The 67,224-nt window shown below is 42.8% G+C and overlaps 1 protein-coding gene and 1 pseudogene across 1 annotated transcript; both read right to left on the bottom strand.

Annotated features, from left to right (window-relative positions):
* Positions 1-1,519, bottom strand: part of LOC124019738 — a 42,523-nt pseudogene extending 41,004 nt beyond the window's left edge.
* A 9,458-nt stretch (positions 1,520-10,977) lies between these two features.
* Positions 10,978-61,742, bottom strand: LOC124019746 (very-long-chain (3R)-3-hydroxyacyl-CoA dehydratase-like). The gene is made up of 11 exons (XM_046335167.1): positions 61,311-61,742; positions 58,686-58,728; positions 58,514-58,587; positions 58,000-58,164; positions 57,811-57,862; positions 56,659-56,769; positions 54,731-54,858; positions 53,158-53,270; positions 29,590-29,696; positions 28,970-29,101; positions 10,978-11,499 (listed from the first exon to the last, which is right to left on the bottom strand). Exons 1-11 carry the CDS (start codon positions 61,389-61,391, stop codon positions 11,423-11,425), a joined length of 1,083 nt encoding a protein of 360 aa, XP_046191123.1. The 5' UTR covers positions 61,392-61,742; the 3' UTR covers positions 10,978-11,422.
* Positions 61,743-67,224: the final 5,482 nt, after the last annotated feature.

Genomic DNA, 67,224 nt, shown 5'->3' with positions numbered 1-67,224 from the left:
CTATTCCCTATATAGTGGTACTACTATAGACCAGAGCCTTATTCCCTATATAGTGCACTACTTTTGGCCAGAGCGCAAAAAAGGCTCTGCTGCTGTCACAATAGGAGAACCCTTTTTAGTTCCATGTAGAACCCTCTGTGGAAAGGGGTTCCACGTGGAACCCACAAGTTTTCTCCTATGGGGACAGCCGCAGAACCCTGTTTGGTTCTAGATAGCACCTTTTTCTCTGAGTGTATGTACCTATATAGTTCACTATAAGGGGAAAACTATAGGATGCAATTAACCCATTTCAATGGGATCGACTGTTGGCTCCAAGGTAAGCACCTTTTAAAGTATGTACTTTCCCCAAAATTCCCAGGTTTTCCAGAAATCCGGGATGGGAGTATTCCAGATGTCCTGTTTATTCCCTCCTGATTCCGGGAGTCTCCAAACCGGGATTTCTGGAAAAACCTACTATTCTCTACCTATTATCTGTCAAATGATATTATTATTACCTATGATGTAGAAGGAGACGTCTCTGAACAGGGGCCACCAGGTGAGGTGGAGCATCTCCCTGGAGAAGATGGCACACATCCCGATGACAAACAGGATGTTAAACACCGCTGACCCCACGATGGTCCCGATGCCCACGTTGCTATGGGAGATGAACACGCCAATCAGAGAGGTGAACAGTTCGGGGCGGAGCCTCCTGCAGCCATGAAGGTTGCCCGGCGACGTCGTCGGAGATGTCGAGCTTCACGGTGATGACGCCGAGCGCCGGGACGAAGAACTCGTCACAGACGATGGCGAGGGAGACGAACATGTAGACCATGCCCAGGATGTGGAGGGTCACCCAGCCCTGCCTCCTCTGGTCCACTGTGAACAGGTCCTCTGGGTACTCTCCCTTCCTGTGGGGACCTCTCCAGGGATACCCGGGAGGTGGTGGTGTTAGGAGGAGGTTCAGTCGGAGGCTCAGGTTCAGGGTCCTCTACGTAGATACAGTGCTTAATGTCCATCCTGTTGACAGTGATCACGATGACGTCATCCCCCTCCAGCACAGTCGGAGCCCTGGTGATGACGTCATCGTTATAGCTCTCTGTTAGGCTAGAGAGGTTAGAGGTCACCACCTCTCGTGTGTCTACCTCCAGAACACTACTACTATCACCACCGCCCCCTTCCTCTGGGAGTGCTGTCCCAGGGTCCTCCTCTGCAGCGGCCTGGCGGGCCACCCGTGGCTCCTGCAGCCGGGCCTTGAACGTCACGGTGTAGACGCAGCACAGTAACACACCAGAGAGGAAGAAGAGGATGCGACTCCGATTGAGTCTCCGTCTTTGTGGCAAATGCATTGTTCACCGCTGCCAGAGTGGTCTTGATTCCCACAGCGGATTATTAGGCCCGTGTCAGATGCATGGTTAGGCTTATGGGAACAGGTCCAGTAGCATTAGTTAGCCAAATAATGCAGTTCAGCGAGCGGTCAGCACACATCTTCAGCATAGTCTGTTTTAATGTCATAGTCCTGGCATGATGTCCCAGCTCCAAACTATAAATATATATATGGAAAAAAGGGGGGAAATAAATAGATAATTCACTCAGTTTAGACTACAATGCAAAACTCACGTCATACATTTGACATAATAGTGTAATAAAATACGAATAAAAACACTACTGGGAGTATTAGAAGGGTTTATTATAAGGGCGCGCGTTCACGTGAAGGGAGTCGCAGGAGCGCGGAGGATGGGATACAGCCACCTGTTACTATGGCTACATAATTGCAGGTACTCTGCTCTCCGAAGGGCTGCACAGATTAAATGACACGTGTAATGAAATGCAGCGAATGTAGTTAATGTACAAATGACAATTTAAAAAACAACAACAGCGAATTAAGTAGAAAATATCATTATGTGGGGCCCTACTTTTCATTGACGTGCGCGGGTCATGAACGTGCTGATATGCGCTCCTCTAGTCGAGACAACATACGCGATATGATTCATTCCAAACGTTCAACCAACCATTTCATTTTCCCGTGTGTATCCAGGTGGGTCGGGTGAAAATTAAAGAAACGAAAATAATGATACATTTAACTGAATTTCGTGGGGAAATTCCAGGCAAGAAACAGTGCCCGATATGGAGTCATTGACAAGTATCCGGGGCTTCCACAAGGTCAATGACGATTATTGTAGCTGAAATCCCTTCTCTGTAGAACATCTGTAAACCAAACTTAACCCTTTTTCAATTGTTAATAAAAACGTACCTTTAATATCGCTGAGTTGTTGTGATAGAGGTGTTCTAGACGCGAGGTCTCTCTCCAGCTGTGTGCGCTACGGTAAAGGGATTGGTTGAGAGATGCTGACTCTAGTTTTTGGTGAGCGGCTACAAGGGCGCACCGCAGGATGACAGCTCACACCTCTCCACGGCTCAGCATAATACCTGCAGTCTTTTAAGAGGATTAGGTTAGGTGTTCACCCAATCTCTCACATTCTCACGAACACGTTTAAACTGCTTCAAATTCAAGGCATTCCTATTCATTTGTTCATAATCTGCCAAGTGCATGCAGTGTCTCTAACCACCAACGCTGAGCAAAAACCAACCATGTTTGGCGCTGAAGTGGAAGGAGGGTTGTCAAGGCATAATTACAATTCTGAAGAGTGCTCCTTTATGCACACAGACAGAAAGGTCAACGGACAGGCAGAAAGGCAGACAGGCAGGCCAACAGGCAGGTAGACGGGCAGAATTGCAGATAGACAGGCATGCAAACAGACAGACAGGCCAACAGGCAGGTAGAAAGGCAGACAGACAGGCATGCAAACAGAAAGGCAGACAGGCCAACAGGCAGGTAGACAGGCAGAAAGAAAGGCAGACAGACAGGCATGCAAACAGACAGACAGGCCAACAGGCAGAAAGGCAAACAGAAAGGCAGACAGACAGACAGCTGAAAACTGTTGTGCTGTTTAAAGAAGCAATATAACTGTAGACTAGTTGAGTATCTGGAGCATCAGCATTTGTGGGTTTGATTACAGGCTCAAAATGGCCAGAAACAAAGTGCATTCTCCTGAAACTCGTCAGTCTATTCATGTTCTGAGAAATGAAGGCTATTACATGCGAGAAATTGCCAAGAAACTGAAGATCTCGTACAACGCTGTGTACTACTCCCTTCACAGAACAACGCAAACTGGCTCTAACCAGAATAGAACAACCGTTTTCAGCTGTGCTAACATAATTGCAAAAGGGTTTTCTAATGATAAATTAGCCTTTTAAAATTATAAACTTGGATTCGCTAACACAACGTGCCATTGGCTAACACAACGTGCCATTGGCTAACACAACGTGCCATTGGCTAACACAACGTGCCATTGGAACACATGAATGATGGTTGCTGATAATGGGCCTCTGCACACCTCTGTAGATATTCCATTAAAAATCAGACGTTTCCAGCTACAGTAGTCAATTACAACATTAACAATGTCTACACTGTATTTTCAATCAATTTGATGGACAGAAAATGTGCTTTTCTTTCAAAAACAAGGACATTTCTAAGTGACCCCAAACGTTGGAACGGTAGTGTATATAAAGGGGTTATTATGAGGAGATAAAGGACACCTATATAAAGGGGTTATTATGAGGAGATAAAGGACAACTATATAAAGAGGTTATTATGATGAGATAAAGGACACCTATATAAAGGGGTTATTATGAGGAGATAAAGGACACCTATAAAAAGAGGTTATTATGAGGAGATAAAGGACACCTATATAAAGGGGTTATTATGAGGAGATAAAGGACACCTATATAAAGGGGTTATTATGAGGAGATAAGGGACACCTATATAAAGGGGTTATTATGAGGAGATAAAGGACACCTATATAAAGAGGTTATTATGAGGAGATAAAGGACACCTATATAAATAGGTTATTATGAGGAGATAAAGGACACCTATATAAAGGGGTTATTATGAGGAGATAAAGGACACCTATATAAAGAGGTTATTATGAGGAGATAAAGGACACCTATATAAAGGGGTTATTATGAGGAGATAAAGGACACCTATATAAAGGGGTTATTATGAGGAGATAAAGGACACCTATATAAAGGGGTTATTATGAGGAGATAAAGGACACCTATATAAAGGGGTTATTATGAGGAGATAAAGGACACCTATATAAAGGGGTTATTATAAAGAGATAAAGGACACCTATATAACGGGGTTATTATGAGGAGATAAAGGACACCTATATAAAGAGGTTATTATGAGGAGATAAAGGAGATAAGGGACACCTATATAAAGGGGTTATTATGAGGAGATAAAGGACACCTATATAAAGGGGTTATTATGAGGAGATAAGGGACACCTATATAAAGGGGTTATTATGAGGAGATAAAGGACACCTATATAAAGGGGTTATTATAAAGAGATAAAGGACACCTATATAAAGGGGTTATTATGAGGAGATAAAGGACACCTATATAAAGAGGTTATTATGAGGAGATAAAGGAGATAAGGGACACCTATATAAAGGGGTTATTATGAGGAGATAAAGGACACCTATATAAAGGGGTTATTATGAGGAGATAAAGGACACCTATATAAAGAGGTTATTATGAGGAGATAAAGGAGATAAGGGACACCTATATAAAGGGGTTATTATAAAGAGATAAAGGACACCTATATAAAGGGGTTATTATGAGGAGATAAAGGACACCTATATAAAGAGGTTATTATGAGGAGATAAAGGAGATAAGGGACACCTATATAAAGGGGTTATTATGAGGAGATAAAGGACACCTATATAAAGGGGTTATTATGAGGAGATAAAGGACACCTATATAAAGGGGTTATTATGAGGAGATAAAGGACACCTATATAAAGAGGTTATTATGAGGAGATAAAGGAGATAAGGGACACCTATATAAAGGGGTTATTATGAGGAGATAAAGGACACCTATATAAAGGGGTTATTATGAGGAGATAAAGGACACCTATATAAAGGGGTTATTATGAGGATATAAGGGACACCTATATAAAGGGGTTATTATGAGGAGATAAAGGACACCTATATAAAGAGGTTATTATGAGGAGATAAAGGACACCTATATAAAGGGGTTATTATAAAGAGATAAAGGACACCTATATAAAGGGGTTATTATGAGGAGATAAAAGACACCTATATAAAGGGGTTATTATGAGGAGATAAAGGACACCTATATAACGGGGTTATTATGAGGAGATTAAGGACACCTATATAAGGGGGTTATTATGAGGAGATAAAGGAGATAAGGGACACCTATATAAAGGGGTTATTATAAAGAGATAAATGACACCTATATAAAGGGGTTATTATGAGGAGATAAAGGACACCTATATAAAGAGGTTATTATGAGGAGATAAAGGACACCTATATAAAGGGGTCTATTATGAGGAGATAAAGGACACCTATATAAAGGGGTTATTATGAGGAGATAAAGGACACCTATATAAAGGGGTTATTATGAGGAGATAAAGGACACCTATATAAAGGGGTTATTATGAAGAGATAAAGGACACCTATATAAAGAGGTTTTTATGAGGAGATAAAGGACACCTATATAATTGTGGGTTTTTATTCACATCACCAGCTATGCTCTTTTCATAAATAACTACAGATATTCACTTTATTTCACACAACTTTATTGGTTATTATAATATCACACATTATAATTGATCCTTCAACCATTCAAAACCTTTTAATAAAACACATGATTCCAGACAGTGATCCTCTTCCCTTAATTCTCTAACAATGTCCATTTCCCTGAGGTTCTCGACTCAGACTGGTTCCCTTTGTCTGTTTCGATGACAGGAAGTGTGCAAGAGCACGCTCTAGGAGAAGTGTGGAGAGTCGGGACGCAACTCTAACCCTGTCATCAGACGCAGAGCAGTGAGCCTTTGAACAACACAGCAAGGATGGCATGATGGAGATAGTAGATATCACGGGGACTATAAACATCACTGGAGAATACAGTAGCTTATACATCCCAGAATGCAGCTTGATTCTATACTGCATGAGAAACACTGTTGGCATATAAAAGTTCATTTAGGAATAAAGCAATATTTAAAAAAAAAGAAAAGTCCAATTTGTTTTTTATTTAAATGTCAATAACAAATCATTCCTGGGTAACAATGAAGTACCTTACTGTGATTTAAATTAAAATGGTCACTAATTAACAAAAAGTAGATTCTCAACAACGGGCAATTTCTCAAGCAACAATTTAGCTAGGTCTGTCTGGGAGTGGTCTGAGTGGGGAGGGGGAAACTGAACATGTGCTGTTATTGGCAGAGGGGTTTTAGAACTCTCTTTCTTATTGGTCTATTAACTAATTCACCCCATAGTGATGTCACCGCGGAAGGCCAAGACTCCATCCTGCCAAAACAGGCTGAAATGTCAGTCTATTCAAAGAACTCTTACACTAAAAATGACATTTATGATAATGTTCACAGTGTTATTCCAACCTCATAGTGTGGAAGTATATATAAATACATATTTCTGACTGCACTGGGCCTTTAAAAAAACAAAACAACTTATCACAAAACAAATCAATGTATAGCATTAGGCCTGATGCTGACTCATGGTCAGATGGGACAGTAGTGAAGTGCAACAGGACTGTTCTATCAATGCCTGTAACAGAGTCAGAGTCAATTCAGTTCTATTCAGTCAAGTCATTAAAGTGGATCCAAAATAAAAAGAGTGATTTAAAAAAAAAACACTCTTCATAGAGAACAATGGACAGTTTTCATTTCACTTCCTGAATTCAAACTGAAGGCAGGTCCATTATGAGGATTACATGAGCTGCAAAATGGAGTTCAGAAAATACACAAGTTTAGTCTGGCCAAGAGACGCTAGAACCGTTTATAGTACTGCTCCTTCAATACTAACAGTATGACATGTATCTGTTAATACTAACAGTATGACATGTATCTGTTAATACTAACAGTACAGTATGACATGTATCTGTTAATACTAACAGTATGACATGTATCTGTTAATACTAACAGTATGACATGTATCTGTTAATACTAACAGTATGACATGTATCTGTTAATACTAACAGTATGACATGTATCTGTTAATACTAACAGTATGACATGTATCTGTTAATACTAACAGTATGACATGTATCTGTTAATACTAACAGTACAGTATGACATGTATCTGTTAATACTAACAGTACAGTATGACATGTATCTGTTAATACTAACAGTACAGTATGACATGTATCTGTTAATACTAACAGTACAGTATGACATGTATCTGTTACTACTAACAGTATAACATGTATCTGTTAATACTAACAGTACAGTATGACATGTATCTGTTAATACTAACAGTACAGTATGACATGTATCTGTTAATACTAACAGTATGACATGTATCTGTTAATACTAACAGTACAGTATGACATGTATCTGTTAATACTAACAGTACAGTATGACATGTATCTGTTAATACTAACAGTACAGTATGACATGTATCTGTTACTACTAACAGTATGACATGTATCTGTTAATACTAACAGTACAGTATGACATGTATCTGTTAATACTAACAGTACAGTATGACATGTATCTGTTAATACTAACAGTATGACATGTATCTGTTAATACTAACAGTATGACATGTATCTGTTAATACTAACAGTATGACATGTATCTGTTAATGCTAACAGTACAGTATGACATGTATCTGTTAATACTAACAGTATGACATGTATCTGTTAATACTAACAGTATGACATGTATCTGTTAATACTAACAGTACAGTATGACATGTATCTGTTAATACTAACAGTATGACATGTATCTGTTAATACTAACAGTACAGTATGACATGTATCTGTTAATACTAACAGTATAACATGTATCTGTTAATACTAACAGTATGACATGTATCTGTTAATACTAACAGTATGACATGTATCTGTTAATGCTAACAGTACAGTATGACATGTATCTGTTAATACTAACAGTATGACATGTATCTGTTAATACTAACAGTATGACATGTATCTGTTAATACTAACACTATGACATGTATCTGTTAATACTAACAGTATGACATGTATCTGTTAATACTAACAGTACAGTATGACATGTATCTGTTAATACTAACAGTACAGTATGACATGTATCTGTTAATACTAACAGTATGACATGTATCTGTTAATACTAACAGTACAGTATGACATGTATCTGTTAATACTAACAGTACAGTATGACATGTATCTGTTAATACTAACAGTACAGTATGACATGTATCTGTTAATACTAACAGTACAGTATGACATGTATCTGTTAATACTAACAGTATGACATGTATCTGTTACTACTAACAGTATAACATGTATCTGTTAATACTAACAGTATGACATGTATCTGTTAATACTAACAGTATGACATGTATCTGTTAATACTAACAGTACAGTATGACATGTATCTGTTAATGCTAACAGTACAGTATGACATGTATCTGTTAATACTAACAGTATGACATGTATCTGTTAATACTAACAGTATGACATGTATCTGTTAATACTAACAGTATGACATGTATCTGTTAATACTAACAGTACAGTATGACATGTATCTGTTAATACTAACAGTACAGTATGACATGTATCTGTTAATACTAACAGTATAACATGTATCTGTTAATACTAACAGTATGACATGTATCTGTTAATACTAACAGTATGACATGTATCTGTTAATACTAACAGTACAGTATGACATGTATCTGTTAATACTAACAGTATAACATGTATCTGTTAATACTAACAGTATGACATGTATCTGTTAATACTAACAGTATGACATGTATCTGTTAATACTAACAGTACAGTATGACATGTATCTGTTAATACTAACAGTACAGTATGACATGTATCTGTTAATACTAACAGTATGACATGTATCTGTTAATACTAACACTATGACATGTATCTGTTAATACTAACAGTATGACATGTATCTGTTAATACTAACAGTATAACAGTATAACATGTATCTGTTAATACTAACAGTATGACATGTATCTGTTAATACTAACAGTATGACATGTATCTGTTAATACTAACAGTACAGTATGACATGTATCTGTTAATACTAACAGTATGACATGTATCTGTTAATACTAACAGTATGACATGTATCTGTTAATACTAACAGTACAGTATGACATGTATCTGTTAATACTAACAGTACAGTATGACATGTATCTGTTAATACTAACAGTACAGTATGACATGTATCTGTTAATACTAACAGTATGACATGTATCTGTTAATACTAACAGTATGACATGTATCTGTTAATACTAACAGTATGACATGTATCTGTTAATACTAACAGTACAGTATGACATGTATCTGTTAATACTAACAGTACAGTATGACATGTATCTGTTAATACTAACAGTATGACATGTATCTGTTAATACTAACAGTATGACATGTATCTGTTAATACTAACAGTACAGTATGACATGTATCTGTTAATACTAACAGTATGACATGTATCTGTTAATACTAACAACAGTATGACATGTATCTAACAGTATGACAATCTGTTAACTAACAGTACAGTATGACATGTATCTGTTAATACTAACAGTATGACATGTATCTGTTAATACTAACAGTACAGTATGACATGTATCTGTTAATACTAACAGTACAGTATGACATGTATCTGTTACATACTAACAGTACAGTATGACATGTATCTGTTAATACTAACAGTACAGTATGACATGTATCTGTTAATACTAACAGTACAGTATGACATGTATCTGTTAATACTAACAGTATGACATGTATCTGTTAATACTAACAGTATGACATGTATCTGTTAATGCTAACAGTACAGTATGACATGTATCTGTTAATGCTAACAGTATGACATGTATCTGTTAATACTAACAGTATGACATGTATCTGTTAATACTAACAGTATGACATGTATCTGTTAATACTAACAGTACAGTATGACATGTATCTGTTAATACTAACAGTATGACATGTATCTGTTAATACTAACAGTATGACATGTATCTGTTAATACTAACAGTATAACATGTATCTGTTAATACTAACAGTACAGTATGACATGTATCTGTTAATACTAACAGTACAGTATGACATGTATCTGTTAATACTAACAGTATGACATGTATCTGTTAATACTAACAGTATGACATGTATCTGTTAATACTAACAGTATGACATGTATCTGTTAATACTAACAGTATGACATGTATCTGTTAATACTAACAGTATGACATGTATCTGTTAATACTAACAGTATGACATGTATCTGTTAATACTAACAGTATGACATGTATCTGTTAATACTAACAGTACAGTATGACATGTATCTGTTAATGCTAACAGTACAGTATGACATGTATCTGTTAATACTAACAGTACAGTATGACATGTATCTGTTAATACTAACAGTACAGTATGACATGTATCTGTTAATACTAACAGTATGACATGTATCTGTTAATACTAACAGTACAGTATGACATGTATCTGTTAATACTAACAGTACAGTATGACATGTATCTGTTAATACTAACAGTATGACATGTATCTGTTAATACTAACAGTATGACATGTATCTGTTAATACTAACAGTATGACATGTATCTGTTAATACTAACAGTACAGTATGACATGTATCTGTTAATACTAACAGTATGACATGTATCTGTTAATACTAACAGTATGACATGTATCTGTTAATACTAACAGTATGACATGTATCTGTTAATACTAACAGTACAGTATGACATGTATCTGTTAATACTAACAGTACAGTATGACATGTATCTGTTAATACTAACAGTATGACATGTATCTGTTAATACTAACAGTATGACATGTATCTGTTAATACTAACATATAAATCAGAAACTGGGTGAGAAAGAGAAGTGTTTGTGTTAGAGGAGGTACCTCTGGTGGACAGACTGGGTGAGGAAGGGAAGGGTTTGTGTTAGAGGAGGTACCTCTGGTGGACAGACTGGGTGAGGAAGGGAAGGGTTTGTGTTAGAGGAGGTACCTCTGGTGGACAGACTGGGTGAGGAAGGGAAGGGTTTGTGTTAGACGAGGTACCTCTGATGAACAGACTGGGTGAGGAAGGGAAGGGTTTGTGTTAGAGGAGGTACCTCTGATTGACAGACTGGGTGAGGAAGGGAAGGGTTTGTGTTAGAGGAGGTACCTCTGATGAACAGACTGGGTGAGGAGAGAAGAGAGGTGAGAGGTATAAGGAGAGGAGAGGGGAGGAGAGGAGAGAGAGGACAGAGGTGTGAGGTGAGGAGAGAAGAGAGAAGAGAGAGAGAGGTGTGAGAGGAGAGGTGTGAAAAGGCAACCAGCAGTGCGACTGGAGAGATCGTGAGGTTTGTCCTTCTATCCGTTAGTTCATTTTCCTCTTCCTGGAGCGCATTCGTCTCCTCCTCTGGCGAAACAGGTGGCGGAAGTTGATGAACAGACCTGGGAAGGAAAAAACTACTTTATCATTTCAAATGTTTTTTTAAGCGCAAACTCCATCCACTTGGCCAGAAAGACAAGTCCAAGCAAAGATACTGTAAGAAAACAAATCATATGTTGACCCAAAGTGTTTCTCCCTTAGAGACATTAACAGATCCTGAAACATGACAGATAGATACAGCTGGAGGGTGGAGGGTCAGAGAGAGGGTCAGAGAGAGGGTCAGAGAGAGGGTCAGAGAGAGGGTTAGGGTAAAGGGTTAGAGAGAGGGTCAGAGAGAGGGTTAGGGTAGAGGGTTAGAGAGAGGGTTAGGGTAGAGGGTTAGAGAGAGGGTTAGGGTGGAGGGTTAGAGAGAGGGTTAGGGTAGAGGGTTAGAGAGAGGGTTAGGGTAAAGGGTTAGAGAGAGGGTCAGAGAGAGGGTTAGGGTAGAGGGTTAGAGAGAGGGTTAGGATAGAGGGTTAGAGAGAGGGTTAGGGTGGAGGGTTAGAGAGAGGGTTAGGGTAGAGGGTTAGAGAGAGGGTTAGGGTGGAGGGTTAGAGAGAGGGTTAGGGTAGAGGGTTAGAGAGAGGGTTAGGGTAAAGGGTTAGAGAGAGGGTTAGAGAGAGGGTTAGGGTAGAGGGTTAGAGAGAGGGTTATGGTGGAGGGTTAGAGAGAGGGTTAGGGTAGAGGGTTAGAGAGAGGGTTAGGGTAGAGGGTTAGGGTGGAGGGTCAGAGAGAGGGTTAGAGAGAGGGTCAGAGAGAGGGTCAGAGAGAGGGTTAGGGTAGAGGGTTAGAGAGAGGGTTAGGGTGGAGGGTTAGAGAGAGGGTTAGGGTAGAGGGTTAGAGAGAGGGTCAGAGAGAGGGTCAGAGAGAGGGTCAGAGAGAGGGTCAGAGAGAGGGTCAGAGAGAGGGCCAGAGAGAGGGTTAGAGAGAGGGTCAGAGAGAGGGTCAGAGAGAGGGCCAGAGGGAGGGTCAGAGAGAGGGTCAGGGTAGAAGGTCAGAGAGAGGGTTAGGGTAGAGGGCCAGAGAGAGGGTCAGAGAGAGGGTCAGGGTAAAGGGTTAGAGAGAGGGTTAGGGTAGAAGGTCAGAGAGAGGGTTAGGGTAGAGGGCCAGAGAGAGGGTCAGAGAGAGGGTCAGGGTAAAGGGTTAGAGAGAGGGTTAGGGTAAAGGGTCAGAGAGAGGGTTAGGGTAGAGGGTTAGAGAGAGGGTTAGGGTAAAGGGTCAGAGAGAGGGTTAGGGTAGAGGGTTAGAGAGAGGGTTAGGGTAGAGGGTTAGAGAGAGGGTTAGGGTAGAGGGTTAGAGAGAGGGTTAGGGTAGAGGGTTATGGAGAGAGGGTTAGGGTAGAGGGTTAGAGAGAGGGTTAGAGAGAGGGTTAGGGTAGAGGGTTACAGAGAGGGTTAGGGTAGAGGGTTAGAGAGAGGGTTAGGGTGGAGGGTTAGAGAGAGGATTAGGGTGGAGGGTTAGAGAGAGGGTTAGGGTGAAGGGTTAGAGAGAGGGTCAGAGAGAGGGTTAGAGAGAGGGTTAGGGTCGAGGGTTAGAGAGAGGGTTAGGGTGGAGGGTTAGAGAGAGGGTTAGGGTGGAGGGTTAGAGAGAAGGTTAGGGTGGAGGGTCAGAAAGAGGGTTAGAGAGAGGGTTAGGGTGGAGGGTTAGAGAGAGGGTTAGGGTGGAGGGTTAGAGAGAGGGTTAGGGTGGAGGATTAGAGAGAGGGTTAGGGTGGAGGGTTAGAGAGAGAGTTAGGGTGGAGGGTTAGAGAGAGGGTTAGGGTGGAGGGTCAGAGAGAGGGTAAGGGTGGAGGGTCAGAGAGAGGGTAAGGGTTGAGGGTCAGAGAGAGGGTTAGGGTGGAGGGTTAGAGAGAGGGTCAGAGAGAGGGTTAGGGTGGAGGGTTAGAGAGAGGGTCAGAGAGAGGGTCAGAGAGAGGGTTAGGGTAGAGGGTTAGGGTAGAGGGTTAGGGTAGAGGGTTAGAGAGAGGGTTAGGGTAGAGGGTCAGAGAGAGGGTTAGGGTAAAGGGTTAGAGAGAGGGTCAGAGAGAGGGTTAGGGTAGAGGGTTAGGGTAGAGGGTTAGGGTAGAGGGTCAGAGAGAGGGTCAGAGAGAGGGTCAGAGAGAGGGTCAGAGAGAGGGTTAGGGTAGAGGGTTAGAGAGAGGGTTAGGGTAGAGGGTTAGAGAGAGGGTTAGGGTAGAGGGTTAGAGAGAGGGTTAGGGTAGAGGGTTATGGAGAGAGGGTTAGGGTAGAGGGTTAGAGAGAGGGTTAGAGAGAGGGTTAGGGTAGAGGGTTACAGAGAGGGTTAGGGTAGAGGGTTAGAGAGAGGGTTAGGGTGGAGGGTTAGAGAGAGGATTAGGGTGGAGGGTTAGAGAGAGGGTTAGGGTGAAGGGTTAGAGAGAGGGTCAGAGAGAGGGTTAGAGAGAGGGTTAGGGTCGAGGGTTAGAGAGAGGGTTAGGGTGGAGGGTTAGAGAGAGGGTTAGGGTGGAGGGTTAGAGAGAAGGTTAGGGTGGAGGGTCAGAAAGAGGGTTAGAGAGAGGGTTAGGGTGGAGGGTTAGAGAGAGGGTTAGGGTGGAGGGTTAGAGAGAGGGTTAGGGTGGAGGATTAGAGAGAGGGTTAGGGTGGAGGGTTAGAGAGAGGGTTAGGGTGGAGGGTTAGAGAGAGGGTAAGGGTGGAGGGTCAGAGAGAGGGTAAGGGTTGAGGGTCAGAGAGAGGGTTAGGGTGGAGGGTTAGAGAGAGGGTCAGAGAGAGGGTTAGGGTGGAGGGTTAGAGAGAGGGTCAGAGAGAGGGTCAGAGAGAGGGTTAGGGTAGAGGGTTAGGGTAGAGGGTTAGGGTAGAGGGTTAGAGAGAGGGTTAGGGTAGAGGGTCAGAGAGAGGGTTAGGGTAAAGGGTTAGAGAGAGGGTCAGAGAGAGGGTTAGGGTAGAGGGTTAGGGTAGAGGGTTAGGGTAGAGGGTCAGAGAGAGGGTCAGAGAGAGGGTTAGGGTGGAGGGTTAGAGAGAGGGTTAGGGTAAAGGGTTAGAGAGAGGGTTAGGGTAGAGGGTTAGGATGGAGGGTAAGGGTGGAGGGTGTAGGGTCTGGCAGTCTCTATGGGGGTGCCACAGGGTTCAATTCTTGGACCGACTCTCTTCTCTCAATGAGGTCGCTCTTGCTGCTGAGTCCCTGATCCACCTCTACGCAGACGACACCATTCTGTATACTTCCGGCCCTTCTTTGGACACTGTGTTAACAACCCTCCAGTCAAGCTTCAATGCCATACAACCCTCCTTCCGTGGCCTCCAATTGCTCTTAAATACAAGTAAAACTAAATCCATGCTCTTCAACCGATCGCTACCTGCACCTACCCGCCTGTCCAACATCACTACTCTGGACGGCTCTGACTTAGAATACGTGGACAACTACAAATACTTAGGTGTCTGGTTAGACTCTCCTTCCAGACCCATATCAAACATCTCCAATCCAAAGTTAAATCTAGAATTGGCTTCCTATTTCGCAACAAAGCATCCTTCACTCATGCTGCCAAACATACCCTTGTAAAACTGACCATCCTACCAATCCTCGACTTTGGCGATGTCATTTACAAAATAGCCTCCAATACCCTACTCAAAAAATTGGATGCAGTCTATCACAGTGCAATCCGTTTTGTCACCAAAGCCCCATATACTACCCACCATTGCGACCTGTACGCTCTCGTTGGCTGGCCCTCGCTTCATACTCGTCGCCAAACCCACTGGCTCCATGTCATCTACAAGACCCTGCTAGGTAAAGTCCCCCCTTATCTCAGCTCGCTGGTCACCATAGCATCTCCCACCTGTAGCACACGCTCCAGCAGGTATATCTCTCTAGTCATCCCCAAAACCAATTCTTTCTTTGGCCGCCTCTCCTTCCAGTTCTCTGCTGCCAGTGACTGGAACGAACTGCAAAAATCTCTGAAACTGGAAACACTTATCTCCCTCACTAGCTTTAAGCACCAACTGTCAGAGCATCTTACAGATTACTGCACCTGTACATAGCCCACCTATAATTTAACCCAAACAACTGTATTTAATTTATTTATTTATTTTGCTCCTTTGCACCCCATTATTTTTATTTCTACTTTGCACATTCTTCCATTGCAAATCTACCATTCCAGTGTTTTACTTGCTATATTGTATTTACTTTGCCACCATGGCCTTTTTTGCCTTTACCTCCCTTATCTCACCTCATTTGCTCACATCGTATATAGACTTGTTTATACTGTATTATTGACTGTATGTTTGTTTTACTCCATGTGTAACTCTGTGTCGTTTTATCTGTCGAACTGCTTTGCTTTATCTTGGCCAGGTCGCAATTGTAAATGAGAACTTGTTCTCAACTTGCCTACCTGGTTAAATAAGGGTGATCTGGTCTACCTGGTTAAATAAAGTGAAAAAAAAAAAAAAAAGTGGGTGTAGGGTCAGAGAGTGGGTTTAGGATGGAGGGTTAGGGTTTAGGGTCAGAGAGTGGGTGTAGGGTCAGAGAGTGGGTTTAGGATGGAGGGTTAGGGTTTAGGGTCAGAGAGTGGGTGTAGGGTCAGAGAGTGGGTTTAGGATGGAGGGTTAGGGTTTAGGGTCAGAGAGTGGGTGTAGGGTCAGAGAGTGGGTTTAGGGTCAGAGAGTGGGTTTAGGATGGAGGGTTAGGGTGTAGGGTCAGAGAGTGGGTTTAGGATGGAGGGTTAGGGTGTAGGGTCAGAGAGTGGGTTTAGGATGGAGGGTTAGGGTTTAGGGTCAGAGAGTGGGTGTAGGGTCAGAGAGTGGGTTTAGGGTCAGAGAGTGGGTTTAGGATGGAGGGTTAGGGTTTAGGGTCAGAGAGTGGGTTTAGGATGGAGGGTTAGGGTGTAGGGTCAGAGAGTGGGTTTAGGGTCAGAGAGTGGGTTTAGGATGGAGGGTTAGGGTGTAGGGTCAGAGAGTGGGTTTAGGATGGAGGGTTAGGGTTTAGGGTCAGAGAGTGGGTGTAGGGTCAGAGAGTGGGTTTAGGGTCAGAGAGTGGGTTTAGGATGGAGGGTTAGGGTTTAGGGTCAGAGAGTGGGTTTAGGGTGTAGGGTTAGGGTGTAGGGTCAGAGAGTGGGTTTAGGGTCAGAGAGTGGGTTTAGGATGGAGGGTTAGGGTGTAGGGTCAGAGAGTGGGTTTAGGATGGAGGGTTAGGGTGTAGGGTCAGAGAGTGGGTTTAGGGTCAGAGAGTGGGTTTAGGATGGAGGGTTAGGGTGTAGGGTCAGAGAGTGGGTTTAGGATGGAGGGTTAGGGTTTAGGGTTAGAGAGTGGGTTTAGGATGGAGGGTTAGGGTGTAGGGTCAGAGAGTGGGTTTAGGATGGAGGGTTAGGGTGTAGGGTCAGAGAGTGGGTGTAGGGTCAGAGAGTGGGTTTAGGGTCAGAGAGTGGGTTTAGGATGGAGGGTTAGGGTTTAGGGTCAGAGAGTGGGTTTAGGATGGAGGGTTAGGGTGTAGGGTCAGAGAGTGGGTTTAGGGTCAGAGAGTGGGTTTAGGATGGAGGGTTAGGGTGTAGGGTCAGAGAGAGGGTTTAGGATGGAGGGTTAGGGTATAGGGTCAGAGAGTGGGTTTAGGATGGAGGGTTAGGGTTTAGGGTTAGAGAGTGGGTTTAGGATGGAGGGTTAGGGTGTAGGGTCAGAGAGTGGGTTTAGGATGGAGGGTTAGGGTTTAGGGTTAGAGAGTGGGTTTAGGATGGAGGGTTAGGGTGTAGGGTCAGAGAGTGGGTTTAGGATGGAGGGTTAGGGTGTAGGGTCAGAGAGTGGGTTTAGGATGGAGGGTTAGGGTGTAGGGTCAGAGAGTGGGTTTAGGATGGAGGATTAGGGTGTAGGGTCAGAGAGTGGGTTTAGGGTTAGAGAGTGGGTTTAGGATGGAGGGTTAGGGTGTAGGGTCAGAGAGTGGGTTTAGGGTTAGAGAGTGGGTTTAGGATGGAGGGTTAGGGTGTAGGGTCAGAGAGTGGGTTTAGGATGGAGGGTTAGGGTGTAGGGTCAGAGAGTGGGTTTAGGGTCAGAGAGTGGGTTTAGGGTCAGAGAGTGGGTTTAGGATGGAGGGTTAGGGTGTAGGGTCAGAGAGTGGGTTTAGGATGGAGGGTTAGGGTGTAGGGTCAGAGAGTGGGTTTAGGGTCAGAGAGTGGGTTTAGGATGGAGGGTCAGAGAGTGGGTTTAGGATGGAGGGTTAGGGTGTAGGGTCAGAGAGTGGGTTTAGGGTTAGAGAGTGGGTTTAGGATGGAGGGTTAGGGTGTAGGGTCAGAGAGTGGATTTAGGGTCAGAGAGTGGGTTTAGGATGGAGGGTTAGGGTGTAGGGTCAGAGAGTGGGTTTAGGGTCAGAGAGTGGGTTTAGGGTCAGAGAGTGGGTTTAGGATGGAGGGTTAGGGTGTAGGGTCAGAGAGTGGGTTTAGGATGGAGGGTTAGGGTGTAGGGTCAGAGAGAGGGTTTAGGATGGAGGGTTAGGGTGTAGGGTCAGAGAGTGGGTTTAGGATGGAGGGTTAGGGTGTAGGGTCAGAGAGTGGGTTTAGGATGGAGGGTTAGGGTGTAGGGTCAGAGAGTGGGTTTAGGATGGAGGGTTAGGGTGTAGGGTCAGAGAGTGGGTTTAGGGTTAGAGAGTGGGTTTAGGATGGAGGATTAGGGTGTAGGGTCAGAGAGTGGGTTTAGGGTTAGAGAGTGGGTTTAGGATGGAGGGTTAGGGTGTAGGGTCAGAGAGTGGGTTTAGGGTTAGAGAGTGGGTTTAGGATGGAGGGTTAGGGTGTAGGGTCAGAGAGTGGGTTTAGGATGGAGGGTTAGGGGTATAGGGTCAGAGAGTGGGTTTAGGATGGAGGGTTAGGGTGTAGGGTCAGAGAGTGGGTTTAGGATGGAGGGTTAGGGTTTAGGGTCAGAGAGTGGGTGTAGGGTCAGAGAGTGGGTTTAGGATGGAGGGTTAGGGTTTAGGGTCAGAGAGTGGGTGTAGGGTCAGAGAGTGGGTTTAGGGTCAGAGAGTGGGTTTAGGATGGAGGGTTAGGGTGTAGGGTCAGAGAGTGGGTTTAGGATGGAGGGTTAGGGTGTAGGGTCAGAGAGTGGGTTTAGGATGGAGGGTTAGGGTTTAGGGTCAGAGAGTGGGTGTAGGGTCAGAGAGTGGGTTTAGGGTCAGAGAGTGGGTTTAGGATGGAGGGTTAGGGTTTAGGGTCAGAGAGTGGGTTTAGGATGGAGGGTTAGGGTGTAGGGTCAGAGAGTGGGTTTAGGGTCAGAGAGTGGGTTTAGGATGGAGGGTTAGGGTGTAGGGTCAGAGAGTGGGTTTAGGATGGAGGGTTAGGGTTTAGGGTCAGAGAGTGGGTGTAGGGTCAGAGAGTGGGTTTAGGGTCAGAGAGTGGGTTTAGGATGGAGGGTTAGGGTTTAGGGTCAGAGAGTGGGTTTAGGGTGTAGGGTTAGGGTGTAGGGTCAGAGAGTGGGTTTAGGGTCAGAGAGTGGGTTTAGGATGGAGGGTTAGGGTGTAGGGTCAGAGAGTGGGTTTAGGATGGAGGGTTAGGGTGTAGGGTCAGAGAGTGGGTTTAGGGTCAGAGAGTGGGTTTAGGATGGAGGGTTAGGGTGTAGGGTCAGAGAGTGGGTTTAGGATGGAGGGTTAGGGTTTAGGGTTAGAGAGTGGGTTTAGGATGGAGGGTTAGGGTGTAGGGTCAGAGAGTGGGTTTAGGATGGAGGGTTAGGGTGTAGGGTCAGAGAGTGGGTGTAGGGTCAGAGAGTGGGTTTAGGGTCAGAGAGTGGGTTTAGGATGGAGGGTTAGGGTTTAGGGTCAGAGAGTGGGTTTAGGATGGAGGGTTAGGGTGTAGGGTCAGAGAGTGGGTTTAGGGTCAGAGAGTGGGTTTAGGATGGAGGGTTAGGGTGTAGGGTCAGAGAGAGGGTTTAGGATGGAGGGTTAGGGTATAGGGTCAGAGAGTGGGTTTAGGATGGAGGGTTAGGGTTTAGGGTTAGAGAGTGGGTTTAGGATGGAGGGTTAGGGTGTAGGGTCAGAGAGTGGGTTTAGGATGGAGGGTTAGGGTTTAGGGTTAGAGAGTGGGTTTAGGATGGAGGGTTAGGGTGTAGGGTCAGAGAGTGGGTTTAGGATGGAGGGTTAGGGTGTAGGGTCAGAGAGTGGGTTTAGGATGGAGGGTTAGGGTGTAGGGTCAGAGAGTGGGTTTAGGATGGAGGGTTAGGGTGTAGGGTCAGAGAGTGGGTTTAGGGTTAGAGAGTGGGTTTAGGATGGAGGATTAGGGTGTAGGGTCAGAGAGTGGGTTTAGGGTTAGAGAGTGGGTTTAGGATGGAGGGTTAGGGTGTAGGGTCAGAGAGTGGGTTTAGGGTTAGAGAGTGGGTTTAGGATGGAGGGTTAGGGTGTAGGGTCAGAGAGTGGGTTTAGGATGGAGGGTTAGGGTGTAGGGTCAGAGAGTGGGTTTAGGGTCAGAGAGTGGGTTTAGGGTCAGAGAGTGGGTTTAGGATGGAGGGTTAGGGTGTAGGGTCAGAGAGTGGGTTTAGGATGGAGGGTTAGGGTGTAGGGTCAGAGAGTGGGTTTAGGGTCAGAGAGTGGGTTTAGGATTGGAGGGTCAGAGAGTGGGTTTAGGATGGAGGGTTAGGGTGTAGGGTCAGAGAGTGGGTTTAGGGTTAGAGAGTGGGTTTAGGATGGAGGGTTAGGGTGTAGGGTCAGAGAGTGGATTTAGGGTCAGAGAGTGGGTTTAGGATGGAGGGTTAGGGTGTAGGGTCAGAGAGTGGGTTTAGGGTCAGAGAGTGGGTTTAGGGTCAGAGAGTGGGTTTAGGATGGAGGGTTAGGGTGTAGGGTCAGAGAGTGGGTTTAGGATGGAGGGTTAGGGTGTAGGGTCAGAGAGAGGGTTTAGGATGGAGGGTTAGGGTGTAGGGTCAGAGAGTGGGTTTAGGATGGAGGGTTAGGGTGTAGGGTCAGAGAGTGGGTTTAGGATGGAGGGTTAGGGTGTAGGGTCAGAGAGTGGGTTTAGGATGGAGGGTTAGGGTGTAGGGTCAGAGAGTGGGTTTAGGGTTAGAGAGTGGGTTTAGGATGGAGGATTAGGGTGTAGGGTCAGAGAGTGGGTTTAGGGTTAGAGAGTGGGTTTAGGATGGAGGGTTAGGGTGTAGGGTCAGAGAGTGGGTTTAGGGTTAGAGAGTGGGTTTAGGATGGAGGGTTAGGGTGTAGGGTCAGAGAGTGGGTTTAGGATGGAGGGTTAGGGGTATAGGGTCAGAGAGTGGGTTTAGGATGGAGGGTTAGGGTGTAGGGTCAGAGAGTGGGTTTAGGATGGAGGGTTAGGGTGTAGGGTCAGAGAGTGGGTTTAGGATGGAGGGTTAGGGTGTAGGGTCAGAGAGTGGGTTTAGGATGGAGGGTTAGGGTGTAGGGTCAGAGAGTGGGTTTAGGGTTTAGAGAGTGGGTTTAGGATGGAGGGTTAGGGTGTAGGGTTAGAGAGTGGGTTTAGGATGGAGGGTTAGGGTGTAGGGTTAGAGAGTGGGTTTAGGGTTAGAGAGTGGGTTTAGGATGGAGGGTTAGGGTGTAGCGTCAGAGAGTGGGTTTAGGATGGAGGGTTAGGGTGTAGGGTTAGAGAGTGGGTTTAGGATGGAGGTTTAGGGTGTAGGGTCAGAGAGTGGGTTTAGGATGGAGGGTTAGGGGTATAGGGTCAGAGAGTGGGTTTAGGATGGAGGGTTAGGGTGTAGGGTCAGAGAGTGGGTTTAGGATGGAGGGTTAGGGTGTAGGGTCAGAGAGTGGGTTTAGGATGGAGGGTTAGGGTGTAGGGTCAGAGAGTGGGTTTAGGATGGAGGGTTAGGGTGTAGGGTCAGAGAGTGGGTTTAGGATGGAGGGTTAGGGTGTAGGGTCAGAGAGTGGGTTTAGGGTTTAGAGAGTGGGTTTAGGATGGAGGGTTAGGGTGTAGGGTTAGAGAGTGGGTTTAGGATGGAGGGTTAGGGTGTAGGGTTAGAGAGTGGGTTTAGGATGGATGGTTAGGGTGTAGGGTCAGAGAGTGGGTTTAGGATGGAGGGTTAGGGTGTAGGGTCAGAGAGTGGGTTTAGGATGGAGGGTTAGGGTGTAGGGTCAGAGAGTGGGTTTAGGATGGAGGGTTAGGGTGTAGGGTCAGAGAGTGGGTTTAGGATGGAGGGTTAGGGTGTAGGGTCAGAGAGTGGGTTTAGGATGGAGGGTTAGGGTGTAGGGTCAGAGAGTGGGTTTAGGATGGAGGGTTAGGGTGTAGGGTCAGAGAGTGGGTTTAGGATGGAGGGTTAGGGTGTAGGGTCAGAGAGTGGGTTTAGGGTTAGAGAGTGGGTTTAGGATGGAGGGTTAGGGTGTAGGGTCAGAGAGTGGGTTTAGGGTTAGAGAGTGGGTTTAGGATGGAGGGTTAGGGTGTAGGGTCAGAGAGTGGGTTTAGGGTTAGAGAGTGGGTTTAGGATGGAGGGTTAGGGTGTAGGGTCAGAGAGGGGGTTTAGGGTTAGAGAGTGGGTTTAGGATGGAGGGTTAGGGTGTAGGGTCAGAGAGTGGGTGTAGGGTTAGAGAGTGGGTTTAGGATGGAGGGTTAGGGTGTAGGGTCAGAGAGTGGGTTTAGGGTTAGAGAGTGGGTTTAGGATGGAGGGTTAGGGTGTAGGGTCAGAGAGTGGGTTTAGGATGGAGGGTTAGGGTGTAGGGTCAGAGAGTGGGTTTAGGATGGAGGGTTAGGGTGTAGGGTTAGAGAGTGGGTTTAGGATGGAGGGTTAGGGTGTAGGGTCAGAGAGTGGGTTTAGGATGGAGGGTTAGGGGTATAGGGTCAGAGAGTGGGTTTAGGATGGAGGGTTAGGGTGTAGGGTCAGAGAGTGGGTTTAGGATGGAGGGTTAGGGTGTAGGGTCAGAGAGTGGGTTTAGGATGGAGGGTTAGGGTGTAGGGTCAGAGAGTGGGTTTAGGATGGAGGGTTAGGGTGTAGGGTCAGAGAGTGGGTTTAGGGTTTAGAGGGTGGGTTTAGGATGGAGGGTTAGGGTGTAGGGTTAGAGAGTGGGTTTAGGATGGAGGGTTAGGGTGTAGGGTTAGAGAGTGGGTTTAGGATGGATGGTTAGGGTGTAGGGTCAGAGAGTGGGTTTAGGATGGAGGGTTAGGGTGTAGGGTCAGAGAGTGGGTTTAGGGTCAGAGAGTGGGTTTAGGATGGAGGGTTAGGGTGTAGGGTCAGAGAGTGGGTTTAGGATGGAGGGTTAGGGTGTAGGGTCAGAGAGTGGGTTTAGGGTTAGAGAGTGGGTTTAGGATGGAGGGTTAGGGTGTAGGGTCAGAGAGTGGGTGTAGGGTTAGAGAGTGGGTTTAGGATGGAGGGTTAGGGTGTAGGGTCAGAGAGTGGGTTTAGGGTTAGAGAGTGGGTTTAGGATGGAGGGTTAGGGTGTAGGGTCAGAGAGTGGGTTTAGGATGGAGGGTTAGGGTGTAGGGTTAGAGAGTGGGTTTAGGATGGAGGGTTAGGGTGTAGGGTCAGAGAGTGGGTTTAGGATGGAGGGTTAGGGTGTAGGGTCAGAGAGTGGGTTTAGGGTGGAGGGTTAGGGTGTAGGGTCAAAGAGTGGGTGTAGGGTTAGAGAGTGGGTTTAGGATGGAGGGTTAGGGTGTAGGGTCAGAGAGTGGGTTTAGGGTTAGAGAGTGGGTTTAGGATGGAGGGTTAGGGTGTAGGGTCAGAGAGTGGGTTTAGGATGGAGGGTTAGGGTGTAGGGTCAGAGAGTGGGTTTAGGATGGAGGGTTAGGGTGTAGGGTTAGAGAGTGGGTTTAGGATGGAGGGTTAGGGTGTAGGGTCAGAGAGTGGGTTTAGGATGGAGGGTTAGGGGTATAGGGTCAGAGAGTGGGTTTAGGATGGAGGGTTAGGGTGTAGGGTCAGAGAGTGGGTTTAGGATGGAGGGTTAGGGTGTAGGGTCAGAGAGTGGGTTTAGGGTTAGAGAGTGGGATTAGGATGGAGGGTTAGGGTGTAGGGTCAGAGAGTGGGTGTAGGGTTAGAGAGTGGGTTTAGGATGGAGGGTTAGGGTGTAGGGTCAGAGAGTGGGTTTAGGGTTAGAGAGTGGGTTTAGGATGGAGGGTTAGGGTGTAGGGTCAGAGAGTGGGTTTAAGATGGAGGGTTAGGGTGTAGGGTTAGAGAGTGGGTTTAGGATGGAGGGTTAGGGTGTAGGGTCAGAGAGTGGGTTTAGGATGGAGGGTTAGGGTGTAGGGTCAGAGAGTGGGTTTAGGGTGGAGGGTTAGGGTGTAGGGTCAAAGAGTGGGTGTAGGGTTAGAGAGTGGGTTTAGGATGGAGGTTTAGGGTGTAGGGTCAGAGAGTGGGTTTAGGATGGAGGGTTAGGGTGTAGGGTCAGAGTGGGTTTAGGATGGAGGGTTAGGGTGTAGGGTCAGAGAGTGGGTTTAGGGTTAGAGAGTGGGTTTAGGATGGAGGGTAAGGGTGTAGGGTCAGAGAGTGGGTGTAGGGTTAGAGAGTGGGTTTAGGATGGAGGGTTAGGGTGTAGGGTCAGAGAGTGGGTTTAGGATGGAGGGTTAGGGTGTAGGGTCAGAGAGTGGGTTTAGGATGGAGGGTTAGGGTGTAGGGTTAGAGAGTGGGTTTAGGATGGAGGGTTAGGGTGTAGGGTCAGAGAGTGGGTTTAGGATGGAGGGTTAGGGGTGTAGGGTCAGAGAGTGGGTTTAGGATGGAGGGTTAGGGTGTAGGGTCAGAGAGTGGGTTTAGGATGGAGGGTTAGGGTGTAGGGTTAGAGAGTGGGTTTAGGATGGATGGTTAGGGTGTAGGGTCAGAGAGTGGGTTTAGGATGGAGGGTTAGGGTGTAGGGTCAGAGAGTGGGTTTAGGATGGAGGGTTAGGGTGTAGGGTCAGAGAGTGGGTTTAGGGTTTAGAGAGTGGGTTTAGGATGGAGGGTTAGGGTGTAGGGTTAGAGAGTGGGTTTAGGATGGAGGGTTAGGGTGTAGGGTTAGAGAGTGGGTTTAGGATGGATGGTTAGGGTGTAGGGTCAGAGAGTGGGTTTAGGATGGAGGGTTAGGGTGTAGGGTCAGAGAGTGGGTTTAGGGTTAGAGAGTGGGTTTAGGATGGAGGGTTAGGGTGTAGGGTCAGAGAGTGGGTTTAGGATGGAGGGTTAGGGTGTAGGGTCAGAGAGTGGGTTTAGGATGGAGGGTTAGGGTGTAGGGTCAGAGACTGGGATTAGGATGGAGGGTTAGGGTGTAGGGTCAGAGAGTGGGTTTAGGATGGAGGGTTAGGGTGTAGGGTCAGAGAGTGGGTTTAGGATGGAGGGTTAGGGTGTAGGGTCAGAGAGTGGGTTTAGGATGGAGGGTTAGGGTGTAGGGTCAGAGAGTGGGTTTAGGATGGAGGGTTAGGGTGTAGGGTCAGAGAGTGGGTTTAGGGTTAGAGAGTGGGTTTCAGATGGAGGGTTAGGGTGTAGGGTCAGAGAGTGGGTTTAGGGTTAGAGAGTGGGTTTAGGATGGAGGGTTAGGGTGTAGGGTCAGAGAGTGGGTTTAGGGTTAGAGAGTGGGTTTAGGATGGAGGGTTAGGGTGTAGGGTCAGAGAGTGGGTTTAGGGTTAGAGAGTGGGTTTAGGATGGAGGGTTAGGGTGTAGGGTCAGAGAGTGGGTTTAGGGTTAGAGAGTGGGTTTAGGATGGAGGGTTAGGGTGTAGGGTCAGAGAGTGGGTTTAGGGTTAGAGAGTGGGTTTAGGATGGAGGGTTAGGGTGTAGGGTCAGAGAGTGGGTTTAGGATGGAGGGTTAGGGTGTAGGGTCAGAGAGTGGGTTTAGGATGGAGGGTTAGGGTGTAGGGTCAGAGAGTGGGTTTAGGATGGAGGGTTAGGATGTAGGGTCAGAGAGTGGGTTTAGGGTCAGAGAGTGGGTTTAGGATGGAGGGTTAGGGTGTAGGGTCAGAGAGTGGGTTTAGGGTCAGAGAGTGGGTTTAGGATGGAGGGTTAGGGTGTAGGGTTAGAGAGTGGGTTTAGGATGGAGGGTTAGGGTGTAGGGTTAGAGAGTGGGTTTAGGATGGATGGTTAGGGTGTAGGGTCAGAGAGTGGGTTTAGGATGGAGGGTTAGGGTGTAGGGTCAGAGAGTGGGTTTAGGGTTAGAGAGTGGGTTTAGGATGGAGGGTTAGGGTGTAGGGTCAGAGAGTGGGTTTAGGATGGAGGGTTAGGGTGTAGGGTCAGAGAGTGGGTTTAGGATGGAGGGTTAGGGTGTAGGGTCAGAGACTGGGATTAGGATGGAGGGTTAGGGTGTAGGGTCAGAGAGTGGGTTTAGGATGGAGGGTTAGGGTGTAGGGTCAGAGAGTGGGTTTAGGATGGAGGGTTAGGGTGTAGGGTCAGAGAGTGGGTTTAGGATGGAGGGTTAGGGTGTAGGGTCAGAGAGTGGGTTTAGGATGGAGGGTTAGGGTGTAGGGTCAGAGAGTGGGTTTAGGGTTAGAGAGTGGGTTTCAGATGGAGGGTTAGGGTGTAGGGTCAGAGAGTGGGTTTAGGGTTAGAGAGTGGGTTTAGGATGGAGGGTTATGGTGTAGGGTCAGAGAGTGGGTTTAGGGTTAGAGAGTGGGTTTAGGATGGAGGGTTAGGGTGTAGGGTCAGAGAGTGGGTTTAGGGTTAGAGAGTGGGTTTAGGATGGAGGGTTAGGGTGTAGGGTCAGAGAGTGGGTTTAGGGTTAGAGAGTGGGTTTAGGATGGAGGGTTAGGGTGTAGGGTCAGAGAGTGGGTTTAGGGTTAGAGAGTGGGTTTAGGATGGAGGGTTAGGGTGTAGGGTCAGAGAGTGGGTTTAGGATGGAGGGTTAGGGTGTAGGGTCAGAGAGTGGGTTTAGGATGGAGGGTTAGGGTGTAGGGTCAGAGAGTGGGTTTAGGATGGAGGGTTAGGATGTAGGGTCAGAGAGTGGGTTTAGGGTCAGAGAGTGGGTTTAGGATGGAGGGTTAGGGTGTAGGGTCAGAGAGTGGGTTTAGGGTCAGAGAGTGGGTTTAGGATGGAGGGTTAGGGTGTAGGGTCAGAGAGTGGGTTTAGGATGGAGGGTTAGGGGTGGAGGGTCAGAGAGTGGGTTTAGGATGGAGGGTTAGGGGTGTAGGGTCATAGAGTGGGTTTAGGATGGAGGGTTAGGGTGTAGGGTCAGAGAGTGGGTTTAGGATGGAGGGTTAGGGGTGTAGGGTCAGAGAGTGGGTTTAGGATGGAGGGTTAGGGTGTAGGGTCAGAGAGTGGGTTTAGGGTTAGAGAGTGGGTTTAGGATGGAGGGTTAGGGTGTAGGGTCAGAGAGTGGGTTTAGGGTTAGAGAGTGGGTTTAGGATGGAGGGTTAGGGTGTAGGGTCAGAGAGTGGGTTTAGGGTTAGAGAGTGGGTTTAGGATGGAGGGTTAGGGTGTAGGGTCAGAGAGTGGGTTTAGGGTTAGAGAGTGGGTTTAGGATGGAGGGTTAGGGTGTAGGGTCAGAGAGTGGGTTTAGGATGGAGGGTTAGGGTGTAGGGTCAGAGAGTGGGTTTAGGATGGAGGGTTAGGGTGTAGGGTCAGAGAGTGGGTTTAGGATGGAGGGTTAGGATGTAGGGTCAGAGAGTGGGTTTAGGGTCAGAGAGTGGGTTTAGGATGGAGGGTTAGGGTGTAGGGTCAGAGAGTGGGTTTAGGGTCAGAGAGTGGGTTTAGGATGGAGGGTTAGGGTGTAGGGTTAGAGAGTGGGTTTAGGATGGAGGGTTAGGGTGTAGGGTTAGAGAGTGGGTTTAGGATGGATGGTTAGGGTGTAGGGTCAGAGAGTGGGTTTAGGATGGAGGGTTAGGGTGTAGGGTCAGAGAGTGGGTTTAGGGTTAGAGAGTGGGTTTAGGATGGAGGGTTAGGGTGTAGGGTCAGAGAGTGGGTTTAGGATGGAGGGTTAGGGTGTAGGGTCAGAGAGTGGGTTTAGGATGGAGGGTTAGGGTGTAGGGTCAGAGACTGGGATTAGGATGGAGGGTTAGGGTGTAGGGTCAGAGAGTGGGTTTAGGATGGAGGGTTAGGGTGTAGGGTCAGAGAGTGGGTTTAGGATGGAGGGTTAGGGTGTAGGGTCAGAGAGTGGGTTTAGGATGGAGGGTTAGGGTGTAGGGTCAGAGAGTGGGTTTAGGATGGAGGGTTAGGGTGTAGGGTCAGAGAGTGGGTTTAGGGTTAGAGAGTGGGTTTCAGATGGAGGGTTAGGGTGTAGGGTCAGAGAGTGGGTTTAGGGTTAGAGAGTGGGTTTAGGATGGAGGGTTATGGTGTAGGGTCAGAGAGTGGGTTTAGGGTTAGAGAGTGGGTTTAGGATGGAGGGTTAGGGTGTAGGGTCAGAGAGTGGGTTTAGGGTTAGAGAGTGGGTTTAGGATGGAGGGTTAGGGTGTAGGGTCAGAGAGTGGGTTTAGGGTTAGAGAGTGGGTTTAGGATGGAGGGTTAGGGTGTAGGGTCAGAGAGTGGGTTTAGGGTTAGAGAGTGGGTTTAGGATGGAGGGTTAGGGTGTAGGGTCAGAGAGTGGGTTTAGGATGGAGGGTTAGGGTGTAGGGTCAGAGAGTGGGTTTAGGATGGAGGGTTAGGGTGTAGGGTCAGAGAGTGGGTTTAGGATGGAGGGTTAGGATGTAGGGTCAGAGAGTGGGTTTAGGGTCAGAGAGTGGGTTTAGGATGGAGGGTTAGGGTGTAGGGTCAGAGAGTGGGTTTAGGGTCAGAGAGTGGGTTTAGGATGGAGGGTTAGGGTGTAGGGTCAGAGAGTGGGTTTAGGATGGAGGGTTAGGGGTGGAGGGTCAGAGAGTGGGTTTAGGATGGAGGGTTAGGGGTGTAGGGTCATAGAGTGGGTTTAGGATGGAGGGTTAGGGTGTAGGGTCAGAGAGTGGGTTTAGGATGGAGGGTTAGGGGTGTAGGGTCAGAGAGTGGGTTTAGGATGGAGGGTTAGGGTGTAGGGTCAGAGAGTGGGTTTAGGGTTAGAGAGTGGGTTTAGGATGGAGGGTTAGGGTGTAGGGTCAGAGAGTGGGTTTAGGGTTAGAGAGTGGGTTTAGGATGGAGGGTTAGGGTGTAGGGTCAGAGAGTGGGTTTAGGGTTAGAGAGTGGGTTTAGGATGGAGGGTTAGGGTGTAGGGTCAGAGAGTGGGTTTAGGATGGAGGGTTAGGGTGTAGGGTCAGAGAGTGGGTTTAGGATGGAGGGTTAGGGTGTAGGGTCAGAGAGTGGGTTTAGGATGGAGGGTTAGGATGTAGGGTCAGAGAGTGGGTTTAGGGTCAGAGAGTGGGTTTAGGATGGAGGGTTAGGGTGTAGGGTCAGAGAGTGGGTTTAGGGTCAGAGAGTGGGTTTAGGATGGAGGGTTAGGGTGTAGGGTCAGAGAGTGGGTTTAGGATGGAGGGTTAGGGGTGGAGGGTCAGAGAGTGGGTTTAGGATGGAGGGTTAGGGGTGTAGGGTCAGAGAGTGGGTTTAGGATGGAGGGTTAGGGTGTAGGGTCAGAGAGTGGGTTTAGGATGGAGGGTTAGGGGTGTAGGGTCAGAGAGTGGGTTTAGGATGGAGGGTTAGGGGTGTAGGGTCAGAGAGTGGGTTTAGGATGGAGGGTTAGGGGTGTAGGGTCAGAGAGTGGGTTTAGGATGGAGGGTTAGGGGTGTAGGGTCAGAGAGTGGGTTTAGGATGGAGGGTTAGGGGTGTAGGGTCAGAGAGTGGTACTAACTGACCGAGGAACATGAGGGCCAGGTAGATCTTCAGAGTGAAGGAAAAGCTGAAGGACGAGCCCAGGACCGTAGGTAGAGGGATGCTGTACAGACGGGTCTCATCGAAGATAGGCAGGGACTGGATCACAGCTATAGCTGAGAGGAAACAGACAGGACAGACAGGAATACATAGCAACACTTGGATATCTTGGTAATAACTAAGTAATATCTTGTTTGACTACAAACATCATACCACTATTATTTACATACAATGTACATAATACGTGAATATAGCAGGCATAGAGCTCTCTGAGAGTGTGTGTGTGGTGTGTGGTGCGTGTGTGGTGTGGTGTGGTGTGTTGTGTGTGTGGTGTGGTGCGTGGTGTGTGTGGTGTGGTGTGTGGTGCGTGGTGTGTGTGTGGTGTGTGGTGTGTGGTGCGTGGTGTGTGTGTGGTGTGGTGTGTTGTGTGTGTGTGTGTGGTGTGTGGTGTGTGTGTGGTGTGGTGTGTGGTGCGTGGTGTGTGTGTGGTGTGGTGTGTGGTGCGTGGTGTGTGTGTGTGTGTGGTGTGGTGTGGTGTGTTGTGTGTGGTGTGTTGTGTGTGGTGTGTTGTGTGTGGTGTGTGGTGTGTGACAGGCCCACTGACCCTCTGCTAGCACCCCCAGAGGGTAGAGGGGCATCCAGATGGAGTATCTGAGCCAGGTCAGCAGCTTCCAGTCTGTGTCGATGCAGGCCAGCATGTAGAATGGATACCTGGGACAGACAACAAAACAACAGGTTTAATTAGCATCATTCACAAGCACTGAGCAATACAATGCAGGTCAATGTGTAGAATGGATACCTGGGAAATGCTTACAACTAGTCTCACTAGCTGGTCCATTCATTTACATTTACATTTAAGTCATTTAGCAGACGCTCTTATCCAGAGCGACTTACAAATTGGTGCATTCACCTTATGACATCCAGTGGAACAGCCACTTTACAATAGTGCATCTAAATATTTTAAGGGGGGAGGGGGTGAGAAGGATTACTTTATCCTATCCTAAGTATTCCTTAAAGAGGTGGGGTTTCAGGTGTCTCCGGAAGGTGGTGATTGACTCCGCTGTCCTGGCGTCGTGAGGGAGTTTGTTCCACCATTGGGGGGCCAGAGCAGCGAACAGTTTTGACTGAGCTGAGCGGGAACAGTACTTCCTCAGTGGTAGGGAGGCGAGCAGGCCAGAGGTGGATGAACGCAGTGCCCTTATTTGGGTGTAGGGCCTGATCAGAGCCTGGAGGTACTGAGGTGCCGTTCCCCTCACAGCTCCGTAGGCAAGCACCATGGTCTTGTAGCGGATGCGAGCTTCAACTGGAAGCCAGTGGAGAGAACGGAGGAGCGGGGTGACGTGAGAGAACTTGGGAAGGTTGAACACTAGACGGGCTGCGGCGTTCTGGATGAGTTGTAGGGGTTTAATGGCACAGACAGGGAGCCCAGCCAACAGCGAGTTGCAGTAATCCAGACGGGAGATGACAAGTGCCTGGATTAGGACCTGCGCCGCTTCCTGTGTGAGGCAGGGTCGTACTCTGCGGATGTTGTAGAGCATGAACCTACAACATGGTTACAACTAGCCTCACTAGCTGGTCTATTCATGGTTACAACTAGTCTCACTAGCTGGTCTATTCATGGTTACAACTAGCCTCACTAGCTGGTCTATTCATGGTTACAACTAGCCTCACTAGCTGGTCTATTCATGGTTACAATTACATTTACATTTAAGTCATTTAGCAGACGCTCTTATCCAGAGCGACTTACAAATTGGACTAGCCTCACTAGCTGGTCTATTCATGGTTACAACTAGTCTCACTAGCTGGTCTATTCATGGTTACAACTAGTCTCACTAGCTGGTCTATTCTATTCTAGCCTGGTTCCTCTCTAGGTTTCTAATCTCCACCCGGCACAACCAGAAGAGGACTGGCCACCCCTCGGAGCCTGGTTCCTCTCTAGGTTTCTAATCTCCACCCGGCACAACCAGAAGAGGACTGGCCACACCTCGGAGCCTGGTTCCTCTCTAGGTTTCTAATCTCCACCCGGCACAGCCAGAAGAGGACTGGCCACCCCTCGGAGCCTGGTTCCTCTCTAGGTTTCTAATCTCCACCCGGCACAGCCAGAAGAGGACTGGCCACCCCTCGGAGCCTGGTTCCTCTCTAGGTTTCTAATCTCCACCCGGCACAGCCAGAAGAGGACTGGCCACACCTCGGAGCCTGGTTCCTCTCTAGGTTTCTAATCTCCACCCGGCACAGCCAGAAGAGGACTGGCCACACCTCGGAGCCTGGTTCCTCTCTAGGTTTCTAATCTCCACCCGGCACAGCCAGAAGAGGACTGGCCACCCCTCAGAGCCTGGTTCCTCTCGAGGTTTCTAATCTCCACCCGGCACAGCCAGAAGAGGACTGACCACATCTCGGAGCCTGGTTCCTCTCTAGGTTTCTAATCTCCACCCGGCACAGCCAGAAGACGACTGGCCACCCCTCGGAGCCTGGTTCCTCTCTAGGTTTCTAATCTCCACCCGGCACAGCCAGAAGAGGACTGGCCACCCCTCGGAGCCTGGTTCCTCTCTAGGTTTCTAATCTCCACCCGGCACAGCCAGAAGAGGACTGGCCACCCCTCGGAGCCTGGTTCCTCTCTAGGTTTCTAATCTCCACCCGGCACAGCCAGAAGAGGACTGGCCACCCCTCGGAGCCTGGTTCCTCTCTAGGTTTCTAATCTCCACCCGGCACAGCCAGAAGAGGACTGGCCACCCCTCGGAGCCTGGTTCCTCTCTAGGTTTCTAATCTCCACCCGGCACAGCCAGAAGAGGACTGGCCACCCCTCGGAGCCTGGTTCCTCTCTAGGTTTCTAATCTCCACCCGGCACAGCCAGAAGAGGACTGGCCACCCCTCGGAGCCTGGTTCCTCTCTAGGTTTCTAATCTCCACCCGGCACAGCCAGAAGAGGACTGGCCACCCCTCGGAGCCTGGTTCCTCTCTAGGTTTCTAATCTCCACCCGGCACAGCCAGAAGAGGACTGGCCACACCTCGGAGCCTGGTTCCTCTCTAGGTTTCTAATCTCCACCCGGCACAGCCAGAAGAGGACTGGCCACCCCTCGGAGCCTGGTTCCTCTCTAGGTTTCTAATCTCCACCCGGCACAGCCAGAAGAGGACTGGCCACCCCTCGGAGCCTGGTTCCTCTCTAGGTTTCTAATCTCCACCCGGCACAGCCAGAAGAGGACTGGCCACCCCTCAGAGCCTGGTTCCTCTCTAGGTTACCTCTTAGATTCCTGCCTTTCTAGGGAGTGTTTCCTAGCCACCGTGCTTCTACATCTGCATTACTTGCTGTTTGGGGTTTTAGGCTGGGTTTCTATACAGCACTTTGTGACATCGTCTGATGTAAGAAGGGCTTTATACGTACATTTAATTGATTGATGACAATTTCCTTACACCATATTTCTTACACCAAACCACTCTTTAGGATACTTCGATCGCAGGTGAGGAGACTAAAGTTAAGGTTATAGAAAAAGAGTTAAGGAAAACCCATGAAAACAATATAAACCATTTACCCTGGTCGTTTCAGTCTCCAGATCTCAACCCAACTCAACACTTCTGGGAGATTCTGTTGCAGAGCCTGACATGGTGTTTTGCACCGCCAGCAACAAAACACCACATTATGGAATTTTCTGGTGGAAGAATGATGTCACATCCCTCCAATAGAATGATGTCACATCCCTCCAATAGAATGATGTCACATCCCTCCAATAGAATGATGTCACATCCCTCCAATAGAATGATATCACATCCCTCCAATAAAACGATGTCACATCCCTCCAATAGAATGATATCACATCCCTCCAATAGAATGATATCACATCCCTCCAATAAACGATGTCACATCCCTCCAATAGAATGATGTCTCATCCCTCCAATAGAATGGTGTCTCATCCCTCCAATAGAATGGTGTCTCATCCCTCCAATAGAATGGTGCCTCATCCCTCCAATAGAATGGTGTCTTATCCCTCCAATAGTATGGTGTCTGATCCCTCCAATAGAATGATGTCTCATCCCTCCAATAGAATGATGTCTCATCCCTCCAATAGAATGATGTCACATCCCTCCAATAGAATGATGTCTCATCCCTCCAATAGAATGATGTCTCATCCCTCCAATAGAATGGTGTCTCATCCCTCCAATAGAATGGTGTCTCATCCCTCCAATAGAATGGTGTCTCATCCCTCCAATAGAATGATGTCTCACCTGTAGATCTATATTAACTATAGAGGTAGAGTCACCTGTAGATCTATATTAACTATAGAGGTAGAGTCACCTGTAGATCTATATTGACTATAGAGGTAGAGTCACCTGTAGATCTATATTAACTATAGAGGTAGAGTCACCTGTAGATCTATATTGACTATACTATAGAGGTAGAGTCACCTGTAGATCTATATTGACTATAGAGGTAGAGTCACCTGTAGTTCTATATTGACTATAGAGGTAGAGTCACCTGTAGTTCTATATTAACTATAGAGGTAGAGTCACCTGTAGATCTATATTAACTATAGAGGTAGAGTCACCTGTAGTTCTATATTGACTATAGAGGTAGAGTCACCTGTAGATCTATATTAACTATAGAGGTAGAGTCACCTGTAGATCTATATTAACTATAGAGGTAGAGTCACCTGTAGATCTATATTAACTATAGAGGTAGAGTCACCTGTAGATCTATATTAACTATAGAGGTAGAGTCACCTGTAGATCTATATTAACTATAGAGGTAGAGTCACCTGTAGTTCTATATTAACTATAGAGGTAGAGTCACCTGTAGATCTATATTAACTATAGAGGTAGAGTCACCTGTAGATCTATATTAACTATAGAGGTAGAGTCACCTGTAGATCTATATTAACTATAGAGGTAGAGTCACCTGTAGATCTATATTAACTATAGAGGTAGAGTCACCTGTAGATCTATATTAACTATAGAGGTAGAGTCACCTGTAGATCTATATTAACTATAGAGGTAGAGTCACCTGTAGATCTATATTAACTATAGAGGTAGAGTCACCTGTAGATCTATATTAACTATAGAGGTAGAGTCACCTGTAGATCTATATTAACTATAGAGGTAGAGTCACCTGTAGATCTATATTAACTATAGAGGTAGAGTCACCTGTAGTTCTATATTAACTATAGAGGTAGAGTCACCTGTAGATCTATATTAACTATAGAGGTAGAGTCACCTGTAGATCTATATTAACTATAGAGGTAGAGTCACCTGTAGATCTATATTAACTATAGAGGTAGAGTCACCTGTAGTTCTATATTAACTATAGAGGTAGAGTCACCTGTAGATCTATATTAACTATAGAGGTAGAGTCACCTGTAGATCTATATTAACTATAGAGGTAGAGTCACCTGTAGATCTATATTAACTATAGAGGTAGAGTCACCTGTAGATCTATATTAACTATAGAGGTAGAGTCACCTGTAGATCTATATTAACTATAGAGGTAGAGTCACCTGTAGTTCTATATTGACTATAGAGGTAGAGTCACCTGTAGTTCTATATTAACTATAGAGGTAGAGTCACCTGTAGATCTATATTAACTATAGAGGTAGAGTCACCTGTAGATCTATATTGACTATAGAGGTAGAGTCACCTGTAGATCTATATTAACTATAGAGGTAGAGTCACCTGTAGTTCTATATTGACTATAGAGGTAGAGTCACCTGTAGTTCTATATTAACTATAGAGGTAGAGTCACCTGTAGATCTATATTAACTATAGAGGTAGAGTCACCTGTAGATCTATATTGACTATAGAGGTAGAGTCACCTGTAGATCTATATTAACTATAGAGGTAGAGTGACCTGTAGATCTATATTGACTATAGAGGTAGAGTCACCTGTAGATCTATATTAACTATAGAGGTAGAGTCACCTGTAGATCTATATTAACTATAGAGGTAGAGTCACCTGTAGTTCTATATTAACTATAGAGGTAGAGTCACCTGTAGATCTATATTGACTATAGAGGTAGAGTCACCTGTAGATCTATATTAACTATAGAGGTAGAGTCACCTGTAGATCTATATTAACTATAGAGGTAGAGTCACCTGTAGATCTATATTAACTATAGAGGTAGAGTCACCTGTAGATCTATATTAACTATAGATGTAGAGTCACCTGTAGATCTATATTGACTATAGAGGTAGAGTCACCTGTAGATCTATATTGACTATAGAGGTAGAGTCACCTGTAGATCTATATTAACTATACTATAGAGGTAGAGTCACCTGTAGATCTATATTGACTATAGAGGTAGAGTCACCTGTAGATCTATATTAACTATAGAGGTAGAGTCACCTGTAGATCTATATTAACTATACTATAGAGGTAGAGTCACCTGTAGATCTATATTGACTATAGAGGTAGAGTCACCTGTAGATCTATATTAACTATAGAGGTAGAGTCACCTGTAGATCTATATTAACTATAGAGGTAGAGTCACCTGTAGTTCTATATTAACTATAGAGGTAGAGTCACCTGTAGATCTATATTGACTATAGAGGTAGAGTCACCTGTAGATCTATATTGACTATAGAGGTAGAGTCACCTGTAGATCTATATTGACTATAGAGGTAGAGTCACCTGTAGATCTATATTAACTATACTATAGAGGTAGAGTCACCTGTAGATCTATATTAACTATACTATAGAGGTAGAGTCACCTGTAGATCTATATTAACTATACTATAGAGGTAGAGTCACCTGTAGATCTATATTAACTATAGAGGTAGAGTCACCTGTAGATCTATATTAACTATAGAGGTAGAGTCACCTGTAGTTCTATATTGACTATAGAGGTAGAGTCACCTGTAGATCTATATTGACTATAGAGGTAGAGTCACCTGTAGATCTTTATTAACTATAGAGGTAGAGTCACCTGTAGTTCTATATTGACTATAGAGGTAGAGTCACCTGTAGATCTATATTGACTATAGAGGTAGAGTCACCTGTAGATCTATATTAACTATAGAGGTAGAGTCACCTGTAGATCTATATTAACTATAGAGGTAGAGTCACCTGTAGATCTATATTAACTATAGAGGTAGAGTCACCTGTAGATCTATATTGACTATAGAGGTAGATTCACCTGTAGATCTATATTGACTATACTATAGAGGTAGAGTCACCTGTAGTTCTATATTAACTATAGAGGTAGAGTCACCTGTAGTTCTATATTGACTATAGAGGTAGATTCACCTGTAGATCTATATTGACTATAGAGGTAGAGTCACCTGTAGATCTATATTAACTATAGAGGTAGAGTCACCTGTAGATCTATATTAACTATAGAGGTAGAGTCACCTGTAGTTCTATATTGACTATAGAGGTAGAGTCACCTGTATATCTATATTGACTATAGAGGTAGAGTCACCTGTAGATCTATATTAACTATACTATAGAGGTAGAGTCACCTGTAGATCTATATTAACTATAGAGGTAGAGTCACCTGTAGATCTATATTGACTATAGAGGTAGAGTCACCTGTAGATCTATATTAACTATAGAGGTAGAGTCACCTGTAGTTCTATATTGACTATACTATAGAGGTAGAGTCACCTGTAGATCTATATTAACTATACTATAGAGGTAGAGTCACCTGTAGATCTATATTAACTATACTATAGAGGTAGAGTCACCTGTAGATCTATATTAACTATACTATAGAGGTAGAGTCTCCTGTAGATCTATATTAACTATAGAGGTAGAGTCACCTGTAGTTCTATATTGACTATAGAGGTAGATTCACCTGTAGATCTATATTGACTATACTATAGAGGTAGAGTCACCTGTAGTTCTATATTGACTATACTATAGAGGTAGAGTCACCTGTAGTTCTATATTAACTATAGAGGTAGAGTCACCTGTAGATCTATATTAACTATAGAGGTAGAGTCACCTGTAGATCTATATTAACTATAGAGGTAGAGTCACCTGTAGATCTATATTAACTATAGAGGTAGAGTCACCTGTAGATCTATATTGACTATAGAGGTAGAGTCACCTGTAGATCTATATTAACTATAGAGGTAGAGTCACCTGTAGATCTATATTAACTATAGAGGTAGAGTCACCTGTAGATCTATATTAACTATAGAGGTAGAGTCACCTGTAGATCTATATTAACTATACTATAGAGGTAGAGTCACCTGTAGATCTATATTAACTATACTATAGAGGTAGAGTCACCTGTAGATCTATATTAACTATAGAGGTAGAGTCACCTGTAGATCTATATTAACTATAGAGGTAGAGTCACCTGTTGATCTATATTAACTATAGAGGTAGAGTCACCTGTAGATCTATATTGACTATAGAGGTAGAGTCACCTGTAGATCTATATTAACTATAGAGGTAGAGTCACCTGTAGATCTATATTAACTATAGAGGTAGATTCACCTGTAGATCTATATTGACTATAGAGGTAGAGTCACCTGTAGATCTATATTAACTATACTATAGAGGTAGAGTCACCTGTAGATCTATATTAACTATACTATAGAGGTAGAGTCACCTGTAGATCTATATTAACTATAGAGGTAGAGTCACCTGTAGATCTATATTAACTATAGAGGTAGAGTCACCTGTAGATCTATATTAACTATAGAGGTAGAGTCACCTGTAGATCTATATTAACTATACTATAGAGGTAGAGTCACCTGTAGATCTATATTGACTATAGAGGTAGAGTCACCTGTAGTTCTATATTAACTATAGAGGTAGAGTCACCTGTAGTTCTATATTAACTATAGAGGTAGAGTCACCTGTAGATCTATATTAACTATAGAGGTAGAGTCACCTGAATATCTATATTAACTATAGAGGTAGAGTCACCTGTAGATCTATATTGACTATAGAGGTAGAGTCACCTGAAGATCTATATTAACTATAGAGGTAGAGTCACCTGTAGATCTATATTGACTATAGAGGTAGAGTCACCTGAATATCTATATTAACTATAGAGGTAGAGTCACCTGTAGATCTATATTAACTATAGAGGTAGAGTCACCTGTAGATCTATATTAACTATAGAGGTAGAGTCACCTGTAGTTCTATATTAACTATAGAGGTAGAGTCACCTGTAGATCTATATTAACTATAGAGGTAGAGTCACCTGTAGATCTATATTAACTATAGAGGTAGAGTCACCTGTAGTTCTATATTAACTATAGAGGTAGATTCACCTGTAGATCTATATTAACTATAGAGGTAGAGTCACCTGTAGATCTATATTAACTATAGAGGTAGAGTCACCTGTAGTTCTATATTAACTATAGAGGTAGAGTCACCTGTAGATCTATATTAACTATAGAGGTAGAGTCACCTGTAGATCTATATTAACTATAGAGGTAGAGTCACCTGTAGTTCTATATTAACTATAGAGGTAGAGTCACCTGTAGATCTATATTAACTAGAGGTAGAGTCACCTGTAGATCTATATTAACTATAGAGGTAGAGTCACCTGTAGTTCTATATTAACTATAGAGGTAGAGTCACCTGTAGATCTATATTAACTATAGAGGTAGAGTCACCTGTAGATCTATATTGACTATAGAGGTAGAGTCACCTGTAGATCTATATTAACTATAGAGGTAGAGTCACCTGTAGATCTATATTGACTATAGAGGTAGAGTCACCTGTAGATCTATATTGACTATAGAGGTAGAGTCACCTGTATATCTATATTGACTATAGAGGTAGAGTCACCTGTATATCTATATTGACTATAGAGGTAGAATCACCTGTAGATCTATATTAACTATACTATAGAGGTAGAGTCACCTGTAGATCTATATTGACTATAGAGGTAGAGTCACCTGTATATCTATATTGACTATAGAGGTAGAGTCACCTGTAGATCTATATTGACTATAGAGGTAGAGTCACCTGTAGATCTATATTAACTATAGAGGTAGAGTCACCTGTAGATCTATATTAACTATACTAGAGGTAGAGTCACCTGTAGATCTATATTAACTATACTATAGAGGTAGAGTCACCTGTAGATCTATATTAACTATACTATAGAGGTAGAGTCACCTGTAGATCTATATTAACTATAGAGGTAGAGTCACCTGTAGTTCTATATTGACTATAGAGGTAGATTCACCTGTAGATCTATATTGACTATAGAGGTAGAGTCACCTGAAGATCTATATTAACTATAGAGGTAGAGTCACCTGTAGTTCTATATTAACTATAGAGGTAGAGTCACCTGTAGTTCTATATTGACTATAGAGGTAGATTCACCTGTAGATCTATATTGACTATAGAGGTAGAGTCACCTGTAGATCTATATTAACTATAGAGGTAGAGTCACCTGTAGATCTATATTAACTATAGAGGTAGAGTCACCTGTAGTTCTATATTGACTATAGAGGTAGAGTCACCTGTATATCTATATTGACTATAGAGGTAGAGTCACCTGTAGATCTATATTAACTATACTATAGAGGTAGAGTCACCTGTAGATCTATATTAACTATAGAGGTAGAGTCACCTGTAGATCTATATTGACTATAGAGGTAGAGTCACCTGTAGATCTATATTAACTATAGAGGTAGAGTCACCTGTAGTTCTATATTGACTATATTAACTACTATAGAGGTAGAGTCACCTGTAGATCTATATTAACTATACTATAGAGGTAGAGTCACCTGTAGATCTATATTAACTATACTATAGAGGTAGAGTCACCTGTAGATCTATATTAACTATACTATAGAGGTAGAGTCTCCTGTAGATCTATATTAACTATAGAGGTAGAGTCACCTGTAGTTCTATATTGACTATAGAGGTAGATTCACCTGTAGATCTATATTGACTATACTATAGAGGTAGAGTCACCTGTAGTTCTATATTGACTATACTATAGAGGTAGAGTCACCTGTAGTTCTATATTAACTATAGAGGTAGAGTCACCTGTAGATCTATATTAACTATAGAGGTAGAGTCACCTGTAGATCTATATTAACTATAGAGGTAGAGTCACCTGTAGATCTATATTAACTATAGAGGTAGAGTCACCTGTAGATCTATATTGACTATAGAGGTAGAGTCACCTGTAGATCTATATTAACTATAGAGGTAGAGTCACCTGTAGATCTATATTAACTATAGAGGTAGATTCACCTGTAGATCTATATTGACTATAGAGGTAGAGTCACCTGTAGATCTATATTAACTATACTATAGAGGTAGAGTCACCTGTAGATCTATATTAACTATACTATAGAGGTAGAGTCACCTGTAGATCTATATTAACTATAGAGGTAGAGTCACCTGTAGATCTATATTAACTATAGAGGTAGAGTCACCTGTTGATCTATATTAACTATAGAGGTAGAGTCACCTGTAGATCTATATTGACTATAGAGGTAGAGTCACCTGTAGATCTATATTAACTATAGAGGTAGAGTCACCTGTAGATCTATATTAACTATAGAGGTAGATTCACCTGTAGATCTATATTGACTATAGAGGTAGAGTCACCTGTAGATCTATATTAACTATACTATAGAGGTAGAGTCACCTGTAGATCTATATTAACTATACTATAGAGGTAGAGTCACCTGTAGATCTATATTAACTATAGAGGTAGAGTCACCTGTAGATCTATATTAACTATAGAGGTAGAGTCACCTGTAGATCTATATTAACTATAGAGGTAGAGTCACCTGTAGATCTATATTAACTATACTATAGAGGTAGAGTCACCTGTAGATCTATATTGACTATAGAGGTAGAGTCACCTGTAGTTCTATATTAACTATAGAGGTAGAGTCACCTGTAGTTCTATATTAACTATAGAGGTAGAGTCACCTGTAGATCTATATTAACTATAGAGGTAGAGTCACCTGAATATCTATATTAACTATAGAGGTAGAGTCACCTGTAGATCTATATTGACTATAGAGGTAGAGTCACCTGAAGATCTATATTAACTATAGAGGTAGAGTCACCTGTAGATCTATATTGACTATAGAGGTAGAGTCACCTGAATATCTATATTAACTATAGAGGTAGAGTCACCTGTAGATCTATATTAACTATAGAGGTAGAGTCACCTGTAGATCTATATTAACTATAGAGGTAGAGTCACCTGTAGTTCTATATTAACTATAGAGGTAGAGTCACCTGTAGATCTATATTAACTATAGAGGTAGAGTCACCTGTAGATCTATATTAACTATAGAGGTAGAGTCACCTGTAGTTCTATATTAACTATAGAGGTAGATTCACCTGTAGATCTATATTAACTATAGAGGTAGAGTCACCTGTAGATCTATATTAACTATAGAGGTAGAGTCACCTGTAGTTCTATATTAACTATAGAGGTAGAGTCACCTGTAGATCTATATTAACTATAGAGGTAGAGTCACCTGTAGATCTATATTAACTATAGAGGTAGAGTCACCTGTAGTTCTATATTAACTATAGAGGTAGAGTCACCTGTAGATCTATATTAACTAGAGGTAGAGTCACCTGTAGATCTATATTAACTATAGAGGTAGAGTCACCTGTAGTTCTATATTAACTATAGAGGTAGAGTCACCTGTAGATCTATATTAACTATAGAGGTAGAGTCACCTGTAGATCTATATTGACTATAGAGGTAGAGTCACCTGTAGATCTATATTAACTATAGAGGTAGAGTCACCTGTAGATCTATATTGACTATAGAGGTAGAGTCACCTGTAGATCTATATTGACTATAGAGGTAGAGTCACCTGTATATCTATATTGACTATAGAGGTAGAGTCACCTGTATATCTATATTGACTATAGAGGTAGAATCACCTGTAGATCTATATTAACTATACTATAGAGGTAGAGTCACCTGTAGATCTATATTGACTATAGAGGTAGAGTCACCTGTAGATCTATATTGACTATAGAGGTAGAGTCACCTGTAGATCTATATTAACTATAGAGGTAGAGTCACCTGTAGATCTATATTAACTATACTAGAGGTAGAGTCACCTGTAGATCTATATTAACTATACTATAGAGGTAGAGTCACCTGTAGATCTATATTAACTATACTATAGAGGTAGAGTCACCTGTAGATCTATATTAACTATAGAGGTAGAGTCACCTGTAGTTCTATATTGACTATAGAGGTAGATTCACCTGTAGATCTATATTGACTATAGAGGTAGAGTCACCTGAAGATCTATATTAACTATAGAGGTAGAGTCACCTGTAGATCTATATTGACTATAGAGGTAGAGTCACCTGAATATCTATATTAACTATAGAGGTAGAGTCACCTGTAGATCTATATTAACTATAGAGGTAGAGTCACCTGTAGATCTATATTAACTATAGAGGTAGAGTCACCTGTAGTTCTATATTAACTATAGAGGTAGAGTCACCTGTAGTTCTATATTAACTATAGAGGTAGAGTCACCTGTAGATCTATATTAACTATAGAGGTAGAGTCACCTGTAGATCTATATTAACTATAGAGGTAGAGTCACCTGTAGTTCTATATTAACTATAGAGGTAGATTCACCTGTAGATCTATATTAACTATAGAGGTAGAGTCACCTGTAGATCTATATTAACTATAGAGGTAGAGTCACCTGTAGTTCTATATTAACTATAGAGGTAGAGTCACCTGTAGATCTATATTAACTATAGAGGTAGAGTCACCTGTAGATCTATATTAACTATAGAGGTAGAGTCACCTGTAGTTCTATATTAACTATAGAGGTAGAGTCACCTGTAGATCTATATTAACTAGAGGTAGAGTCACCTGTAGATCTATATTAACTATAGAGGTAGAGTCACCTGTAGATCTATATTGACTATAGAGGTAGAGTCACCTGTAGATCTATATTGACTATAGAGGTAGAGTCACCTGTAGATCTATATTAACTATAGAGGTAGAGTCACCTGTAGATCTATATTGACTATAGAGGTAGAGTCACCTGTATATCTATATTGACTATAGAGGTAGAGTCACCTGTAGATCTATATTAACTATACTATAGAGGTAGAGTCACCTGTAGATCTATATTAACTATACTATAGAGGTAGAGTCACCTGTAGATCTATATTGACTATAGAGGTAGAGTCACCTGTATATCTATATTGACTATAGAGGTAGAGTCACCTGTAGATCTATATTGACTATAGAGGTAGAGTCACCTGTAGTTCTATATTGACTATAGAGGTAGATTCACCTGTAGATCTATATTGACTATACTATAGAGGTAGAGTCACCTGTAGTTCTATATTGACTATAGAGGTAGAGTCACCTGTAGTTCTATATTAACTATAGAGGTAGAGTCACCTGTAGATCTATATTAACTAGAGGTAGAGTCACCTGTAGATCTATATTAACTATAGAGGTAGAGTCACCTGTAGTTCTATATTAACTATAGAGGTAGAGTCACCTGTAGATCTATATTAACTATAGAGGTAGAGTCACCTGTAGATCTATATTGACTATAGAGGTAGAGTCACCTGTAGATCTATATTAACTATAGAGGTAGAGTCACCTGTAGATCTATATTGACTATAGAGGTAGAGTCACCTGTAGATCTATATTGACTATAGAGGTAGAGTCACCTGTAGATCTATATTAACTATACTATAGAGGTAGAGTCACCTGTAGATCTATATTAACTATACTATAGAGGTAGAGTCACCTGTAGATCTATATTGACTATAGAGGTAGAGTCACCTGTATATCTATATTGACTATAGAGGTAGAGTCACCTGTAGATCTATATTGACTATAGAGGTAGAGTCACCTGTAGTTCTATATTGACTATAGAGGTAGATTCACCTGTAGATCTATATTGACTATACTATAGAGGTAGAGTCACCTGTAGTTCTATATTGACTATACTATAGAGGTAGAGTCACCTGTAGATCTATATTAACTATACTATAGAGGTAGAGTCACCTGTAGATCTATATTAACTATACTATAGAGGTAGAGTCACCTGTAGATCTATATTAACTATACTATAGAGGTAGAGTCACCTGTAGATCTATATTAACTATACTATAGAGGTAGAGTCACCTCTAGATCTATATTGACTATAGAGGTAGAGTCACCTGTAGATCTATATTAACTATAGAGGTAGAGTCACCTGTAGATCTATATTGACTATACTATAGAGGTAGAGTCACCTGTAGATCTATATTGACTATAGAGGTAGAGTCACCTGTAGATCTATATTAACTATACTATAGAGGTAGAGTCACCTGTAGATCTATATTAACTATACTATAGAGGTAGAGTCACCTGTAGATCTATATTGACTATAGAGGTAGAGTCACCTGTAGATCTATATTGACTATAGAGGTAGAGTCACCTGTATATCTATATTGACTATAGAGGTAGAGTCACCTGTAGATCTATATTAACTATACTATAGAGGTAGAGTCACCTGTAGATCTATATTAACTATACTATAGAGGTAGAGTCACCTGTAGATCTATATTGACTATAGAGGTAGAGTCACCTGTAGATCTATATTGACTATAGAGGTAGATTCACCTGTAGATCTATATTGACTATAGAGGTAGAGTCACCTGTAGATCTATATTGACTATACTATAGAGGTAGAGTCACCTGTAGATCTATATTAACTATACTATAGAGGTAGAGTCACCTGTAGATCTATATTAACTATACTATAGAGGTAGAGTCACCTGTAGATCTATATTAACTATACTATAGAGGTAGAGTCACCTGTAGATCTATATTAACTATACTATAGAGGTAGAGTCACCTGTAGATCTATATTAACTATACTATAGAGGTAGAGTCACCTGTAGATCTATATTAACTATACTATAGAGGTAGAGTCACCTGTAGATCTATATTAACTATACTATAGAGGTAGAGTCACCTGTAGATCTATATTAACTATACTATAGAGGTAGAGTCACCTGTAGATCTATATTAACTATACTATAGAGGTAGAGTCACCTGTAGATCTATATTAACTATACTATAGAGGTAGAGTCTCCTGTAGATCTATATTAACTATAGAGGTAGAGTCACCTGTAGTTCTATATTGACTATAGAGGTAGATTCACCTGTAGATGTATATTGACTATACTATAGAGGTAGAGTCACCTGTAGTTCTATATTGACTATACTATAGAGGTAGAGTCACCTGTAGTTCTATATTGACTATAGAGGTAGATTCACCTGTAGATCTATATTGACTATACTATAGAGGTAGAGTCACCTGTAGTTCTATATTGACTATAGAGGTAGAGTCACCTGTAGTTCTATATTAACTATAGAGGTAGAGTCACCTGTAGATCTATATTAACTAGAGGTAGAGTCACCTGTAGATCTATATTAACTATAGAGGTAGAGTCACCTGTAGTTCTATATTAACTATAGAGGTAGAGTCACCTGTAGATCTATATTAACTATAGAGGTAGAGTCACCTGTAGATCTATATTGACTATAGAGGTAGAGTCACCTGTAGATCTATATTAACTATAGAGGTAGAGTCACCTGTAGATCTATATTGACTATAGAGGTAGAGTCACCTGTAGATCTATATTGACTATAGAGGTAGAGTCACCTGTAGATCTATATTAACTATACTATAGAGGTAGAGTCACCTGTAGATCTATATTAACTATACTATAGAGGTAGAGTCACCTGTAGATCTATATTGACTATAGAGGTAGAGTCACCTGTATATCTATATTGACTATAGAGGTAGAGTCACCTGTAGATCTATATTGACTATAGAGGTAGAGTCACCTGTAGTTCTATATTGACTATAGAGGTAGATTCACCTGTAGATCTATATTGACTATACTATAGAGGTAGAGTCACCTGTAGTTCTATATTGACTATACTATAGAGGTAGAGTCACCTGTAGATCTATATTAACTATACTATAGAGGTAGAGTCACCTGTAGATCTATATTAACTATACTATAGAGGTAGAGTCACCTGTAGATCTATATTAACTATACTATAGAGGTAGAGTCACCTGTAGATCTATATTAACTATACTATAGAGGTAGAGTCACCTCTAGATCTATATTGACTATAGAGGTAGAGTCACCTGTAGATCTATATTAACTATAGAGGTAGAGTCACCTGTAGATCTATATTGACTATACTATAGAGGTAGAGTCACCTGTAGATCTATATTGACTATAGAGGTAGAGTCACCTGTAGATCTATATTAACTATACTATAGAGGTAGAGTCACCTGTAGATCTATATTAACTATACTATAGAGGTAGAGTCACCTGTAGATCTATATTGACTATAGAGGTAGAGTCACCTGTAGATCTATATTGACTATAGAGGTAGAGTCACCTGTATATCTATATTGACTATAGAGGTAGAGTCACCTGTAGATCTATATTAACTATACTATAGAGGTAGAGTCACCTGTAGATCTATATTAACTATACTATAGAGGTAGAGTCACCTGTAGATCTATATTGACTATAGAGGTAGAGTCACCTGTAGATCTATATTGACTATAGAGGTAGATTCACCTGTAGATCTATATTGACTATAGAGGTAGATTCACCTGTAGATCTATATTGACTATACTATAGAGGTAGAGTCACCTGTAGATCTATATTAACTATACTATAGAGGTAGAGTCACCTGTAGATCTATATTAACTATACTATAGAGGTAGAGTCACCTGTAGATCTATATTAACTATACTATAGAGGTAGAGTCACCTGTAGATCTATATTAACTATACTATAGAGGTAGAGTCACCTGTAGATCTATATTAACTATACTATAGAGGTAGAGTCACCTGTAGATCTATATTAACTATACTATAGAGGTAGAGTCACCTGTAGATCTATATTAACTATACTATAGAGGTAGAGTCACCTGTAGATCTATATTAACTATACTATAGAGGTAGAGTCACCTGTAGATCTATATTAACTATACTATAGAGGTAGAGTCACCTGTAGATCTATATTAACTATACTATAGAGGTAGAGTCTCCTGTAGATCTATATTAACTATAGAGGTAGAGTCACCTGTAGTTCTATATTGACTATAGAGGTAGATTCACCTGTAGATCTATATTGACTATACTATAGAGGTAGAGTCACCTGTAGTTCTATATTGACTATACTATAGAGGTAGAGTCACCTGTAGTTCTATATTAACTATAGAGGTAGAGTCACCTGTAGATCTATATTAACTATAGAGGTAGAGTCACCTGTAGATCTATATTAACTATAGAGGTAGATTCACCTGTAGATCTATATTGACTATAGAGGTAGAGTCACCTGTAGATCTATATTAACTATACTATAGAGGTAGAGTCACCTGTAGATCTATATTAACTATACTATAGAGGTAGAGTCACCTGTAGATCTATATTGACTATAGAGGTAGAGTCACCTGTAGTTCTATATTAACTATAGAGGTAGAGTCACCTGTAGATCTATATTAACTATAGAGGTAGAGTCACCTGTAGATCTATATTAACTATAGAGGTAGAGTCACCTGTAGATCTATATTGACTATAGAGGTAGAGTCACCTGAAGATCTATATTAACTATAGAGGTAGAGTCACCTGTAGATCTATATTAACTATACTATAGAGGTAGAGTCACCTGTAGATCTATATTGACTATAGAGGTAGAGTCACCTGAAGATCTATATTAACTATAGAGGTAGAGTCACCTGTAGATCTATATTAACTATAGAGGTAGAGTCACCTGTAGTTCTATATTAACTATAGAGGTAGAGTCACCTGTAGATCTATATTAACTAGAGGTAGAGTCACCTGTAGATCTATATTAACTATAGAGGTAGAGTCACCTGTAGTTCTATATTAACTATAGAGGTAGAGTCACCTGTAGATCTATATTAACTATAGAGGTAGAGTCACCTGTAGATCTATATTGACTATAGAGGTAGAGTCACCTGTAGATCTATATTAACTATAGAGGTAGAGTCACCTGTAGATCTATATTGACTATAGAGGTAGAGTCACCTGTAGATCTATATTGACTATAGAGGTAGAGTCACCTGTATATCTATATTGACTATAGAGGTAGAGTCACCTGTATATCTATATTGACTATAGAGGTAGAATCACCTGTAGATCTATATTAACTATACTATAGAGGTAGAGTCACCTGTAGATCTATATTGACTATAGAGGTAGAGTCACCTGTATATCTATATTGACTATAGAGGTAGAGTCACCTGTAGATCTATATTGACTATAGAGGTAGAGTCACCTGTAGATCTATATTAACTATAGAGGTAGAGTCACCTGTAGATCTATATTAACTATACTAGAGGTAGAGTCACCTGTAGATCTATATTAACTATACTATAGAGGTAGAGTCACCTGTAGATCTATATTAACTATACTATAGAGGTAGAGTCACCTGTAGATCTATATTAACTATAGAGGTAGAGTCACCTGTAGTTCTATATTGACTATAGAGGTAGATTCACCTGTAGATCTATATTGACTATAGAGGTAGAGTCACCTGAAGATCTATATTAACTATAGAGGTAGAGTCACCTGTAGATCTATATTGACTATAGAGGTAGAGTCACCTGAATATCTATATTAACTATAGAGGTAGAGTCACCTGTAGATCTATATTAACTATAGAGGTAGAGTCACCTGTAGATCTATATTAACTATAGAGGTAGAGTCACCTGTAGTTCTATATTAACTATAGAGGTAGAGTCACCTGTAGATCTATATTAACTATAGAGGTAGAGTCACCTGTAGATCTATATTAACTATAGAGGTAGAGTCACCTGTAGTTCTATATTAACTATAGAGGTAGATTCACCTGTAGATCTATATTAACTATAGAGGTAGAGTCACCTGTAGATCTATATTAACTATAGAGGTAGAGTCACCTGTAGTTCTATATTAACTATAGAGGTAGAGTCACCTGTAGATCTATATTAACTATAGAGGTAGAGTCACCTGTAGATCTATATTAACTATAGAGGTAGAGTCACCTGTAGTTCTATATTAACTATAGAGGTAGAGTCACCTGTAGATCTATATTAACTAGAGGTAGAGTCACCTGTAGATCTATATTAACTATAGAGGTAGAGTCACCTGTAGATCTATATTGACTATAGAGGTAGAGTCACCTGTAGATCTATATTGACTATAGAGGTAGAGTCACCTGTAGATCTATATTAACTATAGAGGTAGAGTCACCTGTAGATCTATATTGACTATAGAGGTAGAGTCACCTGTATATCTATATTGACTATAGAGGTAGAGTCACCTGTAGATCTATATTAACTATACTATAGAGGTAGAGTCACCTGTAGATCTATATTAACTATACTATAGAGGTAGAGTCACCTGTAGATCTATATTGACTATAGAGGTAGAGTCACCTGTATATCTATATTGACTATAGAGGTAGAGTCACCTGTAGATCTATATTGACTATAGAGGTAGAGTCACCTGTAGTTCTATATTGACTATAGAGGTAGATTCACCTGTAGATCTATATTGACTATACTATAGAGGTAGAGTCACCTGTAGTTCTATATTGACTATAGAGGTAGAGTCACCTGTAGTTCTATATTAACTATAGAGGTAGAGTCACCTGTAGATCTATATTAACTAGAGGTAGAGTCACCTGTAGATCTATATTAACTATAGAGGTAGAGTCACCTGTAGTTCTATATTAACTATAGAGGTAGAGTCACCTGTAGATCTATATTAACTATAGAGGTAGAGTCACCTGTAGATCTATATTGACTATAGAGGTAGAGTCACCTGTAGATCTATATTAACTATAGAGGTAGAGTCACCTGTAGATCTATATTGACTATAGAGGTAGAGTCACCTGTATATCTATATTGACTATAGAGGTAGAGTCACCTGTAGATCTATATTAACTATACTATAGAGGTAGAGTCACCTGTAGATCTATATTAACTATACTATAGAGGTAGAGTCACCTGTAGATCTATATTGACTATAGAGGTAGAGTCACCTGTATATCTATATTGACTATAGAGGTAGAGTCACCTGTAGATCTATATTGACTATAGAGGTAGAGTCACCTGTAGTTCTATATTGACTATAGAGGTAGATTCACCTGTAGATCTATATTGACTATACTATAGAGGTAGAGTCACCTGTAGTTCTATATTGACTATACTATAGAGGTAGAGTCACCTGTAGATCTATATTAACTATACTATAGAGGTAGAGTCACCTGTAGATCTATATTAACTATACTATAGAGGTAGAGTCACCTGTAGATCTATATTAACTATACTATAGAGGTAGAGTCACCTGTAGATCTATATTAACTATACTATAGAGGTAGAGTCACCTCTAGATCTATATTGACTATAGAGGTAGAGTCACCTGTAGATCTATATTAACTATAGAGGTAGAGTCACCTGTAGATCTATATTGACTATACTATAGAGGTAGAGTCACCTGTAGATCTATATTGACTATAGAGGTAGAGTCACCTGTAGATCTATATTAACTATACTATAGAGGTAGAGTCACCTGTAGATCTATATTAACTATACTATAGAGGTAGAGTCACCTGTAGATCTATATTGACTATAGAGGTAGAGTCACCTGTAGATCTATATTGACTATAGAGGTAGAGTCACCTGTATATCTATATTGACTATAGAGGTAGAGTCACCTGTAGATCTATATTAACTATACTATAGAGGTAGAGTCACCTGTAGATCTATATTAACTATACTATAGAGGTAGAGTCACCTGTAGATCTATATTGACTATAGAGGTAGAGTCACCTGTAGATCTATATTGACTATAGAGGTAGATTCACCTGTAGATCTATATTGACTATAGAGGTAGATTCACCTGTAGATCTATATTGACTATACTATAGAGGTAGAGTCACCTGTAGATCTATATTAACTATACTATAGAGGTAGAGTCACCTGTAGATCTATATTAACTATACTATAGAGGTAGAGTCACCTGTAGATCTATATTAACTATACTATAGAGGTAGAGTCACCTGTAGATCTATATTAACTATACTATAGAGGTAGAGTCACCTGTAGATCTATATTAACTATACTATAGAGGTAGAGTCACCTGTAGATCTATATTAACTATACTATAGAGGTAGAGTCACCTGTAGATCTATATTAACTATACTATAGAGGTAGAGTCACCTGTAGATCTATATTAACTATACTATAGAGGTAGAGTCACCTGTAGATCTATATTAACTATACTATAGAGGTAGAGTCACCTGTAGATCTATATTAACTATACTATAGAGGTAGAGTCTCCTGTAGATCTATATTAACTATAGAGGTAGAGTCACCTGTAGTTCTATATTGACTATAGAGGTAGATTCACCTGTAGATGTATATTGACTATACTATAGAGGTAGAGTCACCTGTAGTTCTATATTGACTATACTATAGAGGTAGAGTCACCTGTAGTTCTATATTAACTATAGAGGTAGAGTCACCTGTAGATCTATATTAACTATAGAGGTAGATTCACCTGTAGATCTATATTGACTATAGAGGTAGAGTCACCTGTAGATCTATATTAACTATACTATAGAGGTAGAGTCACCTGTAGATCTATATTAACTATACTATAGAGGTAGAGTCACCTGTAGATCTATATTGACTATAGAGGTAGAGTCACCTGTAGTTCTATATTAACTATAGAGGTAGAGTCACCTGTAGATCTATATTAACTATAGAGGTAGAGTCACCTGTAGATCTATATTAACTATAGAGGTAGAGTCACCTGTAGATCTATATTGACTATAGAGGTAGAGTCACCTGAAGATCTATATTAACTATAGAGGTAGAGTCACCTGTAGATCTATATTAACTATACTATAGAGGTAGAGTCACCTGTAGATCTATATTGACTATAGAGGTAGAGTCACCTGAAGATCTATATTAACTATAGAGGTAGAGTCACCTGTAGTTCTATATTAACTATAGAGGTAGAGTCACCTGTAGTTCTATATTAACTATAGAGGTAGAGTCACCTGTAGTTCTATATTAACTATAGAGGTAGAGTCACCTGTAGATCTATATTAACTATAGAGGTAGAGTCACCTGTAGATCTATATTAACTATAGAGGTAGAGTCACCTGTAGATCTATATTAACTATAGAGGTAGAGTCACCTGTAGATCTATATTAACTATACTATAGAGGTAGAGTCACCTGTAGATCTATATTAACTATACTATAGAGGTAGAGTCACCTGTAGATCTATATTGACTATAGAGGTAGAGTCACCTGTAGATCTATATTAACTATAGAGGTAGAGTCACCTGTAGATCTATATTAACTATACTATAGAGGTAGAGTCACCTGTAGTTCTATATTAACTATAGAGGTAGAGTCACCTGTAGTTCTATATTAACTATAGAGGTAGAGTCACCTGTAGTTCTATATTAACTATAGAGGTAGAGTCACCTGTAGATCTATATTAACTATAGAGGTAGAGTCACCTGTAGATCTATATTAACTATAGAGGTAGAGTCACCTGAATATCTATATTAACTATAGAGGTAGAGTCACCTGTAGATCTATATTGACTATAGAGGTAGAGTCACCTGAAGATGTATATTAACTATAGAGGTAGAGTCACCTGTAGATCTATATTGACTATAGAGGTAGAGTCACCTGTAGATCTATATTAACTATAGAGGTAGAGTCACCTGTAGATCTATATTGACTATAGAGGTAGAGTCACCTGTAGATCTATATTGACTATAGAGGTAGAGTCACCTGTAGATCTATATTAACTATAGAGGTAGAGTCACCTGTAGATCTATATTGACTATAGAGGTAGAGTCACCTGTAGATCTATATTGACTATAGAGGTAGAGTCACCTGTAGATCTATATTAACTATAGAGGTAGAGTCACCTGTAGATCTATATTGACTATAGAGGTAGAGTCACCTGTAGATCTATATTGACTATAGAGGTAGAGTCACCTGTAGATCTATATTAACTATAGAGGTAGAGTCACCTGTAGATCTATATTGACTATAGAGGTAGAGTCACCTGTAGATCTATATTGACTATAGAGGTAGAGTCACCTGTAGATCTATATTGACTATAGAGGTAGAGTCACCTGTAGATCTATATTGACTATAGAGGTAGAGTCACCTGAAGATTTCTATGGTGCTCCAGAGGTAGAAGACGAAGAAGACCACTGCTTTGTTCTGCATCTCCTCCAGACTACCGAAGATCACAAACAGGATTACGTTCCTACCCACCACCTGGACAGGTCAACAACAACAACAACAAATCACTGAAACACACTTCATTAAAGGGTTAATTCACCCTAAATACAAAATCACTTGTCCTCGCCCTGAATGCATCCTGTCCTCACCCTGAATGCATCCTGGCCTCAACCTGAATGCATCCTGGCCTCAACCTGAATGCATCCTGGCCTCAACCTGAATGCATCCTGGTCTCATCCTGGCCTCACCCTGAATGCGTCCTGGCCTCAACCTGAATGCATCCCGGCCTCAACCTGAATGCATCCTGGCCTCAACCTGAATGCACCCTGGACTCATCCTGGCCTCACCCTGAATGCGTCCTGGCCTCAACCTGAATGCATCCCGGCCTCAACCTGAATGCACCCGGGTCTCATCCTGGCCTCACCCTGAATGCGTCCTGGCCTCAACCTGAATGCATCCCGGCCTCAACCTGAATGCATCCCGGCCTCAACCTGAATGCATCCCGGCCTCAACCTGAATGCATCCCGCCTCAACCTGAATGCATCCCGGCCTCAACCTGAATGCATCCCGGCCTCACCCTGAATGCATCCCGGCCTCACCCTGAATGCATCCTGGCCTCAACCTGAATGCACCCTGGTCTCATCCTGGCCTCACCCTGGTCTCATCCTGGCCTCATCCTGGTCTCATCCTGGCCTCATCCTGAATGCGTCCTGGCCTCAACCTGAATGCATCCCGGCCTCAACCTGAATGCATCCCGGCCTCAACCTGAATGCATCCCGTCCTCACCCTGAATGCATCCCGGCCTCAACCTGAATGCATTCCGGCCTCACCCTGAATGCATCCCGGCCTCAACCTGAATGCATCCCGGCCTCAACCTGAATGCATCCCGGCCTCAACCTGAATGCATCCCGGCCTCAACCTGAATGCATCCCGGCCTCAACCTGAATGCATCCCGGCCTCAACCTGAATGCATCCTGGCCTCAACCTGAATGCATCCTGGCCTCAACCTGAATGCATCCTGGCCTCAACCTGAATGCATCCTGGCCTCACCCTGAATGCATCCTGGCCTCGACCGGAATGCATCTTGTCCTCACCCTGAATGCATCCTGTCCTCACCCTGAATTCATCCTGGCCTCACCCTGAATGCATCCTGGCCTCACCCTGAATGCATCCTGGCCTCAACCTGAATGCATCCTGGCCTCAACCTGAATGCATCCTGGCCTCAACCTGAATGCATCCTGGCCTCAACCTGGCCTCACCCTGAATGTGTCCTGTCCTCAACCTGAATGCATCCTGTCCTCAATCTGAAAGTCTCCTATGGGCAAGAAGGGAATCTTTGCTTTGGGTTGGTTTACAAACCCATAGCCGTTACCTTTAGCTTTGACTAACCAAAAACAACTAAAAGTCAATGTAACCTAAATTAGCATGTGTTTTTAAAATTTTAAACCCAAGTCATTTTGAAAGTTATTTTTCTGTGTGTTTGGATTGAACCCTACCTGGATCATAGCAGGGAACACCCCTGTCTTGACCACGCCCACTAGAGGGTTCATGACCTCTGCTACAGCCATCATCTGACAGAAGTACATCATGTCAGCAATGGTGTGGAACGTGTCATAGAACGAGTCTGATAAGAGGGAGAGAAAGAGAGAGAGGTAGAACACAGTGGTGCAACACAGTGGTGCTATACAGTGGTGCTATACAGTGGTGCTACACAGTGGTGCTATACAGTGGTGCTATACAGTGGTGCTATACGGTGGTGCTATACAGTGGTGCTACACAGTGGTGCTACACAGTGGTGCAACACAGTGGTGCTACACAGTGGTGCAACACAGTGGTGCTATACAGGGGTGCTACACAGTGGTGCTATACAGGGGTTCTACACAGTGGTGCTACACAGTGGTGCTATACAGTGGTGCTACACAGTGGTGCAACACAGTGGTACTATACAGTGGTACTACACAGTGGTGCTACACAGTGGTGCAACACAGTGGTGCTACACAGTGGTGCAACACAGTGGTGCTATACAGGGGTGCTACACAGTGGTGCTATACAGGGGTTCTACACAGTGGTGCTACACAGTGGTGCTATACAGTGGTGCTACACAGTGGTGCTACACAGTGGTGCTATACAGGGGTTCTACACAGTGGTGCTACACAGTGGTGCTATACAGTGGTGCTACACAGTGGTGCTATACAGGGGTGCAACACAGTGGTGCTACACAGTGGTACTATACAGTGGTGCTAACATGTTAGGCCAAACACTGCATACCCCGAGTAGCCTGGTTCCATACTGTACGTGCTCAAATCCAGTGGTTCTCAACCTATTTTAGTTGCTCTACACCAATCACATTTAGCTGTGCCTGAAGTACATCCCAAGTACCACTTCACGTGTATTTCACCAGTAGGTCTACGTTCTCATTAGTGTCCTCAAGTATCTCTGCGGATAGACCAAGCACAACAGGCTGGCAACTACTGCTGTAGTCAACTCTTAAAATGTTGTGAAGACGTACAAACAGAATTTGGCTAAAACACCAAACAGACTGGACCACCAGGCTATTCAAAGCTATTTGCAAGACAAATTAATCTACAGACTAGAGTCAATGTTCCCTTTCTCATATTCAAATGGACACATCTATGAATAAAGAGCCTGTTTAGTTATTCTAGGGAAGTAACACATTGGCTTGGTGGTGAGGTTGAATCTGACTCACTCAGATCACTTCACAGAAACACAACTGAATATAAACTGGACAGCTTTCAGAAACACAACTAGACAGCTTTCAGAAACACAACTAGACAGCTTTCAGAAACACAACTAGACAGCTTTCAGAAACACAACTACACAGCTTTCAGAAACACAACTACACAGCTTTCAGAAACACAACTACACAGCTTTCAGAAACACAACTAGACAGCTTTCAGAAACACAACTAGACAGCTTTCAGAAACACAACTAGACAGCTTTCAGAAACACAACTAGACAGCTTTCAGAAACACAACTAGACAGCTTTCAGAAACACAACTACACAGCTTTCAGAAACACAACTACACAGCTTTCAGAAACACAACTAGACAGCTTTCAGAAACACAACTAGACAGCTTTCAGAAACACAACTACACAGCTTTCAGCTAAAAAAAAAACAAATAGGAGGAAGAATGATAATGTATGTAAATATGAGTGTTTATATGAGCCATCTAATACTAACTCTCTTACATTATGATGGAGAACCAGTTCTGAGGTAGTTAGTTCCAACCGTAGCGGTGGAAAAGGAATGATTCTGATTGTATTCTTTTCCATCCCTGAAACACTGACTTCACCTACTGTGTGTCTATCTATGGCCAACGCTGTCGTCAACTCTCAAGACAACCAACCAACAAACAACAGCTACTAACAAGGCTGGACCCTCAGCAGGCTCTGGACCACTGACCTTGTCCCAGGATGAAGAGACGGACGGTCATGTTGACAAAGATCCAGGAGAAACCCAGGAACTGGACCAGGTTGTACATGAACAGATAGCCCTTCTTCAGGCCCAGGTAGGCTGAGAGAACATTAAACATATTACCATATAACATCTTTAAAACACATAACATCAGGTTGTAACATGAACAGATAGCCCTTCTTCAGGCCCAGGTAGGCTGACAGAACATTAAACATATTACCATATAACATCTTTAAAACACATAACATCAGGTTGTAACATGAACAGATAGCCCTTCTTCAGGCCCAGGTAGGCTGACAGAACATTAAACATATTACCATATAACATCTTTAAAACACATAACATCAGGTTGTAACATGAACAGATAGCCCTTCTTCAGGCCCAGGTAGGCTGACAGAACATTAAACATATTACCATATAACATCTTTAAAACACATAACATCAGGTTGTACATGAACAGATAGCCCTTCTTCAGGCCCAGGTAGGCTGACAGAACATTAAACAGCTTTCAATAAAAACCCAATTCAAAAAACACAAAAGGAAACTCCAGTCAGTTGGTTTTTTATGTCTATAACCAAAACCAAAATGAGTTGAAATTACAATTCAGATGTTTGCATTATCAAATATCAAGTACTTAAAAAAAGGTAGCTTGTACTTGTGTGTGGTATAAACTAAAAGATGAAGCACAGTCAAAACCAGGTTTGGCAGCCAGTTGGCGGCCCGCGGTGGATTTATTTGGCCCCACAACTTTTCTGAGAAAAAAAAAAAGTTGAATTTTTCTTTCTTTTTGCATTTTCATTGTTGGAGATAAAAGGGTGTAAAAACACCAGGATGTAAATTTAGTAAAAATCTGTTCTCAAGTATAAGAGAGAGAGAGACGTGATTGGATACAACTTTAAGCAAAGTTTCAAATGATCCGTTTTGGATTCTTGCCGTCAATTTGCAGTCTACAAATGATTTGTACTCATGTTCCGGGTCTGCCGACCAACTGGTTAATGAAAAATAAATATATCAGCCCGAGGCTGAACTTAGTTGATGATCCCTGGTCTAAACCAACAGTATCTTTACCAAGAAATGTAAATCTTCAGATTAGAGATAAAAAGGGCTGCGGTGTTCACAGCTGCACCGCTCGGTACTTACGGTCTGTACGGATTCTTGACTCGATGCTGACCTTGTTTATCTTCTCCTCTTCCTGAAAACAAACAGACAGACCATCAGGTGTAATACATGTCATAACACCCTTATAAAAGACAAAATAAATAAAGCCTTATACTTCCTTATGTATTACATCTAAAAAGTTGTACCAAAACTGACCCTGGTCATTACTACCTTAGCCTGAAGCTCCATCTCCGCGTCTGATTCGTCGAGCCAACGGTCGAAGTCTGGCGCCAGGAAGAGAGGTTTCCTCTCCTGCAGAGTGAGTCTATCCCACCAACGCTGCTCTTGCTTCCTCACTGTCACATTTACCAGGCGCTGGGTCGACCTGTGACTAACCTGGCAGACAGACACACAGTGAGTATGATAATAATTGTAGATACCACAGGAGGTTGGTGGCACCTTCATTTGGGGAGGATAGGCTCGTGGTAATGACTGGAGCGGAATCATTGGAATGGTATCAAATACATGGTTTCCATAGTTTCCATTCCATCCCATTTGTTCCGTTCCAGACATTATCATGAGCAGCCTCCTGCGGAAGACACACTTACTAATAAACCACAAGCAGGGAACGGTAACAATCTCTAGTACTAGAAGAGAATGTTTGTCTTTGAGACTGAGAAGAGTGTGAGGTATTTATAACTAATGAAAAAAACTACATTTCTGGAATAGTAAATAATAGAATTACCTCAGGTTTTACTGGTTCCAGGAAGTCCAGACTGAACTCATAGTCATGGTCTCCTTTAGCTCCGTGACCCTGAGCTGTGCAACAAAGGAACGTCGGTTTAATACCATGTACTCTGTACAGACGAGACGTATTTTCATTCTTTCTGTTCCAGCGTAAAATACAAACCACCAACCTTTGAATTGCAGGGTGTTGTTTTGCACGCAGATATCAAGATTCTAAAAAAAAGGCAAAAAGAAAAAATGTCTTGCATCAAAAAAACAAAAACAACAACAAGCGGAAGACTGTCAGCTACAAGGCTAAATATAGAAACCACACTAACATTGGTTGAGATCAAACTGAGTGACTGAATGGCTGATGTGGATGTGTTTCCTTCACACATACAGCATCACTAAACATATTCTGATGACATTACATACAGTAGTACGTAGCTGGAGTACATGTGGTCACGATGCACCTTGAGTGTGTGTTTGCTGACTGGCTAAATTGGATCCAGCGATCACCATGACAATTCCTGAATCTTTTATGAAGCATGACATTTGGTAGGATGCACCACCACCACTAGCTACTACAACTCAATATGAATTACAGTAGCTAGTTAGCTTCAGTAGCTGAGTATTGGCTACTGTCTCGCCTCACCGAGAACCATACTTCTCATGATGACCTGATTTTGTTATGTGGAAACACTGAATCAGGACCTCAGGAAACTATATATAATATATAAGTTATATAAATGATATATATATTATATATAAGTTACTCTGTCTTGTGACATGCTACACTTTTGTTATCACTCTGTATAGCTAATAGAACAAGTGGTAAATTATCTAGCTCGATGTATGAGCTTACTAGCTAACATGTAAGCATGGGGCTGCTATCAGTCCATTCTCTAAGCAGCATTGTAGCTAATGTCATGTATGTCATTTGTTCATGTCAGCGACGTGCATTCAATTTACAACGTCCAGCAGTGAGCTTAAACAAATACACTTATTACAGGCTGAAAGAGGCTATCTAGCTGTCCTAATCATCTAGCTGGCTTGTTGTCCTAACCATCTAGCTGGCTTGTTGTCCTAATCATCTAGCTGGCTTGTTGTCCTAACCATCTAGCTGGCTTGTTGTCCTAACCATCTAGCTGGCTTGTTGTCCTAACCATCTAGCTGGCTTGTTGTCCTAACCATCTAGCTGGCTTGTTGTCCTAACCATCTAGCTGGCTGGCTTGTTGTCCTAACCATCTAGCTGGCTTAACCATCTTGTCCTAACCATCTAGCTGGCTTGTTGTCCTAACCATCTAGCTGGCTTGTTGTCCTAACCATCTAGCTGGCTTGTTGTCCTAACCATCTAGCTGGCTTGTTGTCCTAACCATCTAGCTGGCTTGTTGTCCTAACCATCTAGCTGGCTTGTTGTCCTAACCATCTAGCTGGCTTGTTGTCCTAACCATCTAGCTTGTTGTCCTAACCATCTAGCTGGCTTGTTGTCCTAACCATCTAGCTGGCTGTTGTCCTAACCATCTGGCTTGTTGTCCTAACCATCTAGCTGGCTTGGTCCTAACCATCTAGCTGGCTTGTTGTCCTAACCATCTAGCTGGCTTGTCCTAACCATCTAGCTGGCTTGTTGTCCTAACCATCTAGTCCTAACCATCTAGCTGGCTTGTTGTCCTAACCATCTAGCTGGCTTGTTGTCCTACCATCCTAGCCATCTAGCTGGCTTGTTGTCCTAACCATCTAGCATCTAACCATCTAGCTGGCTTGTTGTCCTAACCATCTAGCTGGCTTGTTGTCCTAACCATCTAGCTGGCTTGTTGTCCTAATCATCTAGCTGGCTGTTATCCTAACCATCTAGCTGGCTTTTTGTCCTAACCATTGTTGTCCTAACCATCTAGCTGGCTTGTTGTCCTAACCATCTAGCTGGCTTGTTGTCCTAACCATCTAGCTGGCTTGTTGTCCTAACCATCTAGCTGGCTTGTTGTCCTAACCATCTAGCTGGCTTGTTGTCCTAACCATCTAGCTGGCTTGTTGTCCTAATCATCTTGTTGTCCTAACCATCTAGCTGGCTTGTTGTCCTAACCATCTAGCTGGCTTGTTGTCCTAACCATCTAGCTGGCTTGTTGTAACCATCTAGCTGGCTTGTTGCCATCTAGCTGGCTTGTTGTCCTAACCATCTGTCCTAACCATCTAGCTGGCTTGTTGTCCTAACCATCTAGCTGGCTTGTAACCATCTAGCTGGCCTAACCATCTAGCTGGCTTGTTGTCCTAACCATCTAGCTGGCTTGTTGTCCTAACCATCTAGCTGGCCTAACCATCTAGCTGGCTTGTCCTAACCATTAGCTCCTAACCATCTAGCTGGCTTGTTGTCCTAACCATCTAGCTGGCTTGTTGTCCTAACCATCTAGCTGGCTTGTTGTCCTAACCATCTAGCTGGTCCTAACCATCTAGCTGTTGTCCTAACCATCTAGCTGGCTTGTTGTCCTAACCATCTAGCTGGCTTGTTGTCCTAACCATCTAGCTGGCTTGTTGTCCTAACCATCTAGCTGGTTGTCCTAACCATCTAGCTGGCTTGTTGTCCTAACCATCTAGCTGGCTTGTTGTCCTAACCATCTAGCTGGCTTGTTGTAACCATCTAGCTGGCCATCTAGCTGGCTTGTTGTCCTAACCATCTAGCTGGCTTGTTGTTAACCATCTAGCTGGCTTGTTGTCCTAACCTAACCATCTAGCTGGCTTGTTGTCCTAACCATCTAGCTGGCTTGTTGTCCTAACCATCTAGCTCGATGACAGGTCGGTCCCGGAGATCATCCGTAACATACCTTAGCGTCACTCAGCTCCACACGCAGGTAGATGTCTGCATGACGCTGTGCCCAATACACGTGGGGTGTGAGGGTCTCCATGGTGATATCTAAAGGTACTGTTAGTGAAATGAATATCCTTGCTGTTATATCACTGAGAAGCAATGCTGGAGATCCTCCGCCTCATTCATTAGGACAGTTGGCAAGATGCGGAAACAGTCATCCAGGGATACTCAGGGGTGCGTTCAGTTCGATTGAACGTTTACGTTGCTTAACGGTTTGTACTGAACGACGCGTTTCCCTAAAACGATCTTGAACTTACTTTGAGGTACGTTTGCTCCGTGTGTATCGAAGCAATTTACTGTAAATGACTGCGGCACAGCGGTCCTCCAACACAAACCCCATCCAACTACGCCTTCCCCGTTTTTGAACTGGTCGTTCAGAACAGCACCGTTTCCGTCGAATTGAACGTTACAGTACGTTTTTCTGCATTGAACGGAGCTCAGGTGTCGCTACGTGCGCGTTACACCCACAAATCAAAACAAAGGAAGGAACGTGCTCGTGCACAGCCGGTACAATTTTTTAAAAAATGTTTGAAAACATTGATACTATTTAAATGGAAATACATATATTATGAATGGTCTCTGGATTTGTCTTGGACTGTACAGAAGTACAGATCTTACAAAGGTTTTTATTTGATTTTATTCGGGGCTTCATGTATACTATGGGTGAAACCAACATCCGGGGGCTGTTCGCGTCATCTTCCGCTCCAAGTGACACCAGCCAATTCATGCCATCTGAAATATTTACATCTGATGTGTGAAAAGGAGTGATATCCACCCTCATGTTATGTACTATATACAGTCCATACAATAGAAGTGACTGTTATACAACCAGTCAAGTAATCAGTGGTGGAAAAAGTACTCAATTGTCATACTTAAGTGAAAGTAAAGATTACTAGTAATTTTCTATTAAGTTAAAGTCACCAGGTAAAATAAGAATTGAGTAAAAGTATTTGGTTTTAAATGTACTTAAGTATAAAAAGTCAATGGAACTTTTAAAATGTACATGAGTATCAAAACTAAAAGTATAAATCATTTCAAATTCTGTATATTAAGAAAACCAGAAGGGACCATTTTTTATTTATTGTCAGATAGCCAGGGGCACACTCCAACACTGAGACATCATTTACAGATAGCCAGGGGCACAGGGATGTTCTCAACACTCAGACATCATTTACAAGTCCTCCAGATCAGAAGCATTTGTGTTTAGTGAGTCCTCCAGATCAGAAGCAGTAGGGATGACCAGGGATGTTCTCTGTTTAGTGAGCCCACCAGATCAGGGAGAGACAGTAGGGATGACCAGGGATGTTCTCTGTTTAGTGAGTCTGACCAGGGACCAGATCAGAGGCAGTAGGGATGACCAGGGATGTTCAGATCAGAGACAGTAGGGATGACCAGGGATGTTCTCTGTTTAGTGAGTCTACCAGATAAGAGGCTGTAGAGATGACCAGGGATGTTCTCTGTTTAGTGAGCCCACCAGATCAGAGACAGTAGGGATGACCAGGGATGTTCTCTGTTTAGTGAGTCCTCCAGATGAGAGAAAGTAGGGATGACCAGGGATGTTCTCTGTTTAGCGAGTCCTCCAGATCAGAGGCAGTAGTGATGACCAGGGATGTTCTCTGTTTAGTGAGTCCTCCAGATCAGAGGCAGTAGGGATGACCAGGGATGTTCAGATCAGAGACAGTAGGGATGACCAGGTATGTTCAGATCAGAGACAGTTGGGATGACCAGTGATGTTCTCTGTTTAGTGAGTCTACCAGATAAGAGGCTGTAGAGATGACCAGGGATGTTCTCTGTTTAGTGAGTCCACCAGATCAGAGACAGTAGGGATGACCAGGGATGTTCTCTGTTTAGTGAGTCCACCAGATCAGAGGCAGGAATGACCAGGGATGTTCTCTGTTTAGTGAGTCCTCCAGATCAGAGGCAGTATGACCAGGGATGTTCTCTGTTTAGTGAGTCCTCCAGATCAGAGACAGTAGGGATGACCAGGGATGTTCTCTGTTTAGTGAGTCCTCCAGATCAGAGACAGTAGGGATGACCAGGGATGTTCTCTGTTTAGTGAGTCCTCCAGATCAGAGACAGTAGGGATGACCAGGGATGTTCTCTGTTTAGTGAGTCCTCCAGATCAGAGACAGTAGGGATGACCAGGGATGTTCTCTGTTTAGTGAGTCCTCCAGATCAGAGGCAGTAGGAATGACCAGGGATGTTCTTTTGATAAGTGTGTGATTGACCATTTTACATTAAAAATGTAACAAGTACTTTTGGGTGTCAGGGAAAATGTATGGAGTAAAAAGTACATTATTTTCTTCAGGAATGTAGTGAAGTAAAAGTAGACAAAAATATAAAATAGTAAAGTACAGAAACCCCAAAAAACGACTGAAGTAAAAATACATTAAAGTACTACTTACATACCTCACACCACTGCAAGTAATACAGGTCAAGACAGATGATGCATGTATCAACAGTCCAGACCACAAAAATAATCTTGGTTAAGAGCGCCAGCACACCAAACTATCAAGTTTGACCTACTTGTGATGCTGTAGGTCTATGAGTCTATGAATGGTGCATTCGGAAAGTATTCAGACCCCTTGACTTTTTCCACATTTTGTTACATTACAGCCTTATTCTAAAATGAGTTTGTTATTTTTGATCCAATCTACACACAATACCCCAAAATGAAATGTGCTGATTAATTACAAATAAAAGATACCTTAAATTTACATAAGAATTCAGACTATTTGCTATAAAATTCTTAAATTGAGCTCAGGTGCATCCTGTTTCGATTGATAAACGTTGAGATGTTTTTACAACTTGGAGTTCACCTGTGGTCAATTCAATTGATTGGACATGATTTGGAAAGGCACACACCTGTCTATATAAAGGTCCCACAGTTGACAGTGCAGGTCAGAGCAAAAACCAAGCCATGAGGTTGAAGGAATTGCCCGTAGAGCTCAGAGACAGGATTGTGTTGAGGCACAGATCTGGGGAAGGGTAGGAAAAAATGTCTTCAGCTTTGAATGTCCCCAAGCACACAGTGGCCGCCATCATTCTTAAATGGAAGAAGTTTGGAACTACCAAGACACTTCCTAGAACTGAGCAATCAGGGAGAAAGGCCTTGGTCAGGGAGGTGACCAAGAATCTGATGGTTACTCTGACAGAGCTCCTCTGTGGACATGGGGGAACCTTCCAGAAGGACAACCATCTCTGTGGCCAGACGGAAGCCACTCCTCAGTAAAAGGCACATTACAGCCCATTTGGAGTTTGCCAAAAGGCACAGAAAGGTTTCAGACCTTGAGAAACAAGATTCTCTGGTCTGATAAAACCAAGAATGAACTATTTGGCCTGAATGCCAAGCATCACGTCTGGAGGAAACCTGGCACCATCCCTACGATGAAGAATGGTGGTGGCAGCATCATGCTCTGGGGATGTTGTTCAGCAGCAGGGACTGGGAGACTAGTCAGGATCGAGGGAAAGATGAGCGGAGCAAAGTACAGAGAGATCCTTGATGAATTCCTTCTCCAGAGCACTCGGGACCTCAGACTGGGGCGAAGGTTCACATTCCAACAGGACAACAATCCTAAGCACACAGCCAAGACAACGCAGGAGTGGCTTCACGACAAGTCTCTGAATGTCCTGGAGTGGCCCAGCCAGAGTCCGGACTTGAACCGGATCAAACATCTCTGGAGACCTGAAAATAGCTGTGCAGCGACATTCCCCATCCAACCTGACAGAGCTTGAGAGGATCAGCAGAGAAGAATGGGAGAAACTCTCCAAATACAGGTGTGACAAGCTTGTAGCGTCATACCCAAGAAGACTCGAGGCTGTAATCACTGCCAAAGGTGCTTCAACAAAGTACTGAGTAAAGGGTCTTATTACTTATTGTAAATGTGATTTCAGTTGATTTTTAGTACATTTCTGAAAATGTCTAAAAACTAGTTTATGCTTTGTCATTATGGGGTATTGTGTATAGATTGAGGGGAGAAAAACAATTGAATACATTTTATAAGGCTGTAACGTAACAAAATGTGTAAAAAGTCAAGGGGCCTGAACGCACTGTGTGTTTAATGAGTCTAATGATATTTGATGCAGGTGGAATGTGAACAGGAGCCACGTGTTCAAGCATGAATTATATTTGGTCTAAAGAAACAAAAATCTGATCACAAAAAACATTCCTTTTGAATGACATTTATTTAAATAGGACATTTTGTTTGTAAGAATGGTTATAATACACGAAAGCAACTCTGTGTCTGAACTTCCCGTTTCACAGAAAGTATCAGAAACAAAGAGATAAAAAATAGTATTTTCAGATGATTCACACTTTGGTGAAAGAGAAGTCTTTGTTTCCGTCTTGTCAGCCACGTCAATGTCAAATGCCAGAGTCTCGTCTTTCTCGAGGGCTACAGTGCATTGAGAAATGTATTCCAACAAACACTGGACTGAGGACAGCACTGTGACTAGTCCACTTCTCTGGGCTCGTTTTGGACCTTGTAAGCTCGTATAAAACTGGAAAGTGTTATGAAGGTAAAATGGCATCATGTTACCATGTTGGTACAACCCAGGCTGCTTTCCAAATGACAACCTATCTCCTATAGGTGCTCCACTCCCCATTGGTCTGTGGTCAAAAGTAGTGCACTATATATAGGGAATAGGGTGGCATTTCAGACTAGCAACCAGTGTAAACGCCACTCTCATAGTCTAGATGCCAAAGCTTTACAACAACAGACATCTCAAAAACATCAGCGCTGCTTTATGCTCAGTCCTTATATATATATATATATATTAAATGCAGTTGGTCGGACAAGACTCGTTCCTTAAAGCCCACGAAGCAGTTTGTATAGCTCAACTGGATGGTGCTATCGAAAACAATACTCCTTTACACAACAGATAAAGAAAGGAGGCGGGGGGGTTATGGGGTACGTCTTGTCAGCCAGGTCTGTCACAGTTCCTACTTCTTTAGGGGACTAGGACCAGGTCATGTAGTCATGCTGACTGACTCAAGTTTAAAACAGCCCTTTAATGGAATTACATACCGCCTGCCAGGTTACCACGGTGCCCTACCGCCTGCCAGGTTACCACGGTGCCCTACCGCCTGCCAGGTTACCACGGTGCCCTACCGCCTGCCAGGTTACCACGGTGCCCTACCGCCTGCCAGGTTACCACGGTGCCCTACCGCCTGCCAGGTTACCACGGTGCCCTACCGCCTGCCAGGTTACCACGGTGCCCTACCGCCTCCCAGGTTACCACGGTGCCCTACCGCCTCCCCCAGGTACCGCCTCCCAGGTTACCAAGGTGCCCTACCGCCTCCCAGGTTACCAAGGTGCAAACAAAAAACCATGAGGAAAAGCTCAAGTCTGAAAAAAGAAATACATTTGTTTATTTTTTTTTAAATGAGTGAATGTCACTCAATTTGGCTCTCATGAAACAGTTGGTAGTGTGCTATCTGGAAATGACAACTTCTAAGGAGAAACAGGAGGAGGGGTGGTGATGGAAGAACAAAAACAAGAGGGAAGGAGGAGGGGTTAGAACAAACAGGACATTACCTTCATCCCAAACGGCACTCTATTCCCTATATAATGCTTTACTATTGACCAGGGCCCATAGTGTACTATATAGAGAATATGGAGCCACTTAGGACACAGCGGAGTCCTTTCCAAGTCATTCTCTGTTCATTTCTCAAAACACCCTCAGGTGCAATTAGCTGATAACCTCTGAAGGTTGCAAGGTCAATTCCAACTATGAATAAATCAATGTATTACCTGAACTACAGTCTGGCTTGCTGTTAAAAAGAAGAAGATGATGATGGTTTGTTCTTTAGTCTCATTCTCTCATCTAATGCTATCCTTTTAGGTGGATTTAGTTTTTGTCAGAATTGC

The sequence above is a fragment of the Oncorhynchus gorbuscha genome, unplaced genomic scaffold, assembly GCF_021184085.1.
Source record: "Oncorhynchus gorbuscha isolate QuinsamMale2020 ecotype Even-year unplaced genomic scaffold, OgorEven_v1.0 Un_scaffold_662, whole genome shotgun sequence".
In the NCBI taxonomy this organism is placed as follows: Eukaryota; Metazoa; Chordata; class Actinopteri; order Salmoniformes; family Salmonidae; genus Oncorhynchus; species Oncorhynchus gorbuscha.
This window is presented reverse-complemented; position numbering and strand designations above follow the sequence as displayed.

Coding starts and splice junctions, on each gene's coding strand:
- LOC124019746 (XM_046335167.1), bottom strand. CDS start 61,391: ATGGAGACCCTCACACCCCACGTGTATTGGGCACAGCGTCATGCAGAC. Junction 58,729..61,310: donor TGGAGCTGAGTGACGCTAAG/GTATGTTACGGA, acceptor CCTTTTTTTTAG/AATCTTGATATCTGCGTGCA. Junction 54,859..56,658: donor TCTCTTCATCCTGGGACAAG/GTCAGTGGTCCA, acceptor CCCTCTTATCAG/ACTCGTTCTATGACACGTTC.